The 61,266-nt window shown below is 38.5% G+C and overlaps 2 protein-coding genes across 2 annotated transcripts; both read left to right on the forward strand.

Moving 5' to 3' along the window:
- The first annotated feature begins 46,791 nt into the window (after positions 1-46,791).
- LOC145990411 (uncharacterized) lies at positions 46,792-47,328 on the forward strand. Its single transcript, XM_083126105.1, has one exon. The coding sequence runs from the start codon at positions 46,792-46,794 to the stop codon at positions 47,326-47,328; it is 537 nt and encodes a 178-aa protein (XP_082982231.1).
- Positions 47,329-49,900: 2,572 nt separating this feature from the next.
- Positions 49,901-55,325, forward strand: LOC145990412 (uncharacterized). The gene is made up of 2 exons (XM_083126107.1): positions 49,901-51,160; positions 55,296-55,325. The coding sequence occupies exons 1-2, from the start codon at positions 49,901-49,903 to the stop codon at positions 55,323-55,325; spliced, it is 1,290 nt and encodes a 429-aa protein (XP_082982233.1).
- Positions 55,326-61,266: the final 5,941 nt, after the last annotated feature.

Genomic DNA, 61,266 nt, shown 5'->3' on the forward strand with positions numbered 1-61,266 from the left:
ATAATTCAAATTCAAAACGTATGCAATATCATGTCAGTTATATAATTCTTTGACATCTTCCTGTTCAACGCGTGTATCTAGAAAGGAATAGAAAATGTAATTACATACAAATCCGAGCTCTAATTATGACCTTCTGATATACCTTCTGTCAAAAAAGTACCGGGAATTTGTAATTTAAAAGGCCCGCGCAAATGATTTTTTAAAAATCTTTTTTTTCCGTAAGTTGGTAGCACTGTACTTAATTACTATGCCAAACATGAGCGCGATCTGTCAACCAGTTTACAGCAGCTGGTTGAATCAGTCCACTTCAGTAGTGCATCACGATTTTTACAATGAACGAAATTATTGAACGAAGAGTTTGCCTTAAATTTTGTGTTGCGAACGGAATTTCGTGTGCTGACTCGCTAAAAATGTTAGAAAAGACTTATGGTGAATCAGTTTTATCAAAAACACGGGCTTACGAGTGGTACAAAGCAGTAGTGTAAAAGTATATAATATAAGGACAAAAATTGTACAAAAGAAGAGGTCATTTGATTAAACAGCCCGATTTGCCTACACTTAAAACTATGCCAAGATGCCCTTATTCCCTATTTCTTCAAGTGTGATATGCTCTTAATTCCAAGAATTCTGAATTCTAGTGTAGAAAAGAAGAACCCTCAATAGACAGATTTGCCTACACTTAAAACTATGACAAAAAGGGCATATAGCCCAATCGGTCATGTGTGTACATATTTAAATCCCAAGAATTTTGAATTCTAGTGTAGAAATGAAGAACTCCCCTTAGACAGATTTGCCCATGTGTGTAAAAGCTACATCTCTCAGATTGTTGTCCATAAACTTGTCAAAAATATGCCCCCCTTGATATTGTTTTGACTATACTTAAAACTAGGACAAAAATGCTTATATTCTCATCCTCTACAACTTACAGATCAATACAATAGGACAAGGGCAGGCAAGCAAATTGGTTTCATGTTTTTTCTAATCTTTGATCAGTTTATGCACGCCTGGGAGATTTTATATGCTTGCATGCATGAGATAAAATCTACACTGTGCCCTTTCAGGGAAAATTCCCCATACATGCCATCATGTCATTGACTCCAAGGGAAATTCTTAGTAAAAAGAACATTGGCCTCTTGCATGTTGTCATATATGCCTGAATTGGATTCAGGTTTTGCTTTGTTCTGATAATATATACCCGAGTGAGACTTACAGAATATTCATTGCACAGTTCAAAGTCCAACTTTGAATTGTATTTAGCTGATATATAGCTCATAACTCCTGGGTTCTGATGCTCAATAGAATATGGACATAGTCCCATGCCTTATATGCTTTATAATCAAAGGCTTCTGGGTTTAAGACCTCTCTATGGAGAAGTGCTAGTCTTGTTGCCTTGTAATCAAGAGGCCACCAGGTCTGAAACCTGGTAGAGTGTGTGGGCCTCCCCTGATGGCAAAGTGTTGGTATTATTGCCTTGTAATCAAGAGGCTCCGGGTTTGAGGTTCTGGTAAAATGTGTAAGATTGAAATACATGTGGCAGAATAATATCCCCACATGTGATATTTTGAGAATATTTATTGCTAGCTGATATACAGCTGAGGTTTGAAACCTGGTAAAGTGTGTTGTACAACAGCATAATAGAGCAAAACTACTCTATATTGGGGATCACCAGAGCCTAGTTACTGCTGTTGTCTGGGTATAAAAGCACCAGCTCAGCCACTAACTGCTGTTATAATTGTTTTGGCATATTGTCCATAGTTCTGTTTTTTTTGGACCAAGAAATTTTATATAAACAAACAACAAAAAATGCCAAATCAAAAATATTGCAATCAATGCAATAAAAATATATCTAGTTCTAATTGGGCTAGGCATTGCCATATTTGTAAACCTAAGAAATGCAGAAAGGCCACAAAAATGTGTCCAAGATGCCATAAAATATTAAGCAAGGCATATTACAAAAGGCATAAGTGTAATTCTTATGTACAGTCATCAACATTGCCCCCACAACCATCTACATCTGGTCTGAAAAGGAAGCATGAAACACCTGTTAATGCTAGACCGGCAAAGCAACCACGCTATGCATCACCTATCCATAGCAGTTTTGCTGGCCAACTTATGGATTACCGGTTTGTATCAGAGCATAAATGTGGTATTAAGAATTTTTTGAACAGTGTAAATCCTGATGTGCAGGCAATTCTAAATGCACAAAATGGCTCTTATAAAGTGTCTCTCAAATTGTTTACACAATATAAGAAACCAAATGGCACAAAATTTACACAGCCCCACATAACAGAAACTGTACCTGTATACTCAAATACAAATTCAGACAAAATAATAAGCAGTTTGATAGATCAATTGAATATTAAACACTCTGAATTTGCAACAAAAGAGTCAGGATGGAGCCTATGCGGTTCTTCACACAAGCTCTATGTTAATATTTCTGAATTCAGCCCATTACAAGGATCTACATATCTGCCATTACCTGCCAATATTAAAAACAAAAGAGCCGTGGTTAATATAGAAAATAACGATGAGAAATGCTTTCTGTGGTGTATTTTAGCTGCTTTGTTTCCAGTTTTAAGGCATCCTGAGAGAATAAGTTATTATAAACAACATGAACATGATTTTGATGAAGCAATGGAGGGTTTAGAATTTCCAATGTCTGTTCAGAATATTGATAAATTTGAAAAAAAAGGCCAGGGATATCAATGATAAACAATTATCTATTAATGTTTTTATTTGTTCTACTGGCCGTGGCAATTGCTTGATAGCACCTCTCAGAATCAGTACACTTGATGATGATTCTGCTGTTCCGATTGATCTGCTCTTAATTGAAGGGGAAGATACATATCATTACACTCTGATACATAATCTTGAAGCTTCAGTCAGAAAACAATTAGACAAATCTAAGACAATATTCAAGTTGTGCAGAAGATGTTTGACTGTATTTGATGGTAAAAAAATAATAAATGGGGTTTGTAAAGTGAATACAGAAATTACTAAAAACAAGTTAATTGAGCATCTGAAATACTGTGGCAATCATAAACCTGTTCATATGGTGATGCCTAATCCAAGTGAAAAAGCCAATTTTAAAAACTTTGAAGCCTTGTTGGAACACCCCCTGCGGACTTTTCAAGATCTCCGCTTTGTACTTGAGGGCGTAGTTCGTCTCGTATTCCACGATCGGCATTCTCAACTCCATGCTCCGGATGACGCACTTGGCTGCTTCGGGTAATGTGTTGGCTATCGGCGTGCCGTCGGCGTTCAAGTTGGTGTATCGCATCAGTGCGTCGTTGTCGTTGGCCGCTCTTCGAAAAGTGACGCGCAATCCTCCCTTCCACATGATCTCCTTGTAGTCCGAGAAGAATCCCGGCAGCAGACGCATGGGAAAGAGTACCGTGTGACTTCTCGTCGATATTTTCGTCCCCGCTTCGAAACCTCCCGCTTGATAGTACGCCGCGTCCGTTTTGGATAATTTCAATGTTCCCACTGCCGTCGACGTCATGCCTGGATAATCGATTCTGTCGATGACGGTGTTGTGTTTCCTCACCTCCACCTGCGAGAACAGGTGAGGCACGAAGTTGTCCACGAGTATCAAATTGGCATTGGGCGGAAAGGCTTCTCCGCTTTCCTTCTTCACCACGTCGAATTGAAGGTAGAGGTCCGCTCTGTGAGGATGAACGAACCCGTCGCCTACGTCCACGTCGTATTCGATCTCCCGGTTCGCTTCGTTCAAATTGGCGAACGTGCGACGGTTCGGACGAAAAGATTGCAACTCGTAACTTTCGATTTGCTCTATTTTTTTTTTTTTTTTTTTGTTCCATGCCGACCTATGCCAAATTTTTTGGTAGGAGAGGACAGAGGACATCGAGACGATGTTAACACAAGAAATCCCAGCTCTCTATGATCATCTTTTCGGAAGTTACGAGTGATCAAAAAACATTTTTGGCAATTGGCCCACTCTTGACCTCAGGAAGTCCAAATTTTGTACACGTACTCTGCATCACCAAAATCGACAAGGGGGTCAACGGGGAGGATTTTCGCGCTATCTCTCTCAGCGTTTGTCGAGATTTTTTTTTTTTGCAATTTAACGCTGGACTTAGAAAATTTTCGATTGATGAAAAAAAAAAATGGTTCCATGACGACCTATGTTTATTTTGTTAGAAGATCAAAAAGGACACCGAGACTCGACCGACGCACTAAACCCGACCTCTCTACGACTATTTGTTCAAAAGTTACGAGTGATCAAAGTTTTGGAGAGTGGGTGGGCTAACTTCTTACCCCTTGACCCCAGGACCACCAAAACTTGGTATACGTATTCTACACCTCCAAAATCGACAGGGGGCATCTAACGATGCCGTATGGGGGTGTTTTTCGATATATTTTTTCGATAACTCTTATCATTTTCGAGATAGTTGCAATTTTAAGATTTTTTTAACGCTGTGGACTTGGAAAAAGTTTTCGGAAAATTTTTGGTTCCATGACGACCTATGTTTATTTTGGTATGGGAGGACAGAGGACACCTAGACGATGCTAACGCAAGAAATCCCAGCTCTCTATGATCATCCTTTCGAAAGTTACGAAAAATATTTTGGCAATTGGCCCACCCTTGACCCAGGACCTCTAAAAACTTTGTACACGTACTCTGCATCACCAATATCGACAAAAGGGTCAACGGGGAGGATTTTTACACTATCTCTCACTGTTTTTCGAGACATTAGCAATTTAACGCTGGACTTGGAAAATTTTTCGACAGATGGGGGTCAAATTTGGTTCCATGACAACCTATGTTTATTTTGTTAGAAGATCAAAAAGGACACCGAGACACGACCGACACACTAAACCCGACCTCTCTACGACTATTCGTTCAAAAGTTACGAGTGATCAAAAAGTTTTTGGGAGGGGGTGGGCTAACTTCTTACCCCTTGACCCCAGGACCACCAAAACTTGGTATACGTATTCTATACCTCCAAAATCGACAGGGGGCATCTAACGATGCCGTATGGGGGTGTTTTTCGATATATTTTTTCGATAACTCTTACCATTTTCGAGATATTTGCAAATTTAAGATTTTTTAACACAGGACTTGGAAAATTTTCGGAACATTTTTTTTTTTTTTTGGTTCCATGACAACCTACGCCAATTTTGTTATGAGAGGACAGAGGACACCTAGACGATGCTAACGCAAGAAATCCCAGCTCTCTCTATGATCATCCTTTCGAAAAAAGTTACGAGCAATGAAAAAAAATATTTTGGCAATTGGCCCACCCTTGACCCAGGACCTCTAAAAAAAAATTTGTACACGTACTCTGCATCACCAATATAGACAAAAGGGTCAACGGGGAGGATTTTTGCGCTATCTCTCTCTCTCTCACTGTTTTTTCGAGATATTTGCAATTTAACGCTGGACTTGGAAAATTTTTCGACAGAGGGGTCAAATTTGGTTCCATGACGACCTATGTTTATTTTGTTAGAAGATCAAAAAGAACACCGAGACTCGACCGACACACTAAACCCCGACCTCTCTACGCGCACTCTACGTCACCAAAAAAAATCGACAAGGGGGAGATTTTTCGATAACTCTCTCACTGTTTCCAATATTCGTGGTTGCGCCTCTAGCCTTACTTCCACAATTGCCTTCCGTATCATCACGTATGCAACTTTCAAAAACCATTACACAATCGGAACTCAGTTTCTAAGTTTTGCTTCATTGAATATTGAGAGCAAGATAAGATTTATTAGCTTTCAAGTTGAAACATCGCCCGCGAAAATAATACTTTGAACATCTCGTAGGTAGCCAACGCTAATTAACAATTGCACTGTGTTACTTTACTTTATGTGCGTTTGTTGAGAAATTGTGCTCAAAATATAATGTACGACTTACAGGACAGACGTTTCTCCCCTGCACATCCTGTCAATCTTCTCGTCAATCCATGAGAACAGCTGTCATGTAAATAATGCCCAAAGAAGCTATTCAATGTAAAGCATACTTATCAAAGCAAGGAAAATTTTATCAATGATTTTTGTATTATCAATATAATATGTTGTATACACGTCAATTATATTATAATTTAAAGATATCGTACAAATATAATACTATTTTGCTGGCTTTAATTTATTTTATATGTGGTTTAAAAAGCCTGGTATGGTTAAGTCGGTAAATAATCTGACTGTCACACTGAAGACGATGATTCTGTTCCCAGGGTGGTTGGTCTCGAGGGGGATTTTCTCAGCAACGTCCTTGCATGAAAACTGCTTTGAGGTTCACCAGGGGTCTAAAAAAATTGTATTTTGGGGGCCAGAACGTGATGCTAACACCACCTTTATAAATGGCCGGGATTGTGAATCATAATCCCTATATTCATTCATGGCATGTTACAACGCGCAGAAGGTACTTTTGCTTAGTGCATATTTAGTCGCACGCCGTGGCCGTTCGGTCTAAGACGTCATGCTTTGGCCTCTGGCTACGGAACGCGCAGGTTCGAATCTCCTAGAGGAAGCGTAACAACTTTCCTTCTGAGGTTTCGGACTGTGTATGGGACCGGTGGCCACCCACCATTCTGAGGAAATTGGAGAGCTACGAATGAGTAGCGTAATCCGGTCATGGAAACTTACAAAATTGGCCGGGGGTCGTCGTGCTGACCACACGCCACCTCGTAACTGGTTGGATGATCTCCCGCCTCGGCAGGTGGAAGTGAGGCCGGTAGTAGGTAGGTAGGTAGGCCTTAGCCCTGTATTAGTACACATTTGAATATATGCCGCGAGAATACACATTATGAAATTTGTTTGACTCAACTCAAACATACTGCAGAAACTCTTTCCATGTAGATTTAATAGCCGGCATGCGTGGCAGAGTGGTTAGCACATCGCGCTACGACGCCAATGGTCCCAGGTTCGAATCCCGACCTGGGTATGGATGTTTGTGAGTGTCCATTCATCAATTGCATCATCATGACTCATCCCCATGTTCTCAATTAGCCAAAAGTGGCAGAAAAATGAAGTCAAATAAAAAAAAAACTAGATTTAATATTCCATATTTGTATTGCTTGTTGAATTGGTGTTTTAAGTCCGCTTCTTGCACAGAAAGGCTAATTGGGACTGGACCTAAAATTTAAAGTCGGATCCGAACCACTATGTGCCTACACCGGGTATCGAACCCGGGACCCCTTGACTACAAGGCGACGGCGCTACCATTTTTTTATTACTTTTTGCAATTATTACATTACATTTGCAATTTTCATTTCAACTCATTGGGCAAGTAAACATTACAGTAAGAAAATTAGCATACAATCTATTTCTTTTACAGTGAGGTATCCTGTGGTATTCTTGATGGAGGTAATTTACAAATTGCATATTAAAATCTGGTTGCCGATATGTCGATAGGAAATAGGCATAGTGTCCTAAGAGCCATTGTACACTTTTACGTTTTGTTTTTGGGTAGTAGGCAAAAGCTGGATATAAAAGAATATCTACAGAGATGTTATACACTGATGTTCGACAAATAGTACTCACAAGTTTCCTTATAAAGAGCCATGATGTTTGTATTATTTGGCATTCACTCAATCTATGGACTAAACTATCAGATACATTACATCTAGCACACATTGGCGTATTTATTAATTTTAGATCATAGAGTCTCTCTCCAGTGACTAATTTTTGGTGGACAATTATATACATGCTGATCGGATTCGTGATGTAAGATGGTGAGCCTGAATATTATTCCATATTTCTCTCCAATTCATTCTCGGATTTTGCTCAATAATTTTACATGTTGGTTGTTCTAATTTACATAGTCTGCGATATATTTCCGATGTCACTGGTATTGTTAAAATCGGAGATTGTAATAGGGCATAACAAATAATCCACCATTGTTGCCTTAAAATACCATAAAGTGTCTACCAGTCTAGTAATATCAATAGGAGCCTCTAGTGAAATATAGTCCAAAGCGCTTCTCAAAACTTTACTTGTGAGGCTGAGTGGATGCTGAATCAATGTCTGCGTGTCAGCTTGAATACGTAAAGCCTGGCATTTGAGTTCTATCTTCACAAGATTCATTCCTCCCTCGGCAAAAGGCAAACAAAGTAACCCATGTTTCACCCTCAATATCTGACCATTCCAAATAAACCAATTTACTGCACTCTTAAGTTTATTTATATCTAACTTCCGTAGTGGGAGGATTTTTGCCATGTACCATACCTTTGACAGCGCATACACCTGTACAAAGGTCACCCTTGACTGTAAACTAAGGTTGCGAAATTTATTTGTTTGTAATATCGCTTTAACCCCAGTTGTTACTCTATCATAATTTAATTGGATCATACTTTGAATAGAGTGCGTATATATTATACCTAGTATACGTATCGTTTGTACAATCTTAAAATTACCTCGCTGCGAGTGAGAATGAACCAAATTTAAATTCAAAAGTGACGATTTTTCTTGGTTTATTTTTAATCCCGACCATTTTCCAAATTTCTGTAATACCTGACACGTTTCATCAATATCAGACTGTCCATTTATTAATACAGTAATATCGTCAGCATACGATACGCTAACACCTTAATGGTAGTAGAGTGTATGTTAATTCCTTGAACTTTTCGGCCTATTTCAGACAGAATGGGTCTCAGTGCAATACAAAACGCTAACATCGACAAAGGATCTCCTTGTCTTACACCTTTATAAATTTAGAGTTATTTTGTCAGAAAACCATTTATTTGAATTTTTGCTGTTGCATGACTATAAAGACTTTTAAATACTGAAAGAAAATGTCAACGTATACCGTAGCCCTGAAAACGTTAAATAGATATTCATGATTTATCGAGTCAAAGGCACGTTCAAAGTCTAATGCTAATATAGCATTTTCAGAATTATTGTTCTGTAGTCTATAACATGCAATTATTTCACGCATCGTTTGTAAAACATTTGTGATTTTCTTATTTAAACCAAAAACATATTGTTCCTCTCCTACTAATTTGTCGACATAAGGCATAAGTCTGCCAAGCATACATCGCGCCAATATTTTGTAATCCGTACAAAGGAGGGTGATGGGTCTATAATGACCAGCTTCGCTTGGTTTTGGACATTTTGGGATTAGAATTATAATACCCGTATTGGAAGATTTACCCATTTGATACTTGCTAAACACTGCATTTATCCAGTCCGTTATTGTTTCACCCATAAATTTCCAAAAGGTTTGATAAAACTTATAATGAGATAATATTAAATAATGAGATCATAAAATAACTTCAATTAAGTAATGAAAATAAGGTTCTTGTTTAATCGCAATTTGTTTATTTCCGCAAAAATATTGGAAAGCAATACGACTTTGAATGACAGTACCAAAGAAGATTTATGCAAAAATTATTACTACTTATAGTAACGTGCAAAATATTACCAAGAATTTTACTTTCGTCAACTGGATCTAACATCATTTTTTCATACTCAATAACCCTATATAATAACCAACCAGGAGCTGAAAATGATTGGCCTACCTTAACCGCTCGAAACACTTCCTCACTTATATATTCTTTGTTTAAGTTTTCAATTTCTTCATCTGTAAAAACCTCTGATTCAGATGCCAATACATCCATCCAATCTCCATTATGTGACGCTGGTTGGGAATATTGTTGCTCAAAATAATTATAAATGCAATTACGTATTTCGGGGGCTGAATTGATCTTTGTTCCCCCATTATCAAATATTTCACTAATACATTGTCTTTTAGCATTTTTTCTTTCATGAATTACATGGCTGATAGAGGCGACCTCATCGTTGTCAAAATGAGGAAGTCTACTACGAATTTTGACCCCTTGATGCCTTTCTGCAGTCATTTTTAACGGTACAGCTTGTATAAGTTTGACTTCAGTTTGCACTTTTTTCCCGTCTGTTGCTTGCTGAATTTGTTCACGCAACACCCTGTAGTAAAAATTATTTTTATTTGTCCAATCTCTCGACCGTTCTTAACAGTAACTGATACAAAATCTTTTTATACCCGGTTTGAGAATCTCCTCCCACCAGCGGATTATATCTATCCTCCTCAGACGGTGTGTTATCCATCTCGACCATTGGTCATTAAATGCTTGTTGGAAAGTTTTCTCATTAAGAATTGAAGCATTTAATTTCCAACAACCGTACCCTCTAGGGACTATTGGAATGTCCAGATTTATCATCATAATGACAGCACTGTGATCTGAAAAACATGTAGGCGTTATACTGATGGACTTTACATACTGACGTAATGTGGGTGTTACATAAAATCTATCCAATCGGGATGCACAATTGTCACGTATATACGTGAAATCTCTCTGCCCAAAATATTTGTCCCTCAAGACATCTGTGAAGTTAAAGCCAGTTACTAATTTCTGCAATGAATTCGACGTGTTAAATCCAGGTCTTTGATCCTGCGGATACAACACACAATTGAAATCTCCCCCACATATTATGTGTTCTCTCCTACCCTCCATTTCAACCGCAACTTCCTGCGCAAAAAACTCATCCCTTTGTTTCCTACACTGTAACCCGGATGGGGCATATATGTTATATATCCATACATTTGCAACTTTTGCTGATATGATTCTATTATTAGGATGACATACCACATTTGTGAGGGGAACCGTATTACGTGTTAACAAAGCTGTTCCTGTCGATTGGAAATTCGCATTATTATGAACTCTTATCGTTGGGGATAAATTGAAATTCACTTGTCCACATTCTTGGAGAAAGACAATATCTAATGATGCTTGGATAATAAAGTTCTCCAACGCCGCCTGTTTTGTGAGGGATTTCATTTTGTTTATATTTATCGTCGCAAAACGAAGGTTCGTCATCATAATACTATGAACAAAATTTTTGGGATTGGGTATTCCCAATACTTATACTCCCACCTTTGCCCCATCTGAGAGTAATAGTTCTTACACTATTTTGATATACCCCTAATGTTATACACCAAAAATTAACAAACACACTAACAATATTATTTTAGTAGGGGTGAGTAAAAATACCCCTTCCCTTTGTATACCTTAATCCATAAATAACTACCACCACGCAATTCAATATCATTAACTTACTGACAGTCCATATAAAAATATTCATTCCAAATAATACTATTTTCTAATCTTAAAGTGATTACCTGTACCCAGTATTCACAAACTTTCATGGCCTATCGGACTCGGATCAATAACCATGTCTTGTACATTTGTTTTTACATGTCGCAATGATCGTCTTTTCGGTCGATTGCTGCCTTACACTTTCCTTATACTCTTTGGTCGTTTTTGTGAGACGGAAACCGATCGACCCGTACTACTTTGGACACTTCCACTTTCGCTATCAGTTTCCGAATCTTTTTCCTGTTCAGCTTCTTGTCGGAAGTCATTTTGCTTGGTCTGATTCTGCTTCCTCTCCTTCTTGCTCTGTAGCACTTCATCACTCGATTCCTCTTGCACTTTAGTTATATCTTCTTGTCGTCTTAGTGGTCTACCCCCCTTCTTCTGCTCCATAGTATGCAGGGACATGTCTTCACTTTGTCGCGTAAGTTGAACATTTAACACAGGTTCTTTTGGTTGCTCTTGCATATTTTCTTCAGTTCCTTCCTTGGTCAAAGTCTGTTGATCATTCTTGTGATATTTTTCTCTTCCTGTATATGTATTCCCTGTTGAAGCCCTTCTATCACCGTCAGTTGTGCTGATTCTTGACTCTGTGTCGTACTATGGTGACCCACATTTATACCTTCGTGTGTAGATGTAGACGGTGCAATTGCTTCACTATAGGACCGAACTGCACGACCCGTGACTTTGAACACTATTGGTTTCCGTAAATTACAATTAAACCGCATGTGGTCACTACTCCCACACCATTCACAAGTCGGGATTTGACCATTATATACTACATGTGCCGTATATTGGCCTATTTTCACAAAGGAGGGAATTGGCTTCTTAATTGCCATCAAAACCTGACGCACCCCATTATACACTTTGTACCTGAATTTGTCACTCCAAGTTTCTGCTATCAATTCATCGATTGTCCCATATTCACTCAGTTTTTCACGAATTTGTCGTTCTGGCACTTCCAAAGGAAGATTAAACACTCGAACCGGCTTCACAATTCGATTCGGATCACTCAGTTTCACTTGTGTCACAACTCCACTACTATAATGAAAATTCACTTCACCAGTATTATCTTCTAATATTTTTCTCATTTTTCCAGGACGCACTAATTTCAAAAATACGCATTTAATGGTCGTGGGAATTTGTATGGCTGCAATTTCATCCTCACTCAGTTTGAATTTATCATGAATAAATTCATGTACTTCCAAAGGACTAGGTTTCAAAGTTCCCGTTTCAAAACTGATTTGTATCGTATTTTCGCGATTCATTCTATACTTTACTTTTGCCCAATTCTTCACTAGCACAGTTCAACAGCACACCCTCTCCCACACGTACGTACCGATATCGCGCTGAACTTTCACTTTTCCTCAAAGCGCAGAGCTCGTACGGCACAACCTACCTGTTCCGCGCTAGGCGCGAGACTGACCACTAGGCCATCGGGGAGGCCATTATTGTGTTGCTTCACAAGACTTATTTTCTAATTGCGCACTGTACCTAGGTGTTATTAGTAAAACATATTTTATGTGTGTGTTGGATACGGTGTGAGATTTAATGAGGAAAAGCGATGGATAATGTAATATTTATACAAAGTAAATTAATGTATTATGTTCTTACAACAAATGTAAATATTACAGAATAGGAAGTCAGTGCCGAAATTAGCCGTAAGTTGTTGTTTTTTAATTCCTCACAGTAGTAAATATTGTTACAAATAAAATTTAAAAATTTAGATCCTCAAGTCAGGTGGATAAGAGACCAAATTATAATTCTAAGCTTGCATTTACCTCCGATTATTAGAAGTTTCATTGGACCGAAAAGCAATCTCTGACTGTTGGCTGATAAATGCGACGTGCCTAAAATACAGGAAAACGTAACAGCATAATCGTTCCATTATTTTTGTTTTGTATTTGTATTGCTTTTGTTTTATTTCAAGTATAATTTACCCCTTGGCTAATCGCAAAGATGAAAATGAATGGTGAGTAGATGAAATGGATGAAGGGATGATCACAAATCCATGTGGATCACAAACAGTACAGAGTAATACACAGATTATTGGCCCACATGCCAGAGCTTAGTAAGCCCGCAAGAATGAAGTTCCTAGGATATATTACCTGGATGAAATATTGGTATTTGAATGTTTCCCGAAAATACACCCTTTATACAATAGCCATCATCTAATTCATTCGCCGGCTCGGTAGCCGAGGGTGTTAAGTGGTCGACTTTCGATTTCGCCTCCGAAGTTCCCGGTTCAAGTCCCAGCATAGGCATAGGTGTTCTCTGCGAGTCAGGCACGTATCCAGGAATTCCTTTCGTGCGGGACTAAACACCATATTTTTAATGGGTATAGATAGAACCTCACAATTGTATGTTGAAGGCCAGTGGTGGCAATTGGGTTCAAAACGGGAGTGGGGGTGGTGCAAGAAAAGTTTTCTTTCTCTTCTCTTTGTATACAAGGGTTAGCATAAAGAGGCCATAGTGTGAAGGCAAGAAAATGGGGAGCAACTATCCCCAAAATCGTCGCCACTGTTCAAGGCTGCCAAATTATTCAGAACGTAAAATTGGAACATCTTTTACCACTCAACTCCTCTGTTTCCATGCATTAACATTGTGTGCCGGAATCAGTATGTGTGTTTGTACATTTTTTCTCATCAGGCATCAAAACATCTATGGCGTCTTTGAGTTTTTTTACGAAGCTGTTACACACGCACGGGATGCACAATCCACTCGACAACGCGAGACTCAAACTGTGGGCTGCGAACTGGACGCAGAAAGTTCTCGAATATTTCTCTCTGATTCGAGCCTAAACACCACTACTGTGTCTTGTCCTCCAATGTTTGCAGTTTTTATAAAAGCCGAAACCCACCAAATTATTCATATTGAGGCGTAAGCACTCGCAAGTGTTCACAATTGTCTGTCACAGCTTCCGCAGTCTTGTCATATATTGGCACGAAACAAAGGAAGTCTTCTCGAATACAGTTCAAAAAAATTAATTCACAATGAAAACCCTTCCGATCCCAACACATCCAGTGTTTCTTCTCCCAATATGATTAAATGCTTACTCATTTATCTCCAGTGACGTGCCCAAGGGAGGGTTGGTGAGGTCATAACCCAATTTGACCAAGTATTCCTTAAAAAAAGAACGTCAAAGAGAGAAAAAGATGGCAAAATGAGGACTGACCACCAAAAATAGTATGCATAACGCTCCTCTTCTAAAATACTGGGAAAATTTGGTCCGGGCACAACTAACTCACCACTCAAAACTTTGATTTTCAGTTGATCTGTGCAGCTTATTTCTTTTTTAATTAACCGCTCCAATACCCGATACTGCTTAAATATTCACTTTAGAGAGAGACCTTTGATCTCTTCGGCCCTCGACCCGAACTAGCACTACACTGAGGCTCCGGAAATTCCGCTGTCGTCAATGTCTTCAGCTTTGGACCCCAACTGGAACTAGTAGTAGACTTCGTTACTTTACGGTATTTAGTCCTTTTCATCTTCGAATCACTAGATCTTATAAAGCCACCAATGGACACTGACTGATCACTAATCGACAGTATGAACTGTCACACTTACCTTTGAATTCTCATTAACCGATTCTGTTGGACAGATCAACTTGGAAATTGAAGCCGCGTATTTTAACCTCATTATATTCTAGAACGTTCCGCAGATAAAACGATTCGTTAATGTTGCCAGTAGTTCGACTCCTTCTCTTATTCAAGAACATTCCCTCTGCCGCTTTCCAGAGATTTAAAAAAATACAAGGAATCGCCCTACGTGTGGCACTACGTTTGCAGTTTCCAAATGCTGACAAGTTTTTGTTTAGGGCTGTGACAACACCGAAAGCGCAAGAAAAGTTTTAATGCAATATTATCAACAACAGAGTTATAGAACATTTTCTGTGTTGCCTTGGTAAATATTTCTCTCCTTATATTATCGGCTCACTATTCAAGAAAACAAAAACCTAATTTTATGTAGTGTAAACTGAAAATTTTTAAGGGGGGACTCCAGACCCCTGATCCCACCTTGGATACACGCTATTAATAACAGGGTTATAGAACATTCTGTGTCTTGCCTCGATAATTATTTCTCTCAAATTATCATCACATTATTCAAGAAGCCATGAACCTAATTTTATGTAGCGAAATTTTCTGAAGGGGGTGATGGAGCCCCCTGATTCCCACCTTGGATACGTGGTTGACTCGATAATTATTTCTCTCCTTAAATTATCGTCACATTATTTTATTTCACACCACAAGAAACCAAAAACCTCATTTTATCTATTGTAAACCGCAAACTTTCGGGTGGGCTCGAGCCCCTAAGCTCCCCATTGGATACGTGCCTGCTGCGAGTGTCCGTTCATCAATTTAAACTAATCATCACTCGTCCTGTTCGTCGCGATTAGCCAAAAGTGGAAGAAGTAGCTAAATAACAAAATCATATTTATCCTCATCGTGGCGATCAACTGGAGAATCTGAAAAGTTGCGTAAAAATATTAAAGGGAAATTCCAGGACATTCAGTAAAAATTCATATCAAAATATGCCCGGCCAAGAACTTTCCTTAGAATTAGACATTTAAAATAAATGCAATAGGTTAGCTGGAAAGAAAAGCCGGCAGTGGACTACAGCCTACAGTGACAAGATATCATGCAAATAATGTCTGAAAAATAAACTATGCATTGTTTCGGAATAAATGTATTCTTCTATCGCGTATTTCATATCTTGTTGTCAAATGAAATTAACAGCTTTGGTGTATAATATCAAAAGATGCATGAAAACACAGAGTTTCATGGGCCATCTGCTACATTCTCCGCATAGCATTCTTCCGCTCGTGTCCTCTTGGTGACGTCACAAGCTCTAGCCAATAACGTGCAAGTCGCGGAGTGGCCCCCTCTGGTGCAAATTAACGTGGGGGATGCCATGGATCCCACACACACACACACACACACACACACACACAAAACATTTTATCCCCGGCATAAGAAAATTATTCTTATCCCTGCCAAGGATGTTTTTATTCCTCTCAAAGAAAATTAATTTGAAAGGATATAGTAAACCATTTCTTAAGTATGTAACAAACACAATTGCAAAATCGTTAGTGTCCATTAATGGTCCAGTCATCAAAGATTTATCTGCTGAAAAGTATGAAACCTTGTGGATTCGAGAAGGACACTATTCTGAGACTGACCAACCTCACCGATCCAAGACACAGCAGCTGTTTTTCACTTTAGTTTTTAAGGCGTCGTAGTGCTGATATTTTGCTTGTAAGTGTTCACAAACAACTTGTACCTAGGTTTTATGGACGTTAAGTTTGAACTTGGTAATAGAAATTTGGCCAAGTGTTCGATGTTACTATTTAGATAGCTCTTTTTGTGTATGATTTGGTTGGTTGATTTGATGTTTTAAGTCCACTTGATGCACAGTAAGGCTAATTAAGACTGGACCTACAGTTTTAAAGTGGGGTCCGAATCACTATGTGCCTCCACCGGGTAACGAATCCGGGACCCATTGATTATAATGCGACGTTTACTAACTGGTAACATATATACATTTTCATACCAGCCCCCCCCCCCCCAAATCTTCCTCCCGAAATGAAAATACAAATATGCCACTGAGTGGGCATCCTCCCAAAGCAAAAAGCTTAATTCGTACAGTAACGATAAGTATATATTTTTTTTACCAGTATAAAACTCAATGTACAGACGGAATCAAATGAAATGTACTTCCCTTTTCCTACCAACTCAGAAGCGAGTTGGAAACTCTTGATTGTTCCTGTATAGATAAGAAAGTGGGGGAGGGCAGTAGCAGACAAGGCCAAATAAATAAAAGCAAATCAATCAATCAATTGTTAGGGCAGAACCATATATCACACAATACAGGTGAAATTGTTGTTGGTTGACGTGAATTTTTAATATGCTTAACTCTTAAAATACTCTAATATCAGGTTTTCTGTTGCAATTATTATTTCAATTTTGAGGGCCTTCATGACTGAGTGCTTTGTATACTGCTCTATGAAACCGGAGACCCTATGTTCTATTGATTGACTGATTTGCTTTATTTTAATTCGCTTCTGGTGTCACTTTTGGCTAAACGCGACGATGAGGATGGTCGATGAAATGATGAAATTAATGAAGCGACACTCACAATGAACACGGAATGAACAAATGCCAAGGCCGGTCATTAAGCAAGCTGTGCTAACCACTCTACCACGGAGGCCGGAATCCTTTTTAATGTATAGGAAAAATCGTTCTTTGACATCGAACTAAGAACAGTTAATATGCGTCACCTCGGAGTTATTATATTTTAAATTTCGAACAATCAATTGAGATTTATTCTTAACCATTCTTTTGCCTACATCAAAACTTCCACACAATAAGATCAATTACACTAAGGACAACAGCGTTAGAGTCTATGCTTTAAGGAACCATTAAGCACACGATGATGACGGAAAATAATTCACATGATTATAGTGATGCATTACATCAGTGAAACATTAATTTTCGGTCATGGTGATAAATTGAAAAACACAGGGACACAATAACCGATTTTTTTCGCTTTTCTTCCACTTTTGGGTAATGAAAGGTGTGTTAAGATGAAAGTTGTGAAAGGACAACTACAAACGTAGATGGATAGGACACAGTCCAAACCCCACAGACCATTATACTGACCTTATGTCTAGACGCCAGATCCTCCCTCGTTAGTGTGCAAAATGCACTCCATGGTCACAATGACGTAAACATTCGTAGAATTGATTTGTATATTTTGTTTTTATTATTATTATTATTATTATTTTCGAAAAACGCGAGCCATACTATTGCGCATTTTGTGATAGGCTATGCTCATTACTTCTCAGGAACACGGCCTTCAGCCAGTTCTATCCTTAAACAAAATTGCGCGTTAGGATGTTAAACAGACACTTCCAAGACAATATCCAAAGAATACTGTCACATACGCGAAATGTAAAACATTTTCATTTTCTCGTTTCTACTACATCCCTGGGGAGTAAAAACGGCTGGAGCGTGATGCTGATCATTGACCTCCAAAATGGCCGAACTCGAGAATATGCGGCGCCCTACTGCCACATCGCCTAAATGTGCCTTCATGGCACGGTTCTATACGGGCGAGGAACTTTACCTTACCTTTACTACTACTAACTACACATGCCATGAATTTTTGTATTTTTGATCCTTCATTATGTCTCCATTGCTAACCTGGTTCATACCCAGTCACAACAGCAATTAGTCAATGCAATAAAATACGTCAAACTTAAAATGAAACAGGTGTCGGCGCGCGCGCACACACACACGCATACACACAGAAACACAAGGAGAAAGAGATACAGAGAGAGAGGGACGGGGGGATAAGAACACAAAACCTTCCACAAACTGCCAGGGCTCCAACAGAAAGCTTGCTGGAAAGAAGTTTGCGTGCTGGCCTTGTCTGCTACTGCCCTCCCCTGCTTTCTTATCTATACAGGAGCAATGAAGAGTTTCCAACTCGCTTCTGAGTTGGTAGGAAAAGGGAAGTACATTTCATTTGATCCCGTCTGTACAAAATCCATCAATTACACAGTTTAGTCCTATAATCCCTATAAAAAAAAGAACTGAATTTCTAATTGATGGGAAGACGTAGTTTTACTGAAAAAGGAAATGAATCAAGCACTTAGGAGAATCCAAGAGGAATGTGGAAAACAGTGATCCGAACATGAATTTACACACAGTCTTCAGGCAGCAGTGACTTATAACTTCTTAGAACTCTGATTTCGAAATTCAAACTGGCAAGTGGTCCACCTAGTCTAAAGAGAATATAAAACTCTTTTACGTTTTAGTAGCTCGAAACTTGATGCAGGATTGAACAAATGCTAGGTAAGTGGCAAGAGTCGCAATCTATATTTTAGCTGCTGCTGAAGCGCTAGTAAATTGTAAATTATTTGTGTATCACCGTGAAAGTCTGCGGGAAGAACATGCTGCAAAACGTCATAGAATTTCCCATGAATCAGAAATTAATGCAGTTACTACTGCATTCATTGAGAGGTTCTCCTTACAGTGATGAAGAAGGAATCAGTTGATAGATTATTAGTTGTCATCACTCGCAATGAAACAGAGTAATCACTTGGCGTGCCAGCATTAGCAATCAAATATTAGTTGAACCTCAAAGTCCTAAATTATTAATAATAATAATCCCCTATCTTTACAACCAGGGCAGGGTTTCTGTGACGTCATCAAGATGAAACTTCTCCGAGTGTCTGCTATTCCCAGCACATTAAAGCACGAATACATGAAACTAAAGGTGCATAGAAAAAATTATAAGTATGCAAAGGCATCCACCTTTAGTGCTGGAAAGAACTGGAAAAAGATCAGTTCTGGATCCATTGTATTTCCTTCATAGTATTTCTCCTTTTAATTTTCTTGATCAAATATCAATTTCGTAAAAAAAACGTTCTTGCTGTTGATTAGTGTTTACTATGTGGTATAGTGATTTCGTTTATTTTACTTCGCTTTTGTGCCACTTTTGGCTAATCGCGAAGATGAGAATGAGTGGTGATACAATGAAATTCATGAAGGGACACTTACAAACATCCATGCCCAGGCCGGGATTCGAACCCTAGTCCCCTGACATCGTATCGCTTGTGCTTGTTTACCATGTTTGGAAATGACAAGACTGATCAAGATTTTTTTGATCTCGAGGTGACAATCATACTCAGACATCTAGTACATCTTACCTTCACACTAGAGATGGTCAAAAATATCAGGATTCCGGAAAATTTAAAATCTCGATTCGGAAATTTTACTACCTGGATTTCGGAGAGATGTTTAACATTTTCTTTCTATCTTTCAAGTAGAATTTATTATCAAAGTCTCGTCTATCTTATTTTACGATCATTTACTCCGTAGAAAAAGAATCTGGAGTTGTCCATTCCTACAATTCACATGTCATTAATCATTATAAATGTAGGAAGAACACCTTTCTTCCGTCTCTTCTTTGGTGTAATTCCTAGTAATTCGGATTTTAAATCACGTTTGTAATATTATAGTAAAAAAATGTTAGCATCCTGAAGTTTCGTAATTTTCATATAATTTTCTTTCGCAATCGGAACTTCTCATCGGACGGAAATGAGTGGTAAACAATTTCACAATTTTTCGTTTTCTTGAGATAGTGTAAACAAGCGCTTACAGCACCGTGAAATATTATTATCAGTCAGATAATATAATACATATTGCATAACATATCGCATGACCTTGGCGTTTATATTGCCCCCACCTTCCCCTGGTTAAAAGATTCAACATGACGTTCGGTAAATCTTGCGATGACTACGTAAAAATGTCACGCTTCGCCACTGGTGCCTGCATAGGCTGACACAGTTTCTTGATGTCTGGTTGTGCAATTGAAACTTTCAAGCGAAGATTCGGCTCCAAATTTATTCTCTTAAAGATTTCGAACGAGTATTTGATTTGCAATCATTGAAAAAAGATGAGTGTGAGTGACAAAACCAGCCTCATTTTTCTGTTCAGTGTTCAAGCAATGAAGTCTGAAACAATGAAGTCGGCAGCAAAAATTTTGTCGTGTGGGTATTCTCGAAATTTCTCCCTGGGAGTACACGTACCATAGTTTGAGAACCACTGCTGTAGGCCATGTACAAAACCGTAGATCAATATTTTCAGAAATATCTTGATAATTGCAGTATTTGTCCAGTTTTTGTATTCATTGATTATTCTAATAGAAAATTAATGCAAAATATTTCCTAAGCCAACGGGAGGGGTTTGGACCCGTTAAACTTTCCACCTAAAAAAAGCCATGATCACAATTACTACCAGCTTCATGAAGTGATAGTGACACGTATGCCTCAGAGAAATCATCGCTGTGCAACGTCATACCAGAGAGGTCATACATCCGTCCCCCATCACTCACAATGCACACGCAATCCACTATATATATGTATAAAAAATAGCTCGTTGCACCATAAGAGTCAATAGGCGGTGGAAAATTCCGATCAATGTTTTTTTCAGAGGAAATAATAATAAAATTTATTCTCTTCAAGGTTAATGAAAATTAATTTTGAATGTCGAAATGTTTAAACTTGCTAACATGAGCCTTGAAAACGTGATTTTTTTTTCTAGGGTGCAAAGTAACAGATTGTGAAGGAAGGTCCTTCACTAGAATGCACGTGTCCTTGCCAACAAAAATGAATTTCATCTCTCCCCCGCATAACAATATAATTCTCTTTCTTAACACTGTGACCCAAAGATTTCCATTAAATTTTAAAATGTAAACTTGTTAATGATACAAGCAAAATCTCGACCTTGCGCTGTCACGAATGCGCTTTTAAAACTGACAGCATGTAGTACCAGTTTATTATCAAGAAATATATTCATTTCTAATTATTAGTACGCCTAATATAAACAATAAATTGAATGGGGAAAAGTTCACAGAACGAGAAATCCTTCGCTTTCACATTACACGTTTACATAAGAAGCTGCACAGGAGTGGGGAAGAGGTTAGGGTGACCATACGTCTCGTTTTGACCGGGACAGTCCCGTTCCAGAGGCGTGTCCCGGTCGTCCCGCCCATATTATTAAAAAGGCACGATTTGTCCTGTTTTATGTATAAAGATCTGGGAGCTATCTTAAAAACCAAATCTAGAATTGAGAGACATTTCATGCCAAAAAAGATGTTGTATTGTTTTTTATGTGTTCCGATATTTGTAGAGCCGTGAATAAGCATGCGGTTTCTTTACGGAATTGCAACAAGAATTTAAATTTCATGCGTCTTGACACAAACTAAAAAGAAAAACCTAGAGTTGTGTGTCGGGGAGATTTATAAACAGTTTATGAAGAATAAAGCTGTTCACAAGAAGATTGGTTCTTCTGCTAAATACCTCTGGCATTACTCAACTTCATTGTCGGACTAACGTCAAAGGTTGATCAGAAATGGAGAGAAACGCTATGTAATTTATAATAATTCATATCTTTTGACAACGGGAGATCATATTTCAGAGAAATCCACTCGACTAATCTCCTTGGGATGTCCCGTTTTTGGGCCAAAAATATTATGGTCACTCTCGAGGGGGGATGGACACAACATACTAAACGCAATCACTTTTTCTTTCATTCTCTTTTGGAATTAGCTATTTTTTTCTTATAACTATATGTTTGGTTTATAACTATAACAATTACTCAGTTTGAACTTTGGGTTTTTATGATTCCAATTGAAAGTTAATGGTAGAGTTACAACATAGAAGTGTCCGTGATCGTACGATCTTCCTGTTTCAACCCTCGGTGTTGCTCCCCAACCCCCACACACTTTCGACATCAGGGGTCCTGGGTTCGAATCTCGGCGTAGTCATGGGTGTTCTTTGGGAGTGTCCCTCCATCAATTTCACCGTATCATCATCACTCATCGTCATCTTCGCGATTAGCCAAAACTTCCAGAAAAACGAAGTACAATAAAACGGTATGCACCTAGATAAAAGTTTATCCTTTTCACAACATGTAAAAAGAATGTGTTCACGCGCAGCACCTAGAATCAAGCAGTTTCAATTCGTCTGCAAATATGTACACCTTGCCCACAAATTAGCGTTCTACAAAGCATTTATTAGGCCGTTACTTGAATACTGTTCCTCTGTACTTTATGGGATTAATAGAAATAACACCACGAAACTAGATAAAATGCAAATTTGGGCTATTCGTAGCTTAAGAAATACAGCGCACACGACCTCACGTGCAAGCAGAGAAGAACTCCAATTACCCACGCTGGAATCCAGACGAAAATATGCATTTCTACTAAAAATTCACCAGGCAATTAACAAGCACCACCACTTATTAAAGGACAAAGAAATGATATCTAGTAATATACATTATCCCAATCTGCGATCCAACAACACCAACAGTATCCGAGTACCAAAATGTAACAAGGCAACAAACTGCCTGTAAATTGCAGAAAGGAGAGAAATTTGGTCAATTTTAAACAACAGATTAGGACATTAATCTATGAATACTGACACTGTGCCTATTATACCTCATTTTCTCCTTCATAAAACGTAGCTACAAAAAATGTTTATTTTAGTCTATTTCTTATATTTTTCAATTATATAAATTTATAATATTCCATTTTATGTATACTTATAAACAAATAGCATAACTGTATATTAATTCATGTAGGGCAAAAAGCTGTTTTTGTAGTTCGGAATCAATGTAAAAAAAATGTAAGCTTAATTGTAACCCTACTTTAATAATAATAAATAATAATAATAATAGATCAATCAATTATCTCTTCCATGATAACCGTCTCTCCGTCACTTTCACTTTCGGAGCATTTTTTTTTGGTAATTTCTCCACTATATTGTTTTATGCCGACATAGAATTACTACCTCTTTTCCTCCTATTATTTTCCCCTTGCCTTTCTATCTAAGTTGCAATGGCAACCTAAGTAATATTCCACCTTTTTCTGCACTCGCATTTGTACAAAAATAAGACATAAATATGTACTTCAATCTGGTTGCTATAGATAACTAGATTTTCGCTATTACCTGACACTTGATTTCGGCCAATAAACATTCACTTGCTTTTCTCCTTGCTGTCAAACCTACGTCTACTGCAGGCACGTATCCAAGGAGGGGGCTTAGGGGGCTCGAGCCCCCCCCCCCGAAAGTTTTCAGTTTACACTAGATAAAATGAGGTTTTTGGTTCCTTGTGGTGTGAAAAAAAATATGGATAATTTAAGGAGAGAAATAATTATCGAGGAAAGACGGAGAATGTTCTGTAACCCTATTATTGATAATAGCACGTATCCAAGTTGGGAATCAGGGGGATCGAGCCCCCTCCCTCAAGGAAATTTTTCAGTTTACACTAGATAAAATTAGGTTTTTGGCTTCTTGCATAATGTGACAATTATTTAAGGAGAGAAATAATTATCGAGGCAAAACGGGGAATGTTCTATAACCCTGCTATTGTTAATAGCGCGTATACAAGATGGGGATCAGGGGCTCGAGCCCCCCTCCCCCCTCCCCAGGGAATTTTTCAGTTTACACTAGATAAAATTAGGCTATTGGCTTCTTGAATAATGTGACGATAATTTAAGGAGAAAAATAATTATCGAGGCAAGACGGAGAATGTTCTATAAACTTGTTATTGTTAATAGCACGTATCCAAGATGGAGATCAGGGGGCTCAAGCCCCCTTCAGGAAATTTTTCAGATTACGTTAGATAAAATTAGGTCATTAATGCTTGAATAATATGATGATAATTTGAGAGTAATAATTATAGAGGCAAGATGGAGAATGTTCTATAACCTTATTATTGTTAATAGCATGTATCCAAGTGTGGATCAGAGGGCTCGAACCGCCCCTTCAGGAAATATTTCAGTTTACACTGCATAAAATTATGTTTCTGTCTTCTTGAATAATGTGACGATAATTTAATGAGATACATAATTATATAGACAAGACGGAGAATGTTCTATAACCCTGTTATTGTCAATAACATGTATCCAAGGTGGTTATCAGGGTGCTTAAGGCCCACACACACACACAAACAGGAAATTTTCAGTTTACACTACATAAAATTACGTTTTTGTCTTCTTGAATACGTAATTATAAAGACGGAGAATGTTCTATATAACCCTGTTCTTGATAATGTTGCACGTAAACTTTTCTTGCGCTTTCGGCGACTTCGGTGTTGTCGCAGCCGACTATTTTGGAAGTTGCACAACAAAGGTAGCGCCACAAGTAGGAGGATTCATTGTAATTTTTAATCTCTGGAAAGCGCGAGAGGGAACGTTATTGAATAAGAGAAGGAGTCGAACTACTGGCAATATTAACGAATCGTTTTATCTGCGGAACGTTCTAGAATATAATGAGGATATAAATATGCGGCTTCAATTTACCGGTTGATCTGTACAACAGAATCGGTTAATGAGACTTCAGAATTTTCAGAGTATGGCAATTCATACAGTCGATTAGTGATCTGTGAGTGTCCATTGCTTGCTTTGTAAGATCTAGTGATTCGAAAATAAAAATAAAAAACAACTGAATATCGTAAAGTAACGAAGTCTACTAGTTCGGGTTCAAAGCTGAAGACATTGACGACAGCGGAACTTCTGGAGCCTCAGTGTAGTGCAGCTAGTTCAGGTCGAAGGCCGATGAGATCGAAGGTCTCTCTCTCTAAAGTGAATATTTCAGCTGTTTATTAAAACAGAAATAAGCTTCACAGATCAACTGAAAATCAAAGTTTTGAGTGATGATTTAGCTGTGTCCGAACAAAATTTCATGTATGCAGTCCGAGAATTTCATGGCATAAAAGAAATAATTTTGTTTAAGCCTACTAGGTTCGCACACAAACAAATACTTAACTACCATGAAGGGACAGCCGAAAATTTTATGAATGTCGAGAAGAGAAAGCAAGAAGATGTTGCATATGCAGTTATTTTAATGGAAATTGCAGGCTCTACCAGGACCCGAATCAGGGCTCTAGCATACCATGCCATTGCCCTACCAACTGAGCCACCGATCTACCCTTGACTTCGACTGAGTTTGCGCTAAAATGTATAGGCTACATAGTACATGTTCTGTGTATGTCAAATTGTAAGATGTTACCAGTTTTATTAACAATCACAGAAAATAAAGGAGAAAGAAGAAATCTGAGGGGCATTCCCACCGGTTGAGGAAAAATTTTGTCTTCGGTGGTCAATACGAGCTACCGCTTCGAGATGACGATGACAGTGGCCTACTAAGGGAGATTTCACACTGTGTTGCCTGAGGATTTCACAAGGCGAATGTTGGTTTGTGAGGCCTTTTGTGTCGCTACGGTGTGAAACGTTTTTGTTGATTGACTCATTCCATACGTCATGTATCGCGCATCCTCTCGGTCTGAAATCTACTTAAGTCTTGAAGATCCAAGTCACAAGGATGGAAAATTAGGGCTTCGTTAAGGTTAGGTGCGAAGGCAGGCGAAATCACCCTAAAGGATAATATCCAAACCTGCAGGAAGAACGCACTTTACCTAAGTCTCGAATACGAAATGATAAAAACTTCTGGTGAGTTGATTTTAAAAAAATGTGTCCGAGATAAAGAATGGCGTGACCAGGATTATCGGTAGGGAGAAGGGTTACGAATACTATTTTTGGTAGTCAGTCCTCATTTTGCCATCTTTTCCTGTCTTTCACGTTCCTTTTTTAAGGAATACTGGATCAAATGGGGTTATGACCCCACCAATCCTCCCTTGGGCACGTCACTAGAAATAAATAAGTAAGCATTTGATCATATTGGGAGACGAAACATTAGATGTGTTGGGAACGGAAGGGTTTTCAGAGGCCTGAATATGAACAATTTAGTGGGTTTCGGCTTGTATAAGAGCTGCAAACATGGGAGGACAAGACACAGTAGTGGTGTTCAGGCTCGAATCAGAGAAATATTCGAGAACTGTCTGCGTCCACCTCGCAGCACACAGTTTGAATCTCGCGTTGTCGAGTGGGTTGTCCATCCCGTGCATGTGTAACAGCTTCGTAAAAATACTCAGACACCACAGATGTGTTGTTGCCTGATGAGAAGAAATGGACAAACACACACACTCAGATGGTTCTGGCACACAATATTAATGCATGGAAACAGGGGAGTCGAGTGGTAAAAAACGTTCCGATTTCACGTTCTGATTAAAATGGCAGCCTTAAACAGTGGCAACCATTTAAGGGATAGTTGCTCCCTATTTTTTTGCCTCTTAATCCTAGGCCTTGTCTACCAAGAGAAAATACATTTTCCTTGCCCTCCCCCCCCACGTTTTGGAACCCAATTCGCCACCACAGGCCTTAAACATACAATTGTGAGGTTCTATCTATACCCCTTAAAAATATGTAGTTCAGCCCCCCCCCCCGAAAGGAATTCCTGGATACGTGCCTGGTCTACTGGTTTGTTTGCTAGCTTCTTGGTAGCCCAGACAATGAAGAACAAAAAAGGGCCAATGTCGAGAATAATTCCGTAAAAGCTGAATTTTGTTCAGTTGTTAGAACACTACTAGTAATGTAAAATTCCAAAAGTCCCCGCCCCTCCTCGCGGTGCTTCACCGCCAGCGCCCTCCCAAACATCAATTTCGCAGACTCTCAGTTATTGACCTATATCTCCGTAGCCAATGGTCATAGGCAAGTAATTGTTTTCAGCCTTAATCCTCATTAGTTGGGCTACAAAAAAGATTCTGTTTAATTTTTCGATAATGTTGGTGGTTTTGCCGTAATTTAAAAAATAATCTTTAAAAAGTGATTTTTTTTTGGTACTTTCTGAAGTTTTTGGTTGTAACTTTTTAACAAATTAAATGACAAAAAATTGTTTCGAATAAAAGTTGTAGCCTACGTTATAGGCTTTAAAACGGTATCAGTTTTAATATATTTTAATGATAGATGCGCCATAAAATGTGTCTCCAAATGAAGGACAGCACCAAAAAAGTCTCTCTTTATCACAGTCCGGCGGTTAAGTCGGTAATCATTGACTTTTCGATAAAAGAATGAGACTTAGTAGAATCAATTGTTATACCACTTGAGACATGTTCAGTCGAATAGCCAATCGCCATCTGCGTGCTGATGGCCGCCATCTTGAAAAGAGTCAGCCATATTGGATATTTTTGATTTGATATATCTCGGGAACGGTGGCACCTGTCAACTTCAGAATTTTTCAGAAATGCTCTAAATAGAGTAAACTTTCATAATATATCAATAAATCTATTTTTGAAAAATAGAAATACTAGTTTTGTAGAAAACTCACTGTAATACGTTCTGTGAATAACTCAGAGTTTAAAGCCTTAATAATTCTCGAACCATACAATAGTATTGTATATTTGGTAACGTTACGAAATGTTTGTTAGAAGACTTCAGACGAAATAAACCCTTAAAATACTATATTTTTTAATTTATAATTTTACCTCAAATAACATTTTTAAGAGAAATACAAGATATATGTATATGTAACCCAATTTGATTTCTGAAAATATGAATGAAAGAAGAACACATTTTCATTGTAACTGATGATATGAAAATTGTGAAAATTATTTAGAAAATATTTTGCCATGAATTTTCGTAAGTTCGTTTTCCTTCTTTAACCAGATCTCAAAATCGTATGCTTCACATTCGCATAATGTAGTGGAGGCAAGATTTTCCATTCAACACTTGGAACGTCCAGTTCACTGTTAACTTGGCGCGTATATTATGATTTCTCTCTAGTTATCACCAGCAAATACTTACATACATTGTCAGCCATTGACGTATCCAAGGACCTCTGTCGCTCTGTACTCCTCCATCAGAAATCAGCAGAGCTGGGTTGACAACAAAGGCACCTACAAAGATACCAACACTATGGCTGTAAGTGCTGGAGGTTCTTTCATGATACATAACTTTTATTATTCTAACATCCTCATGTTGACAAAAGTGGATCACAATATCCCGTTCTAACCATGTCAAAACGCAGGGGCGTGCCGTGACCTTTCGTGACAGGCAAGCGATGGGTGAATTTTTCGTTTCGGTTAATTACAACAATTTCAAATATAATATAGGCCTACACACATCCCCATTTACAATAATGTGCATAATGGTGATACATCGGGCTTGAGTGTGTGATGTGCATACATACCGTAAAATCAAATCTTCGCTGCGCGGTTTTTAAAGAAGGAAAACAGCCTTTCGATATAACTTTTAAATTCCAACCATGAAGAAAATTATGATTTACCTGATATTTGAGGGCAACTATAAATTAAATTACGTTCTTCTTTAACCCTGAAAATAAGAAACATCCTATTAGCATAAAGTTTCGATATTAAATAAACGGACGGGCTTCGGTTTCTTACTTGGCTAGAATTATGAATCATGACTTGTCTTCAGTTGGATGCAAGCGCAGATGTGATTCTGCGAACGTTCATGTCTTTGCACTGCATTATAAAAATTGCTCAAGTCACTCACCGTAGCCTGTATAGTTCCATCAGTGGCGTGCTCAGGATTTTCGAAAGGGAGGGGTTATGTATACTTTTTCTTGGTAGTCAGCCCTCATTTTGTCATATTTTCCTACTTTTGACGTTCTTTTTAGGAATACTTGGCGATAGGGGGGTTATAACCCACATCAACCCCCCCTTGGGCACGCCACTGAGTTCCATGGTCCTACATTTGTATTGTATAAAACGCATGGCCAACAAAATAATTTATTAAGATCATTGCTGCCACATAACCAGATAATATTGTTGTACTGAGATGCTTTAAACTGCCTAATGAAAACTTTCCCATCTTTCTTAGTTGGTTTGGTTATGAACAATTCAGGACATGGTCGCTCATGGTTCACAAGCTCCAACCTTTGACCTTATGTTCTCGAACTGAATGGTTTTGAAAGAAGGCCCCTAATAACACTGCAAATCGATGGCTCGTCTGGTATGGCAACCATGGCGGAAATTTTCAATGTAGAATCATACTTTTACATCAGGTACAAAAACACTACACAAAGAACAGAAAAACACAGCACAATATCACAATAAAAAACTACACGCATCCGCAGCACCCACGCTTCTTCCGTTTCACCCTACCTGCAGTGTTGTTACATACCCTCCATATTTCCGAGTAACTGACTACATGGCGGATATGTTCAAGTACCGGATGTGATTTTATTTCTTATAAATAGCACACGACTGGTGATCACTGGCTAACTTCATAATGCAATTTGTTAATTACTATAGAGTTTCAAACATGATGCTACGGACGCACAGCAAATTCTGGAAGTTAGCAACCTTGTGGCCAGTGAGGACGAATTCTTTCCAACACCCTTGCCAAAGACAGATGCGGGATTGGTGTCGCTTGCCCTCGGTCTTTTTTCTTCGTGAACGGGGATCGACAGTGACCATGCAAGAACTGCATAAGTCACTCGAAAAGCGGGGAGAAAGGCGAGCAGTCCTCTTCTTCTAACGCGGTCAGTCGTGCCGCATCGCCCTGCGTCGTCAAGCGTGCAGCCAGTTTATGTTTCAAGCCAATAGAACAGGAAATAGGGGAAATGAAAATTCTGTAATGTAAATATCTTATAGTAAATAAATTCCATTCTATGGCATATAAAGGCAATGAAAAACACGGACTTAAGATATCAAAAGTGTTTTAAAAAACAACGCAAGCGGCGCTTGCCCCGCCTTTCCTTACCGCACGCTTCTGTCAAAACGAGTAAAATTGATTGGGATATTTTCCAATAACTACACATTTCCGGATGGCCTTAAGCAAAAAACACATTTCTCTTCATGAACTTTTATCCTCTCACATAATATCTATGAAACAAAGTTAAAATTAATAAAAAAAAAACTAAAAAAAAAACAGTAATTTTCCCTGTAGTATTGTATGAATATGAAACTTGGTTCATTGAATTAAAAGAGGAACATAAATGAAGAGTATTTGAAGATAAAGTCCTTAGAAAAATATTTGGACCTAAAAGGGATGAGGAGACAGGTGAATGGAGATGGTTATATAATTTAGAATTGTATAATTTGTATTCATGTCCAGATACGTATTATTAGAATAATTAAATCAAGAAGACTTGGGTGGGCAATTCACGTGGCACGAATTGGAGAGGGAAGAAGATTTGTTTGTTTCTTTGATTTGGTGTTTTAAGTCCACTTTATGCACAGTAAGCCTAAGAGAGGAGAGAAGAGTTTACAGGATTCTTGTTGGGGAACCTGATGGGAAGAGACCTGTAGGAAGACCAAGAAGAAGATGGAGGGATAACGTTGAGTTGGACCTAAAGGAAATCTGTCGGATGGAAAAGATTGGATTGACTTTGCCCAGGATAGGAACAGATGGAAGGCTTGTGTTGCTGCAGCCATAAACCTTCGGGTTTAGAAATGCTAGAAAGTGAGTGAGTTACTTAAGCTGAGTACCTTTCAGCCTTCAAGATCTGATGAATTAAGAACTTGCAGTAAAAAAACCACCTGTTGCTGACATGTTATTTACTAGATGAGTTGATAGCAATGAGTAGAGACCCATTCACGTGATGTAACAGCACTGCTGTTTTTGTTTCTTAATGACTAAATAAGACGTAATGATGTGACATGGGTTTGACGTCACTCAAAAACCCGTAAATCTTCTGAAAACACTACAGTTCCAACTTTTACATATTGATATTGAATATACGTACCGTATACTATATACATGTATTCAATATACCGAAATGGATTCAGTGGATCCCGGCTAGTTACAACTACAGAAGGTCGTTCGGGATCTCTGAGGACAATGTTGGAAGGGTGATAAATTCATGAAAACCCATGTCGTCACCAACGATCATGCTCAATTGGAAAACCAGCTTTCCGCGCTATAGCCCGACAACGTAATTTCCATTGCAACAGACTTTTCCGGAGAGTTATCATGTCCAACTTTTCCCACTCCTCCTGACAGGCTTTCCAGAGGCCATTGAGAGTGCGGGGACGTCTCTTTCCTAAGGCCCGTTTGAGGAGTCCAAATGCACAGAATGCCTTGACCGGAATGTCGCTGTAAGGAATTGCACGGATGCCAGTTTCCACCTCCGTTCGCTGTCGAACGGGAGGTATGGCTGGATGCTTTATCTTGGTGCACGCAGACCTGGTTTTTGCCCCCCTCCCATACAGTGCCGGGATATCTATGTTATAAATGGGTGTTAAAACCTCATCCTGATAGTACGTGGAGTTCACCTTCACATTATTAGCTACACGGCGAATTGCTAGCTTGCCATTAAAGCAGTATCCAGCGATGATCATGAAACCCCGTGGAAAACTTTCCTGGCATTCTCGATACAATGTTTGATAATTGTTTTTGTCGCGAGGGCGGTAGTAAATCGCGCGGGGTTTGTGACAGTCACTAAGGTAGACATATGCTTCGTCTAATGTCACCACATTTTTCCATCTCTCTCCTGCAAGATAGGTCTCATAGAGCTTTCTAGCGTTCGGTCGACGTTCCGCAATGTGACGAGGCAACAGCTTGTGAACTCGCCGCTTATGCCGCATTTCTAGTTGCAGGTCCTTCTTGATTATGGTGTTCACTGTTGACACAGACATTCCCAACTTACGTGCGATACTTTTTTGGGGGGCAGGGTTACCACCTGACACAAGGGCCTTCACTTTTCTCACTATGTCCGGTGTACGACTCGTAGCTGCTCGTGGATTTGCCTGTTTCTTCCCCTGTGGAATTAGGCCCAGTCGGTCTTTGCCTATTTTGTTGAATACCGCACCGATCCCGTTCTTCGATATCACAAAACCACGATTCTTGCACATTCCTTTGATTGCCGAATAGCTATATTTAGCATCGGAAAGGGCTGTTATGTAGCCCTCCCAGTATGGTTCAATTTTCTTCGGCATCGTTGTAGGTAAATGGCACAACACTCTGCACATGCGTTCTCGGTACTGACGTGACTCAGCATGCACCGTTTGGACGGACTGACGTTGATAACAGCGCCGCCAACGGCTTTCAAAATCGTCACCAGAGATCCCGAACAACCTTCTGTATATGAAGACGATAAGAGAGTCATCATGTTGGGAGGCTCCACCTGGAAATGACTGCCTTAAAATGCATGGCGGTGTTCTTACTGGAGGAGCCTAGATATAAACTCTGGAGTAAACCAAAATTCCTTCTTATTTGGTACAAGGGATTCAAAGCGGGCATGCGGTCGTCTTGGTCTCTGGGATCTCCTAATCGGCTGACAGTCGTTTTTCGCATTTGGAGGCTCTACTTGGTCTTCAGCAGCAGGTACTGGGAGATAGTCCTCCTCTCCAACTAGTACTGGCTTGTTGCCGCGCGAGCGACTTTGATTTCGGAAAGGTGTCTTTTCCAACCTTAGCGGGATACCTCTTGATCTTCGTGAGATGCACAACCACGTCATTATCGACCATCACCTTTGCCATCTTCCGGCCCATCAATTTAACAATTTTGCCGATAGTATATTTGGAACCATGGCTGAATTTTTTCTTGCAACGTTCCACTAGAACCTTTTTCCCCGGCATAAATGGAACAGGACCAATTGGCTGATTCTTGGAACCATCTGATGCGTCAGCAGTGGAAATATCCGTTCTTGGCCGAAACTTAAGCAAACGTTCTGCCGGAGTATACCCATGTACTGGAGTATATCTCAATCTTCTCAATATTTCAAGAACGAACTTGTCCGGGTCTCGCAAAGTGATGCACGAACGATTCGAAAAGTTATTTTCGAGCATGTTCTTCACCACCCCAACATTCCTTTCATCTAGACCATTTGATTGGGGGTGTACGAAGCCGAGTGAAGAAGCTTAATATTCCTCTTTGAGCAACAAGAGTTGAACTCTGAAGATGCAAATGGTTAACCATTGTCCGTTACATAGGTTTTCGGATATCCGAAGCATGAAGAAAATTCATCTAAATGACCGATCATAGTGTCAAACTGTTCTCCACACAGATATCCAATGAGAATTAGCGTCAACCAGCAACAGGAAATTCATATCTGAGAAATGGAAGAAATCAAGATGAACACGCTCAAAAGGCTGCGATGCAATAGGCCACGTTTCGAATCCGGTACCAGGTACGTTCGGCCTATTATTGTAACGCAAACATGTGTCACACAAAGACGTGAGCCTTTCAATGTGTTCCTTCATCGTGTTCCAGATGAACGATGAACGAGCTATATTTTTCATTTTGCACGTTCCCTGGTGGAATTTGTGCAACAGAGAAATTCCACTTTGGATGCAAGATTCAGGTACGGCCAGTCTTTCGCCCATAAAAATACATCTCTTCTGTATGTGGACATCATATCGCCTGTCGAATATTTTTCTGAGATGATGCCCTTTTGTTCTTCCAATGAACTGCTGCCATCTCACTTGAACATATTCGAAGACTATTGAAAGCTCAGGATCACGTCGTGATTCCAGCGCAATGCGCGTCAACACCGAAGATTCAATTAGATTAAGGACAACCGGCTCAGCTGTCAACTGACATGCGAAATCCTCATGATTATCATGGACTGGATCATTTGCAACACTAATTCTAGACAGCGCATCAGCCAACTCAACGTGAGGTATGTATACAGTTTTGAAGTCATATTCTTCCAATACTAACTTCCATATGTTGATTCTGCTGATGGCTAGAGCGGGCAGGTTACTTCTAGGATCCAGCAGGTGAGATAAAGGTTTCGAGTCGGTGAACGCAACAAAATATCGTCCAAAGAGGTACTTGTGAAAGTATTTAACTCCACGGATTAATGCAAGTGATTCCCTTTCCAATTGAGTGCAGTTCCTTTCTGCAGCGGATAAAGTACCGGCCATACACATGATAGGCTTTAGGACTCCGTTTATCTTGTGCATTATAGCTGCTCCCGTAGCGGTAGGAGATGCATCTGACATCAGGTATAAGTCTTTGTTAGGATCGTATACCGTGCGTACTAAGTCCTTAGATAGCAGATCCTCGACATCCTGGAATTACTTCTGATGAACATCTGTCCATGACCAGCGCACCCCATTCTTCAACAAATCATATAAACTGGCAATACAGTCAGCTAGGTTTGGCAGGTACGAAGCGTCATACGTGACATTAGTGAGTGGCTTACACTGAATTATTTTATCAATGTTTTCTTTCAGAGGACGAATTCCTTCCTGATAAAGAGAATGTCCCAAATACTTCACATTTTGAACGAAGAACACGGATTTCTGTTCATTTATGCGGACACCATACTCAGAGAAAAGATTCAGCACCTTTCGTGCGTTATCATAGCACTCCTCAAGAGTAACTCCTCCTACTAAAATGTCGTCTTGGAAAATGGAAACCTCGTCTACACCCATCAATATCTGCTCCATCGTGGCTTGGAAAATGGCACTGGCAGAGTTTACTCCGAAGGGAAGCTTCAACTGTCTGAATAATCCGAATTCCGTGTTGAAGACAAGGACCTTCTGAGCCTGTACAGATAGGCGTAACTGAAGGTAAGCCCTTCGAACGTCAAATGAAACGAACCTACTGCAATGAACCATCTTGTTTAAAAGGTCCTCTATTTCAGGTAATGGATGACCCATCTTCCTAAGTTGCGGATTTACAGTGTTCTTGTGGGACACACATAGCCTTAATTCTCCGTTTTTCTTACGAACAACATCAAGTGGAGAAGCCCACGATGATGATTTGATCGGTTCAATGACTCCGTCACTAACCAACTTCTGCAATTCATATTTGACTGCTTCCTTTAGCGAGTACGGGACGTCATAATATCTCTTGAATACTGGTGTAGCATCGTCTTTCAATGCCAAGTCTATCTCGAAGCGCTTGATCGACTTGGACATGTCACCATCAAAAGGTACAGGAAAATTTTTCCTTACATTCGCAACCAGTTCCTTTATTGCTGATGTCAACAGTAGTTGCAACCATCTGAGGAACATGTGAAACAAAAATGTATCGCCATTCACGCATGAAAATATCAATTCAAGAAAAACCCATAATAGCACGATTCAATTTTGTCTTTACAACAATCAGATCTAAATTATGCTTCATTCCTCGAAATACAACTTCAACGTTAACTTTTCCTAAAGCACCAAGATTATTACCATTTGCTGCTTTCAAGATGATAGGAAAATTTTGTATAGTGCAACCTCGCAATGAAGACTCAAATTGTCTACTGTCAATTAAAGCATAAATGGAACCTGTATCCACTAGGAATTGAATCTTAGAATTGTTGACTTGTAAGTCGATCCCTCGGTGCCAAACAGACTCACTTTCTTGAGTAAAGAAAGTAGTGAACATTTCAGGACACTGAGCATTACAATGAATACTTGCGGCGCTGCAATCAACAAGTTTGCTCTCTGGTGTTACGTACCCAATAGGACCAAGTAATGTGAATAGTTTGCCAAAGACGAATAGAGATGGCAGCACCAGGCGTGCAAGGTTAAGAATTGGCATAATATATGTGAATAACTTTATAAATAAGAACAAAGCAAATTGGAAAGATGAAAAACAATAGAATATATTATAAGAAGACAAAGAATAAATATGAAAGAAGTAAATTAATATATATATTTTATAAATCAAATCAGTGATCACATGTAAGTTAATATGAAAATTAAGGAAGTCAAAGCACTGATACAAGTTTGTGTCTTTGAACAGATATTGCATCTGTCTGATTGATTTACCATTCCCATAGGGGACATTTTGTTCACATCAGTGGCGAGCGCGTTCTGATCGACGCCCCACAGCAATTTTTTGGTTGCGCGGTTTAACCGTAGCACCTACTTGGATGCGCGTGTCAATCGTTTGCACCAAGTATACACTCTGTTGTACCTAGTTAGTGGTGGCGCGTTCCAATTGCAGCCCCAAGGGAGGATATTAGTATTATTCCCCAAGCTTAAAGGAAAAAGTTGGAAAAGGATAAAGGATTTCGTTAAATAGTCAAAACTAAATAAATTGAAATCCAGAGGGAAGTTCACAAAGAAGACAAGAAGGAAGTCCAGATCCAGAACGTCCATTAAGAGGAAAGTCCAGATCCTCCATATTGAGAAGGAAGTCTAGATCCAGACCGTCCATTGAGAAGGAAGTTCCGATCCAGACCGTCCATTGAGAAGGAAGTCCCGATCCAGATCTGCCCATTACGAAGGAAGTACAAATAGAAGAATATCCAAATAGAGAAAATAAATAATAAAAAGAATATTGAGATGAAAATTGACTGTAAACGAGAAAATTATAGAAGAATGTAGCTTATCATGTAAATATTCTTACTCCATGTATCCTGTGTTTAAATAATATATTCGTTTAAACGTCTCCATTGGAAGGCATCCTGTCTGGTTTCGTTGTCTACAAAGAACCCTACCCTGTAGATAAGCTAGCTGAGTTTTAAGATTAAGGTTTATGTACCTTTGCACCAAGTGAAGGTAGCACTGGTTTTTGTTCTTTCATTATTAATATTTTTGTTCTTTCATGTCTGCAAAAATATGATCTGTGGGAATGCATGGCACATTAAAATCTAAATAATCAATGGACGATTCTCGGAACATATGGTTGAAATTGCTGTGATTGTTAGGTATAATCATAGGTTTTGAATGAGCTGGAACATTGACAGATCTTTCAGTAACACATGTGTTAATTGTTACATTTTCTCATTTTGCAGGCTGTTAAGAAATAATTTTTCTTTTTGCAGTATCTGCAAGTAGCCTCGAAAGCTGGTCATTTTCCGTTAGGATGAAAGGAATTATATATGTATATTTTCGTTTCCTCTTGAGGCACAAAATCCATCACCCAGATTTAACATTTAAAAAATGTAGATCCTTTCTAGTTTAATCTTTATGAATTCGCGTAAATCAGGAAACATTTTGCGTTGTTTCGAGATTTTCAATTAGGATACAATTTAGATATAATGAGAAAATGAAACTTGGATGTCACAATTGCCATATCCAACTGATCTCCGTACGTATAATAAAAATAGTGTTTTGCACAATAAAAATAGTGTTTTGCACGTCACACTTCAATTGTATGCTATGATTGTTTCTCCTTTATGAACGAGATGTGCCTCCCCCTAGCGCCCGTCAAACAGAAAGAGGATTGTCCCCGAAGAACTAATTTTCGATCTAATACCACCCATAAATCAAATGTCCGGAAACAGCTATTACGCATGAATATAAGATAAAATACTCCTTAGCAATTACATATAATTATCAGCTAACTCGTATCCGAGAGTTAGAACAATGTGACTAAACTTCCCCGCTCTTGCTTCCGAGTTCGAGTCCTGGTCTCCGCATGAGGTTCTATCTCTGTAGTGTTTCTTTATCAATTTAATCTAATTATCATCCATCCTCATAGTTGCGATAAATTATAATCGTGTCATGGTAAAAGCAAAGCAAAATAAGAACAAAAAATAATGTAAGATTACTGCAATGTCAGAACTACGTTGGAAAGAGAAAACGTGAATACAAGATTCATTTTCAAACAGGCATTTGGGGAGAACTGTGTAGACAGACAACATGCTCCCGAAAGTTGCCAATCGACAAGTAGCATCCTGACGTTCGGTACTCAAGTTGCGCGTTGAGAAAACTTTGCTTGAGGCTCCTCATGCGTCTTATCACGAATGCCTCGGTGTGCGCAGCATTGCCAACTTATTTTCGGCTCGGTGTACATTTGCGGCTCGGTGTACCATGACACATGACATAGCGTATGCCTCTATGCAACAATCTACCTACATCCGTCCAGCATCACTCACAATGCACACGCAATCCACTAGCTCGATGCACCATAAGATAAGAGTGAATGGGCGCTATTCACCGAATGTTTACATTTCTGTGTCCTTGGCGCTGGCGGGGACTGCACTTCCGGTTTTGAAAAGAATAACATTGAATTCAAGGGCAGTCTTCGGAAAAGGCTACAATATTTGTGTGGCTTTTGGTTCCAACATGAGATAGGGAACAAACAATTATTCTCAGGTATCTATGCATCATTTTCAGACAGATCCGATACGGAAAGATCAGTGGATTTAGGCAGCAAAGCGAAAAGATTGGACACAAACACGAGGGAGTAGGCTCTGCAGCCGGCACTTCATCAAATCAAATGAAAATATTTTACATGTTTCGAAAATTATAATTGTCTAACGTACATGTGTTGATTAAATTTAAAATTTGAAACTACTGTATTTATAATCGTTTGCCTTTTGGTTGTTGAAAAGCGCTCTCTCCACGGGCGTCTGTAGGTTAGACGACCCCTTCTCCCCCCCCCCCCTGGAAATAAACATCCTACATTTCAAGTTGCAAAAAAGCAGGATGTTTGTTATTTTTATTCTTAATAACAGAAATAAAGTGCACACTTGGTTAGTATTCGAACAGTGTAATCAATGTAAAATATGCATTAGATCTAAAAAATGAGTGAAAAATACAGGAACCAGGTTATTTTTTCATATTCTACCATTTTGATTCAAAGAACAAATAGTTCCACACTTTTCAGAATTCGAAAAATTATAATTTTAGATGAGCTCACACCATATAAACTTTGTGAGTATTTTTTTCTAACTTCTAAAGTCCTTTCTTTCTTGAACGACACTTGCAAAAGTTAATAGCAAGATACAATAACTGGGCATTTCAGTATAGTAACTATGAAATGTAAAAGTATTAATGGAAAATAGTTGTGCTGGATATTCACTCGGCTTGTGGATCGAATAGCCTTATAATAATAAACAACAACAATAATAATAAAATTCTAACTAACTAACTCTCTAGCCTTCTTAAACCCGAAGGTTCATGGCTGCAGCAACACAGGCCTTCCATCTGTCCCTATCTTGAGCAAGATATATATACTCTTTTCCATCCCTACCGATTTCCTTTAGGTCCATCTCAACGTTGTCCCTCCATCTTCGTCTTGGCCTTCCTACAGGTCTCTCACCATCAGGTTTCCCAACAAAAATCCTGTAAACTCCTCTTTCCTCTCCCATTCGTATTCCAAGTATTTCAATGTTTATAATTAATGTAAGCTTCATTTCAACCTGGAGAAATCTTTTCAAAAACGAAACTGATGGTAGAAGATCAATCTTGCCTTGGATAATATAAGTATTGTACCTTATATTTGCATCCAGGATCCGGTACCTTTGTTTCTCTATATCAAACAAAAATTTCCAGTGATCCTTTTTGTTTCCGACCTTTTATAAGAAAGTAAGTCCGGTCACTATCTGTATTCCACTTGTTTGCATTGGAAAATTCGCCAAACCGGAAGTTCTTTCCCCGCCATCAATAATCGAATTGTCTAATCGATCATTTTTTGTTTAATCACCCTAAGGCGGTGGAAAATTCTGTTCAATGTTTTTTTCAGAAGAGAAATAATAATAAAATTAATTATCTTTAAGGTTAGTGAATATTCGTTTTGAATGTCGAAATTTTAAAACTTGCTAACATGAGACTTCAAAACGTGAATTTTTTGCAGGGTGCAAAATAAAAGGTTGTGAAGGGGGTTCCTCCACTAGAATCTACGTGTCCTTGCCATCAAAGATGAATTTCATCTCTGCCCCGCATAATAATATAATTCTCGTTTTTAACACTCTGACCCAAAGAACAAGCAAGAATCTCGACCTTGCACTGTCATGAATGCGCTTTTAAAACTGATAGCATGTACCAGTTTATTATCAAGAAATATATTCATTTTTAATTATTAGTACGCCTAATAAATTGAATGGGGAAAAGTTCACAACGAGAAATCCTTCGCTCTCACATTACACGTTTACTTAAGAAGCTGCACAAGAGTGGGAAGGGGGTTAGGGTGACCATACGTCCCGTTTTAACCGGGCCAGTCTCGTTCCAGAGGCGTGTCCCGGTCGTCCCGTCTCGTTCCAGAGGCGTGTCCCGGTCGTCCCGTCGATATTATTAAAAAGCCACCATTTGTCCCGTTTTATAGAAGTCTAGCAGCAGTTATCTAGAAAACAAAGTCAAAATTTGAGAGATATTTCATGCTAAAAAAGATGTATTGTTTTGTGAGTATTCCGTTATTTGCAGAGCAGTGAATAGGCATGCAGTTTCTTGACGGAATTGCAACAAGAATTAAGAGTTCCTGCGTCTTGACACAAACTCAAAAGGAAAATCTAGAGTTGTGTGTCTGATATCTGATATCTACAAGAAGATTGGTTCTTCTGCTAAATACCTCTGGCATTACTCGACTTCATTGTAGGACTAACATCAAAGGTTGATCAGAAAGGGAGAGAAACGCTATGTAAGACATGTCGAAAATGCATTCAATTACACAGTCAGACGTATCGCTTGTATGTTGTACTATAGCCATTGCGTGTTAGCTGCAGACCCTCCCTACCTGTCGTGTGTGGATTGAGGACAGTGTTGCCAATACCAACTTCCTTATAAGGAGAGTGCTGTTTGGACGTTTAAATATTGCTCATAATATTATGATAAGGTCTATTATTATTACTATTATTATTATTATCATCTCATAATATTATGATAAGGTCTATTATTATTACTATTATTATTATTATCTTCAACATTTTCTGATGACTGTAGTAGTTTTAAGTTCAATTTATGCAGCTATTTTGGAGCTGTGAACTGCGTTATTGATTATTTATTAAGTTAAGTAACATTAGGAATTTCGACCATTCAATAAAATAAGTTCAGTAAAGTGCTTGAAAAAGATGAAGAAAATTGGACGACTGGTAAGGGCGTTCGTCTGTTTTATTTGTGACCCCTAACTTTCTACCGATTTCCTTTTATAAAATGTTCCTCACTTGTTAAATCGGGGAGGATAACAAATAGATGAAGACAAGAGGATGGACCTTGGCCTGTAAAAGCTTGTCACTTGGTCGGAATACTTCCTTTTGTTTGAAACAAGCTCCCTAGATAAGTACAATCAAGATCTGGAGATTTTTAAAAATATATATTTCCTCAAAATATCTTCATTAGAATTGAAATTCTCTGTTTACCAAGGACACCCGTTTTTGAGATGATGCTGGATTTTACCATTATGCCAAAGACTGAGTGCTAGGTGCCAAACAAGTCCAAATTTTGCAAGGTTTAGAACTATATGCTGGAGTTGGCATGACTGGTTGAAGATACCACTGGAGCTCCTTCGCGGTCTCGTAAAACAAGGCAACCCTCCTCCCTCCCTTGCACTGCCTATCACCCTTCTGGCTGCAGTATGACGAGAAACCTTCCTCAGCGGCAGGCAAAGACAGATGGGGTCGTCTTTTTGCAGCAGATCTGGAGCAAGCGAGTGATAGCACATTGACTCTTGACAGTTGAGTAGCGAACCTACATTGCACTCATATTTTATAACGCGCATTAAACTCTAAAAAGTACAGAACTGGAAATAAGTAAAAATGAGCTGTAGGAAGTTCCTCACTTCCTACATGGAGGAATCGGCCCTGGCAAGAACAAAATCGAAACTCTTGCGAAATGTGAAAAATTATCAATGTTTTTTCCCTAGTGTTTATAGGGTCACGTTATAATATTTCATAGTTCGAAATGGGTATAGCCGCTATGCACCCCCCCCCCTCCCCGGGATACAGGCGTGGGTCGCAAAGTAAAGTAATTTCTGTTTTCACTCGTCTACAAGCGTTCATTGAAACAGTGATGTTCATGGCACAGAGGTCGTATTTCACCTTTCCTCTTTCCTGTAACAGTGTGGCTCCAACATTAATCGGAATTTTAGCGAGAATCCTGGTTTCTTTCAAAAGCACGCACACCCTCCCGTGGGTTGTCTCCCTTCGCGAATTCATCAAATAAAGCGGCAAAGTTGCCAACCCATAAGTAATAAGGTTGCCAACTCCTAAAATCTCAGACTGCCAGCACCTGAAGTCAACACTTCCTCTTGCTGAAATGAACAATTTTAGGCACATTTTCACGTCGATTCTTCTGTATTTTGGTCTCTGGGCCGCCTTGGCTTCGCAAAATATACACCCATGTCGCAGAGTTTAGTGAATAGAATTTTCATTTGAAATTAAATTCCAGAATTACAGTTACATCGTTACGATTCACCTAGGATTTGATGCAGTAGTGAAGGAATAAGCACAATGTATTACACAGATTTCCAATCTACTACCATTGTGGTGATAAATGCTATGCTACTATCCGCATCAAAAATATTGATCCCTCTGTTTACGTGCTGGTAAAATTATACTCCATGGAAGGAATTATATCATATATACCTCATTGGAAAGCTTCAAGTATCTACTTTTTCATAAGCATTATCTGAAAAACTATCTTAACTCTATTTTCTTATTATAGAGAAAAATCACTGAAAAATGTAGTTTGTTCTTCCAATTTTCAAGAATGGGTAACTTAACATCATACAGCTCATAAACAACTATACATACGTATGTAGGCCTAATATTGAGATTTTGATAACTTGAAATTTGATTATCTTTGCACCTCTGTGGAGAATATTATAATGCAGATCTTTAATAGAAACTTCAAAAATGAATATTTTATTGAAGCGTGCAAACTTGATATGCATAATTACAAATTCGATGAATTGCAAGCAAAGAAACTGTAGCACAGATTTAATGTAACACATTTGATCCAAATACAGAAATTTGACGTGTGGGGACGCGGCTTCAGACTCCGCGGGCTGCAGGCGACTTCCAGGGCGTTGTCGCCTCGCTACACGGCCAGCGGGAATCGTGGTAGTGCGTTCCGTTGGTCCGATCTAAACAGTGGCGTAGCGGCCGCCCCCGCAACCCTCGCAATGCGGCGAGCCCCAGTTGTACGGGCCCCGTAATGTTCTCTCTCTGTGCTCCTGAAATTTTTTATACTCACAGAAATTCAACAGAGAATATCTCTTATTAAAAAAAATCGATATAGGAAACATAAATCTTGTTCCCAGTAACGTATCATATGACATCTACGATAACAAGCAGCTTATTGTCCCAGCCAGAGGGGCCCAGGCAACTTTACATGTGTGTCCCCCCCCCCCCGAAATGCCGAATTAACTTAGTTGCTCGCAGATGACCATCGATAGGAAAATATACGCTACGCAGTTTGTCGTAAATATAGTGTGTATGAATTCAGTAGAAAGATTCAGTTGCTCAACCAGTCGATGCCTTATTGCTATAAAATAAACAATCAAACTTGGTAATTCATGATCTTTTATCACTAGTATTAGTTACACGTGATATTTAAAAAAATGTAACTTCTCACCAAATATATTCGAAGGGGGCCCCAAGCCTTTTCATATTGAAATAAGAGCTGAGATAAATATCCCACATTGTCCACACTTGTTACGTTTTACTCCAAAGGGGCCCCAAAACTCGCTCAGTAGGACGTGGAGTCCAGGAGCAATTATTAATTTTACCTAAGAGCTAGTACCCCCTTTACTGTTTCGTAGGGTGTATGAGTTAAATGTCACCATTACGTATTTTGTGAAGTTCATATTTCTTACATATTGAAATTTCTTGCACATTTCTATCTAACCAGTTCTACTTTTCTAATTTGTTACGATTCTGTGATCTGCAATGTTCGAAGTGAAAATTCCTAGCTGCGAATTTCCATGTTCGAGTTTGGGATCAACTTGAAGAAGTATGTGGAGGATCATGCTTATGCAAATTATCCTAGCTGTAGGGGGGGGGGATGCTTTATGAAATTATTCTTAGCTGGTGGATAGCATCCCCTTTCGTCCCTCCTGTTGCACAGATTTAATGTACCACATTTGATAAAAATAGAGAAATTTGACGTGTGTGTCTCAAATATGGCAAGATATATTAATTATTATTTTGTACTCCCAATAAAGTAAACAGGTGCATGACATGGCGGAATGCTTGCAATCTCAGGCTCCGCGGGCTGCAGGCGACTTCCAGAGCATTGTCTCCTCGCTAACCGGCCAGCGGGAATCGTGGAAGTGCGTTCCGTTGGTCCAATCCAAACAGTGGCGTAGCGGCCGCGGATTCTATTCAATAGAATCCGCACAAGCAAGGGGAGGGAAGATCACGCACGAGCCAGCAATATATCTAAACACTGATAATGATAAATCCAAAGTGCCACCACTGTACTTGGTTTCCTTCGTGGTTCCTCGGCTGAGTCACGACGTGGAACTGTATCGGTCCATCCAGGAGTGCCCAACCCCCCCAAGGTCAATGGCGCAATTCCCCCAAATCTCGTCATGCGTCCCCCCCAAATCATGTGGTAATCCACATGAAGTATTTAATTACGATAGCTTGTCTACTGAAGGTAACGTTTTTTAAGCTTTATTGAGCACGATACTTGATCTGCCCGTCCTTCTTAAACAGAGATTTCCATCTCCCGGCTAGACCGCGGATGCATTACGCCTCAAAATATTTTGGTGAGTACGTAATAACTAATTTTATTTGAATACAATAGCCTGTTAAACTGTCCATATTTGTTAATTGTTCAAATATTCGAAATAACGGAAGGCTAGCATAATGTCATAATTATATAAATATGTATTTAAACAGTGTTTGTGGTTGGAGAACAAGATTTCAATAACCCACATTTGGGTATTTAACACAAAGTCTTACACAACTTAAGATCGAAAATTACAGAACCCTAGCTGGAAATTCCTAAGGCCGGGGCAAGAATATAATAAGGTGCCTCCTTCAAAGAACTCACCCCTCTGCTTGGGGTAATTACATTTTTTTTAGTAATCCATAGCAATAATTACATGGATTTCATCTTGAGTGCAAATTTCACTTGCTAAAGCAAAATTACCCTGCAATAAATAGGAATTTGACACTATTTTTCTGTTATATCGACTAATGTGCAAGGCGTTACTATAGTTAGTACAACTATTGCAGCATACCTACAGAGAAGCAATAATAGAGTAATATTGCTAATAGAACCATATCTTCAAACTGACTCACCTGCTTTAAATTAAGCGGTATACCGACACTAAACATAATATTTTAAGAAATTATATTATTAATCAATATCGAGAATATTGTTTATGTCTTGTAATGTAGCTACAGTATAATTCTTCACAATTGTATGACGAAAATGCCAGCCACACATTTTTGTAACGTAACATTACGAGCGAAGCGAGCAAGAAAATTTTTATATACATTTCTTTGCAGGCTTGCAAGAATATTAATTTAATGGGACGTCAATACTTTCATAGGATCCATCGATATTTACTCTTTTCCAGCTTCTCTTTTTTCCCATATTCGGCGCCGAAACGTGCGCATACCATATCGCTAAATACCAAATATAATGTCCGAACCCTAAAGAAATCCCTTGACAATGTAAGATTTTACACTCTATTAAGAGCTCCATCTCTACTCGCCTCAAATTTAATATTCAATTCTTCCACCTAGATATTACTCCCTCCAAAAGAAAAGAATCTCCAAACCACATTTTCCGCTACAATCTCAGACGTAGAGTAGGGCGTGCGACTTCGAACGATGGGGGACTCTGAACGTTTTAGCGTTTGTCAACTGTTTGCAGAGTAGAATCACGCAGTTGGAGCTGAGAGTTTTTGAGGTGCAAGGTGCACATCTACTAGTCCTTGTGTTTTGTTGTTGTTGAAATGACACAGTGTTTCATAGGAGAACAGGAATAGTTTATAGTTCGATGTAAGTACTATTGTTGCAGAACCGTTGCGATATAACTTTCTTGGTTGTGTATATAAGGAATAATTTTGGAGGGAACATGGTGCAACAGTTGGAAGTTTTCTGGCGGTCGCCAAGAAGTGTTCTTTGTGAAAAAGTATTGTGCCTAGACTTCTCTTGCAATCTCTTGGCAACTGAAGTAAGTTTTTGATGAACCAATGCATTGGGGGTGACTCTGAACGGCAAATGTGGGGTGACACTGAACGCTGGCGGGTGAATCCGAAAGGGTAACAACAGTTTTTCTAATATTGTTTTTCGGTTTTACAGATGACACGGCACAACAAGAAAGCATCGAACGGACAAAAATACAAAAGGTGGAGTGATGAATGCGTGGCAGAAGCAATTACCGAAATTTCGGCAGGCGCAATTTCCTTATCAAGAGCTGCGGTTAAGTATCAAAAACCAAAAGCTACATTACATTCGTGGCTTAAGAATTACAATAACGAACTTAAACCTGGTGGGCAGCCTATTTTTACAAAACATGAAGAACATGAACTGGCATCATTATCTATTAAAGCTGTCAGAAAAGGATTTCTATTTACACCACATGAAGTAAGGAAAGCAGCATTTGACTACGCAGGGAGAGCTTGTCCAAAAAATTCCTTCAATAACGAGAAACGATCGGCTGGAAAGGTCTGATTACAGGGATTTTTTCGAAGGAATCCTCTTCTGTCATTGAGAGAACCTCAAGAACTTTCTCTCGCTAGAGCTATGTGTTGTAATAGGGAAACTGTGAAAGAATATTTTGATCTTTTGCAAGAAACTCCGGAGGAGAGTGAATTGAGTAATTCACGAGATGCTATTTACAACGTAGATGAAACTGGTTTTCCAATGAACAATAAAACTAATCGTGTTGTTGCTGAGAAAGGAAATAAAGATTTAGTAACAGTTGATAGCGCAGAAATAGGCGAGAACGTATCAGCAATGGCTTGCTGCAGCGCTGCTGGTGTGTTTGTCCCACCTTATGTTGTCTTTCGAGGAATTCGAAAACATGATGTTCTTCAAGATAGTTTACCTCCAGGCAGCGTAGTAGACATCAGCGAGAGTGGATATTTGAAAGAAGATGTTTCTATTCGTTGGCTCCATCATTTCCAACGCCACAGGATTCAAGGAAAGTGTCTCCTCATTTTAGATGCCCGTAAGAGTCATACGAAAAGCACTGATGTGCTGCAGTATTGTGAAGAAAATGATATCGTTCTTCTGTGCTTGCCTGCACTTTGCACCCATCGTCTCCAACCTCTTGATTGATGTGTATTCAAAGCATCTGCTTGTAATAGGTGGATCAGAAACCACATGGGCCGAAAACTTTCAAAACTAAAATTCGGACATATTTTTAATGAGGCCTGGGGAAAATCTGCCATTGTAGGTAACGCAGTGAAAGGTTTCGAAGTCTGTGGGATTCACCTCTTCAATCCTGATATCATTCAAGATCACGTGTTTGAACCTTCACTCTCATCCAGTTCACCTGGCGAGAGATCCGGAGAGACAACGCTAACATAAAACGACGACTCACATGCTTTCTTCAGGACCCTGAAGAACAATCACATCAGGAGGATTTGACACGAGACATATCCACAAGGGTAAGTGCTGCTCAGAAGCGTCAAATGCCACTAGATGGAAATGCATCTCCAACTTTCGCAGATGGATTGCCGATGCCGGAAGTGAAAACCTCCGAGATAAAGCAACTTTGCTTACATCCTCTGACTACATGACGAAGTTAACCAGCGCCGAATTAGGACAGAAACGACGACCAGAGAAAATGCAAAAATCTCAAACATCAGCACCAAAACGTTGGAAGATAACTGCGGATTTTGTGGACGTGGTTGCTTTTCCCCTGGTTCATCAGCATTGGGTGGCTGGATACAATGCAAGACATGTCACGTCTGGTTCCATGAGATCTGTGTTGGTGCAGGACGCAGCGGACAATTTGCATGCTGTCGATGCAGAATGGTTGCATCAATATACCCTAGTCTTTAGGCTGTGTGTGTCCTGGATTTATTTGTTCTTTTCAATTTCCATTTAATAACCATTAACCATGACTTCTTGCACAAGCACAAGAATATACACGTGTCTTTTGTGCATGCTTTTTACTTTTCTTTAGCTTGTTCATTCTCACCCGCCGTGCGTTCAGAGTCACCCGCTTATCGGGGTGGCTCTGAACGAAACAAGTTATGCAACATTTTTTGTTATAATGGACAAACTATTTGCATTTTTGTAGAAATGTTTCATGCTACTTTAGAGGAAATATACTGGATTCCAGTAAATGCAAAAGTTTTTATTTTCAACTACGCCTTATCGATCTGCAACCGAAAATATTCGAAATCGTTCAGAGTCGCCCAGCCCTACTCTAATATTAATGCACAAGAGTTGGATATCCACCCCAAAAAAATTTAATGTTCAGCCCCTCTAACTAAAATTGCCACAATAATCTAAGATTTAACAATGATATTCAATAGTCGGATATTGCACTCCTCCCCCGTTTAATCTTCAATCCCCCACCAGAATCCACGTGTCGATTTAAGACCCAATGTGTAAGAGCTGGATATCCTCACTTCCTTAATAATAATATTACCTGTTACAATTTCATTGGAAGTCTAGAATTTACTATTTATGTAACAGCAATGGATAGTTAATAACATAATTCAACTTGTGCCAAAAACTATACTGTTTCACATCAAATTTCCATCACAAAAAAATCGCTCCCCCCCAAAAAAATAAGTTGCTTGGACATAACAAACCCACCTGTGGTCATCATCGCTACCTCCAAATACTTCATTTTCTTCATCTAGTGGATTAAATATTGTGTAAAGTGTAAACGTCTTTACATTTATTTTGGAAATAATATATAAATGTTGCCCAGGGCGGGCCTCAGCTACTGGGCAGGTCGCAGGGGGCGGATAGCGAATGGCCATCAGATATGTTGATTAGCTGCGAATAACCAAATAAGCAGTCCCGGACCGAGGCGGCAGTGCTATCAGGGTCTGGAGGGAGTGATCTGTGGCAGGATCACACCCATTAAAACCCAGAAATGCCCAAAGACAACACTGTGACATGGCGAAGAAGTGCCGCCATTAAATAAGCACAGCCCCTGCTGCCTTGCAGGGAGGGGAGGGATCCCCAAAGGCTAAGGGAAGGATGCCTTGACAGAAAACCAAGGGGTAGGAAGGGCTCCGAAGGCAAAGCAACACCAACCTACCTAGGGGAGTAAACCCTAAATAAATCCTGGTCCTCCAGGTTGGGGGTTGGGCGTAGGGTTAACTCTCCTACCCCGTCAAAAGAACTTGTTACGGATACCACAAGATTGCCTCGGAGGAGATCGGATAATTTGTTGACGACCCGGCGAAAGAAAAGGTTAATGAGAAGGAAAACCGATATAATGCTCGCAACCTGGAATGTAAGAACATTGAAGAGACCAGGAAAGCTGAGAGAAATAAGAGAAGAAATAGAAAAATATGGAGTGAAAGTGTTAGCATTACAAGAAACACGCTGGAAAGGACAAGGAACGATAACGTCTGGAAAACATATACTGATGTATAGTGGAGGAGAAACTGGTAATAATGGTACAGGTTTCCTAATCCAAAAGTCTATTAAACCAAGTATTATTAACTTTACAGCAATTAATGATAGGATGTGCTCAGTCAGAGTTAGAGCAAAATTCTTCAATATCACAATGTTTTGTGTGTATGCCCCCACAGAAGAAGCAGAGGAGGAGGAGAAAGATGCTTTTTACTCAAAATTAGAAGAAGAAATAAATCATGTACAAAGACACGATGTAAAAATCATATTAGGGGACTTAATCGCCAAAATAGGAAGAGAAGAGATGTACAGAAGCATAATTGGCAAAGAAAGCCTGCATGAAGTAAGCAATGATAACGGAATGAGATTGATAGACTTTGCAAGCAGTAAGGAAATGGTAATTAAAAGACATAAAAAGGAGACCTGGGTGTATCCAGACGGCCGCACAAAAAACCAAATAGATCATGTTATAATAGACAGGAGACATGCCACAGATATTATGGAGATCAGTAGTTGTAGAGGTGCTGATGGTGACACAGACCACCATCTAGTGAGAATCAAGTATAGACAGAAAATTGATGTGAAAAGATCAAAAAAGGAAAGTAAGAACATGAAACATAATGTAGAGGAACTCAGGAATACCAGAGTAAGAGAGGAATACCAAGAAAAACTTATGGAGGCACTAGAAACCAAAAACGATATATGGGATAAAGGAGAACTAGAATGTAAGTGGGAAATACTAAAAACAGTAATAGGTAAGGCCGCAGAGGATACATTGGGAAAGAAACAAAACAAGAAGAGAGAACAGTGGTTTGATGAAGAATGCTCAATATTAATACAGGAGAGAAACGATGCCAGAAAAAGGATGCTTAAACGGAGAACAAGACAAGTAGTGGAAGAATATAGAGAAAAGAGGAGAGAAGCAGATAAGACATGTAGAGCTAAGAAAAGACAGTTTGAGAGAAATAAAATAGAAGAGTTAGATGAAATGAAAGTTAGAAATGATATACGAAAGTTTTATGAGAGAACAAGAGATCTGAAGAAAGGATACCAACCCCGAGCAGTTTTCTACAAGGATAAAGAAGGAAACCTCATTGGAGACAAAAGAAAGATGATGGAAAGATGGCAGGGGTATTTCTGTGAATTACTTAAAGGAACCAATGAGGAGTATAAAGAAGAGGGGAAAAGTGATGAAGAGGAAGAAATTAGTGACGAAGAGGAGGAAGAGATAATACCAACTTTAAAGGAAGTAAAAGATGCAATAAAGTCTCTAAAGAATAATAAAGCACCAGGAGAAGATGGCATAGAATCGGAGCTGTTGAAATATGGTGGAGAAGGAGTGAAGAAGGCCATATATGAAGTGATAGAAGAAGTTTGGATAAAAGAAGAAATGCCCAGAGACTGGACAGTAGGAATAATATGCCCGATACATAAGAAAGGGGATAAAGCTAAGTGTGAAAACTACCGTGGAATAACACTACTGGACGGAACTTATAAAGTATTTGGTAAAATTTTAGCAACACGATTGGAAGATTGGATGGAAAGAATCATGGGAGATTACCAAGTAGGATTTAGAAAAAATCGCTCCACGATGGACCAGATATTTTTACTGCGTCAAGTGTTGGAGAAGTTCTATGAGTATAAAAAAGAACTTCACCAACTATATGTTGATTTTAAACAAGCATATGACAGCTTGGAAAGAAATAAGATCTACAGTATAATGAAAGAGTTTGGGATTCCAAGTAAATTGATAAGACTGACAAAAATGACAATGAAAACAACGGAACGTAAAGTCAGAGTAGAACAGGAAATGACAAACATGTTTAAAGTAGAGAAAGGACTGAGACAGGGAGATTTACTTTCTACAATACTATTTAATTTAGCATCGGAAAAAGTAATCCGACAACTACCAATCAACCCTGGAGGAACAATATTAAATAGACAAACGCAAATAGTAGCATATGCAGATGATGTAGCTTTAATAGCAAGGAATAAGCAAGCTATGGAAGAGAGTTATCAAGTATTAGAAGAGAAAGCTCAAGAACTAGGACTGGAAGTGAACACAAATAAAACAAAATATATGAAGATGGGAAATCCAGAAAGAGGCAGAAGAGAACCTTACATAATAATAAATGGAAAAGAATATGAAAGGGTGGAAGCCTTTAAATATTTGGGCTCAATAATAACAGCAGATAAGAAGACAGCTATAGAAATACAGGAAAGGATAACAAGTGGAAATCGATGCTACTTTTCTTTGCAAAATGTGTTTAAATCTAAGAATGTTAGTAGGAACACAAAAATTAAAATATATACAACAATATTAAGACCCATAGTAATGTATGGTTCAGAAAGTTGCGTGATGTCGGTAAGAGAGGAAGATTGGTTGTTAAGGTGGGAAACGAAAATACTGAGAAGGATATTTGGAGCGGTAAGAGATAAAGAGGGATGGAGAATGAGAACAAATATTGAAGTACAGGAATTATTTAACCAGCCAGATATTGTAGTGAAGATCAAACAGGGTAGAATACGATGGGCTGGGCATGTTCAGAGGATGGAAGAAGCACGGGTTGTCAAGAAAATATTCAATGGAAAACCGGAAGGGAGAAGGAGAAGAGGTAGGACCAGGAAAAGATAGATAGAGGACGTGGAAGAGGACCTAAGAAGATTAGGAGTTAAAGGATGGAGAAGAAAAGCAGAGGATCGAGATGAATAGAGAGAGGTAGTCAGGAAGGCCAAGGACCTACATGGACTGTAGCGCCGACCAGTAAGTAAGTAAGTAAGTATATAAATGTTGAATTTTATATTACATAAAGGAAAATATCCCCCCAAAAAATTTCGATGGCGCGGACCGACTTAACACTGTCACTCGCAACACACTTCGCGCTTCGTTCCCTCGATCAAGAGTCTCTTGGCAACCTCTCGTCACGCGGGGGCGTCTGGCGTTTCTGATTACACGGTATTTTATTTCCGGCTCGTGACAGATGAGAGATCTTACCAAACATTAGAACCAGTGGACTGTGGTTTCCCAGTCTTCTCTTTATACAATAATGGCACACCCGCTGTGTAGAGCATTTTCATAACAAAGGAAAACAAAGAAGGAAAAGTGCACACCAGTGATATCAACGCATGACAATTATTTTAAAAGATTGTGCATGACAAGCCGTCATGTGAAATAACATTTTAAAATGCGTTTCGAACAAAGGCTGTGTTATCTCTGAAAATTCACCTAACCATTCACTAGTAGTAGTGGTTGTTTCCAATGGCGAAGCGTAGAGTTGCTAGCAGGGTAGGCACAAACGTGCGATAATTTCCATTAGTTGCTTGAAACTGTAAAAATAAATGAGGGGCGGGTATGTCATGAAGAGTGGTTCAATGTTTCTCCAGGCCGCTTCTTTACTTGTTAGTGGCGTGACGTTTTCAAAAGTGTTGTTACCGGTCATGAGTTCGATAATTATGTATGTACGATATCAGTACGATATCCCTTCCCGCCCACCAGATGTCATCGATCTAGATTTTTGTTCATTTCGTTTTTGTTTGTATTTTTTCAACCCCCGAGTGATTTTTGCACACACCTCCTGGAAGACCTACCAATCATGAGACATCGCGAAAATCCAACGAATAGTGGTCGAGTCCTGTTGCCAATTCTTCAAAACTTTTTTTTTAAATTTATTTATTTATTTTGCAATTGAGGTGAAAAGGGGAAGAAGATCCCCATAATTTTCGGGTCAATATGACGTTTGTGCCGTGAACAGACGACAGAATTCCGCACTTTCAGCGACTGTCAGTTTGGTACGTTCTACTGTTGCCAACTTAGTTTTTTTGTTTTTTTTTTGGAGCAGGACTTTCTATCATCGAGGAAAACACCATTGTTATTTGTTGTCTAACCAAAGGAATGGTTGTAGTTAATTCCAGTCTTGGCTTTCCAGATAAATGAATCTCTGACACCTGTGTGTGCAAGTAAATATAATTTAAATTTCGAATATTTTCGTCTCATTTGTTCTGATCTGTGTTAATCTTGACGATGAGAATGTATGGAGAATGAATTAAAGAGGATAAAGAAACATTGACATGACCACAATTAGGTCACCTGGCTTCGTAACGTGTTAGAATGACCACTACGGGGCGGAAGCTTTCAAGAAAAACAAAGGTAAAGGTGACCTCTCTCATTCACTGCACTGTAAAAAGTTGACAGTAGAAAAAACGGGCTAAGGCCGTCAATTCTCGTTGCCATACGGATACCGTAAAAATTACGGGGACCGTAATTTTTTTTACAGATACCTGTATATTAAACTGTAATATACCGTAATTTTAACAAGATTGTTTTTTTAAAAATACGGCATAATGCCGTAATTTAAACAATATTTGGCTGTATTTAGATGGAATACTTTTTTTACATAATGTAAAAAATTATACTTTTTTGACCAGACTCAATGTCAAAAAGTTATTTTCACATTACATATTGATGATTGATTTTGTTCTGGCATAGGTATAAAATTTCCAATTTCACTGCCAATGTATGTGCTTAAAACACTCCTTGGCAGCACAGTTCATCGTTTTCCACGATACTAAGGCATTTAGAGAAAATTTTACACTTGCACAACACACAATTGATTTACGTACTCTTGGAGAAGTCGACAGTAGTTAGAAAGTAAAAATTACCTGTTTGACTGGGGGGAAATTCTGTACTATTAGAGCCCCTTCTGGCTTCTGTAGTGGACTGGTGAGCTAACGTCCCATAAAGCTAGAGGTGCCAGGTATAAAACCCAGTTCATACATGAGTATATCATTGTATTTATTATACCCAATCCATCATTTATAATCATTATCACATTTAACCCAATATGCAGAAAGAAACAAAAATACCAAAATAAAAATTACAACTTATTAATAACATAGCATTTCTATGGCAACCAGCAACTCCATAACCAGCAATGACATACATTTTCATTGGACAAAATTAACATGTTCTTGAAGGCAATGTTTTAATTAATTTATTAGAGACTTCCAGGCCCCTCTGATGGGCACAATGCTAGTATTCTTACCTTGTGATCGAGTCCTGAGATCAATACCCTGATGGAGGCATAATGTAATGGTTTGGATTCCACTTCAAAACTTAGGTCCAGCCCCAATTAGCCTATCTGAACATAAAGTGGACTTGAAACTATACCTCTCCATTTACTACAATATGTATGTGTGTGTGTGTGTGCGCGCGCGAATGCATTGTAAGGATATGATACATTCACAAAGAAAAACAGTTATGAGGAAAAGGTGAAATATGTTTACAATCCTTCCAAGCAAAAACAAATTCTCAGTGTTTTTCAGATATTCAGGAACCCTGTGAATAACATAATAGAAAGCAGAAAGGAAAGCATAGCCCTCAAACCATAAAATTTCAATGTTTTAGCATTTATGGAAATACATTTCCATAATGAGACTACTTTGTTAGTACAATAATTATTATTACTTAAATTAGGAAAAATTACAAAAATATCTGTAATTGAATTGAAAAAATAATAATTTCACTTTATGTTCCTCACAATGCAACAAATAAATCACAAATTGCACTCATGAACACATACAATACTATAATAAGCCGAAGTTTTCTGTAGGCAAATGATGAACAGATTCTCTCTCCTTGACCACATGAATTCTACAAAAGTCTCAGAAGTTCCTAGATCTGAATTTACTCTCATCTTCAGGGTAAAGGTAAAGAAGTGATTCTAGCCTGAAGATAGTGGCATTATTCTCAAAAGCTCAGAAACAGTTGCAGAACCCACTTGATCGATAGTCCAAAGAGAATCAATTCAACATAAAGGATTAATAAATAAATAAGTAAAATAAGATTAAAAAGTTGCTTCTACTGGCATTACTACCAATCTTCCATCCCTGCTATTGGTCCAATCCTCTGAAATACTTTTCAGTTTTAAAAATGGAATATTCAAATGAGATATAATAATTCAAATAATATAAATAATTTATTCAAATCAACCAAGTCCATAATTATAATTTAGTTTTATTTATTTCACTTTACACTTTTTTCTTTGCATTTTGTCAAATAATTACTACATTGTACTTGTGGTTTTTTCTTCTTAACTTTGGACCCTTCTGCTGGATTAAAGCACCTGGGAATAAGAAATATACCATTAAGGAATTTGATACAAAAGCAAATGCAATTGCAACAGCTTAAATTTAAAATTTCATTAGTTCTCAAGTAACAGAATAACATTGTCAAAGGTGTTCAGTGGTGGGTGAGCTCAGGAGGGGTTTCCCATTGATACAGTTCCCTCAAAAAATAAATACATATGTGGAAAGGTGGCAGAAATTGTCCCCATTCCATTAAGGCATATGGCTCCACATTCTCTACTGGCTACAGTGGAGATGACATGACCAGTACCATGTTTCAGCTGCCTCTCCCCTCTCTTCCCAGTTACCCATAGAGTAACTAATTTGAAAAAGTAACTATACTAACTTAGCTACTAAGCCAGCCCTGGTTTATTTTAGTCCGTAGAGCAATGACATGGTATGCCAAAGACCTTGGTTTGTGTCCTGGTCAACCCTGAATTTTCTTTGCAAAAATTTCTACGCAGTACATCTGTGTGAACCATGACAATCCAGTTAGTTGGGTGTCTTTACTGCCATGAGACAATTGAAGTGTGTATTATGTCAGTTCTAAACAAGAAGAGAACTTCTTGTGTATGTTTTTGCAAGTTTTCATTTTAGTGTCATTACCAATATTATTAAAGTTGTTAACAGAAAACAAAACTAAAATTCAAAAAAGCAATGAAACAAGAGATGGAGCTACAATAACATGCTGTACTGTAGCCTGCATGTTGAAATGCAATCATGAAAATATGTATTCCATATTTGTTTTTATTTGTAAAATGCCATATATCATCATCATCAGTATTCCACCATGAGTGACACATTTTTAGAGAAGTTTGAAGATTTCATCCATATATTTAATAGAAACATAATCCATAGTTAATGGAAACATGGTCTCCACTTAACGTTTCATGAAATTTAGTGTATAGCTGTGGTAAATTATGGTATCACAGCACTGGTGGAGCCCAACGTCCACATTGCGCTGTGCCTTCATGGCATGGTGCATGAGGGGCTTTACCTTACTTCCGTTCCGTGTGTGCCAAATCATATAGTAAACCTAGTACTGCATTCAGTGTTTAAACCATTCATCTTTTAGATCTAAGAGACAATACTAACATGAGGAATGACCAATATTATGATTAAATAATGAATGGTACAGTGGGATGCACAAGTATTGGGTCAGCAAATTGTCCATAACAATTTTCATTAATATTTCTCTTGCATCTTTCGTGTTTTTAGGGACTGGCCTTTTATGTATGCAAGTGCTGGTGTAGAAATTTTCAGCAGCTTGTTTGACATTTTGTTTCATTTTTTTAAGCTCTCATTTCGTAAAATAAGGGCAATAAACATGGCGATGGACAATTTACTTTGCAATTCTTATGCATCTCACTGTACAACAAACCACATCCATGCTGACAAGAAGACTCAAACTCTGAATGTTTGGTGATTAAAGTATGGGTCTAGCACTAAAACCACATAGCCACTGACCCACCACCTGTTTTATGCACTGAGTTGATGTGAATATTTCAGGAGAAATAAAAATATTTTAGCTACAAACATGGAGCTTTTTAATTATTATGTGAAAGTTTGTACAGTGTTCCATTCACACATGATACAACATACCTTTTGCCAAACTACAATGTGTGGCATGCTTGAAATGGATACTGATACAGCATTCAGGAAGCCAAGCATTCTATCAATTCTTGCTCAATTGAAAGCATAATTTCCATGCATTTTATTAGGGACGATCCTGTAATAACAATAATAAATTGAAAAATCTCATTCAAAATATCAAATATATGAACAAAAAAAAATACTTGCATTCAGTACACGGAAGGGTTATTTCAAAGAATGTCAATTGGTCCACTTTTAAGGAAAGTCCACTCTGACCTTAAATAGTTACAGGAGTTTGTATGATAAATTGGCAGCATTTTTTAAAAAAAAGTAGGCCCTGTGTGGTAGTATCATTTCAAGTAATTGTTCAATTCCATGACCCACTCTTTCCACATACAGCCATTCACATGGAAAGTAAAGGTAAAGGGATTGAATAATAGTTGTCAGAACACAAGATTGAAAACTTTCAATAACCTTTACCATGGTTTATTTTATTTACCTTTCAAGCTAACTTCCAACCATTGAATGAGTAACATTTCAAATTTCTCATAAAAAAACTTATTGGATCCATTTCTAATGCGAGGAGGGGTGGGTATTTTGTTGCTTCAGGTTCTAGCTGAAAACATGAAAAGCAACTTACTTGTGGATCTTGTCCGAAAGAGGTTCCAATGCAGATTCTGGGACCTCCCACAGAAATTTCACAACTCACTACCCATCGGTACAATTCTTGCCATATCTTTTATTTTCCAGACTTAAAATCAGAATTTCTCATAAAAACCTGTAATTAAATGAATTTTGAGCATGAAAACCATAAATTATTAACAATTTTGTAGAGTTTTAAACTTAATGATAACAATTAAACCATAAATTACCTAAATCTAGTGTATTAAACTTATATTGTTTAATTATTTTGATTACTGGAACTTTAAATCCAAATTTTGTCCAAAATTGTAATTCTTGCCAGAGAAAAAGAATTTTAAATCAGTCGTAAGATACCTAATTACAGCTAAATATGCATGAATGCTAATTGTTGCAGTCATAAATAGCTTATACTTGAAGATAAAAACAAAATAACACCAAGAACTAAAATCTTTCATGTCAGTACCACTCAGTTTTTATGTAAAGGTGTCATCCTTGGAAAATGCCGTAAAACTGAAAGAATTTTGAATTATTACAAAAAAATTGCTTTTACTTCACATTATTTGCTTAGAACTAGCAGAAGGGTTTTAAGTGGATGCTCAATATGTTATGGAACATCCAAATGGTTAATATTAGTGAAAATCAGTGTTGCCATCTAAATTTTTAGAAAATTCTTCAGTGTTCTGCAGATAAAAAATTTCTAAGTTTCAATTTTGTTTTAACATACAAAGTTAAATATAGCACCTCCAACTTGTGTAAATGTACACTATTATAATTACTCATGAATTTGTATTTTTAACCATTCGCTTGACTTTTTGTCAAAGCTATGTAATTCTACTTACCTAAATAATACAAAATGATAAATAAAATGCACAATATTGGGAGACCAGTTCATCATTTATAAATCTCCCATGGGGTTAAATATTTCTCAATAGATAACCTTAGCTAGATCAAAATATCTTTACTCTGATGGTGCTTAGAACCCAAAATTGAATTTTACTATAATTTTGGGACTTTCAGATAAATATCGGCTAATTTGCATGATTTGTTTTTGAGTGTAGAGGATACGTGAAGGAAGGGGATGATTGAATTACACCGTGGATCATTTTTTCCAGTAAAGCTTTTAAACCCTTCCCTGGAATTATTTATGTGTGGAGGTTCAGGATTAACACTATCATTCAGTCACTATTGATGAAATCCATACAATCTCAGCCAGTACTTTTAGGCTGTTATGCCAGATGAATAGTTAGGTACCCTTGACTTTCTGTACCACCAAGTGAAAATTTTTGCATTTTTTATGAAGATTAAGTTGTTTATGTAGCTTTTCTGCTGTTTTTAGCTCAGGGAAATGAGTTATGGTGAAGTAAAGTACCTAGTTTCCTTAGTCTGAAGAAGGACAGCTCGAATGCTTCGTGCAAGTGCACCCAAAATATTAATGATAAAAGTCAATAATTGAAAATAAATATTAATTTTACATTTTAAATGTATTATAAAATAAAGTAAATCAAACACGAAGGACTGAAAACTCACAAAACCAAAATAGAAGTGTAACTATTGTTAGGAGTGCTAAGTTTGGTGACGTTATCATTTGCACGTATTTTACGCTATTTGAATGTGTATACACAAATTTTGACCAATAAAAAGTGGCGAAAGTACTCCGAGATAGGAGGTTTTTAATTTACGTGAGCTGTGCTTTGGGATCAAATATCGCGGTTGTTTGTGCTCTCCGCGCTTTGAAGCACATTCTATGTTACATAAAACATCAAAACCTGTCAAGTAAGAAAAAATTGCACCTCAGAGTCTGTGTTACTAAACATTTCTACCACCCGTAACTCGGCAATTACAAGTTTCTGCTTTCAAAAAATTCTGAGATCTACTTGTAAACAACAGACACGCACTTCATACATCGTTTGTATACTACCTAATGAAAGTGACCGGTATTTGCAATGTGGTACATATGAGAGTCATCAATGAATTTATATCTTCCACTAAACAGGCGAAGTGAATAAATGCACGTGGCAGTGGCGTATGCTGGTTCTAACAAGTGGGTAATCTCCGACCCTTGATCCTCAAATTCCAAAAGTTTCCGTGCAATTTATGTCAGGATTCATATTGGATTTAGGAATATTGTGTCGGAATGTTTGTCTTGTTGCTACGACCACAATCAATTAATTCTCGTTATTGCAGTTTAATATACGTGTAGAATTTCAAATAATAAAACAAGACAGTATTATAAAGCTATAAAAAAACAACCTGTGAAATAAAAAATGAAAGACGTGCACTAGTGAAATAAAAACCCGCAATATTAATTTAAGTGCAAAATTCAACTTACTCCAGGTCCCGATTACTTGTGCCGTACCACATCCAAAGTAGGGATGGCCAGATCCGGATCCTCGCGGATCCTAAAATTTTTCGGATCCGGATCCAGAACTTTCTGATCCGGATCCAGAATTTTCGGATCCGGTACTTTCAGATCCGGATCAGGTACTTTCGGATCCGGATCCGGTACTTTTGGATCCGGATCCGGAATTTTCGGATCCGGATCCGTTTTGCCATCCCACATGCGCTGCTTTGGAAAGTAAGAATGTGCTTATAACATATTGTTACCTGCTAATATACATATATATATAATATACATACACATATATGTATATAGTGTGTGTGCGCTCGTGCGCGATTTGTAATTAATTAATATACTTACTAGGGAGGTCTAAGTCTCCCCCTCCGATTTCCATGAAACTTGGCAGGTGTATAGAGGCCCTCCCCCTCAAATGTCAAGATGAGGAGAAATTGAAGTGGGGATCTGACCCCGAAATATGGCATAGGAAGAAACAGGGGGCATAGGGCCTCTCTATACATCTGTCAAATTTCATGGGAATCGGAGGTGGACACAGGGGTCAGATGATTCCCACGTCAATTTGTCCTCATCTTGATATTTGAGGCGGGTTTTTCCCCCTGAAACAGGGGTCAGATCCTTACTTCAATTTGTCCTCATCTTGACATTTGAGAGGAGGTTGCCCCCTAGAACAAATTTTTTGCCGAAACAAAAAAACACGTATTTCTTCATTTGGGCCCGTTTATACACACACCTACCAAGTATCATGGAAATCGGAGGGGGACACAGGGGTCCGATCCTCACTTCAATTTGTCCTCATCTTGACATTTGAGGGGGGTTTTGCCCCCTAAAACAGTTTTTTAGCTGAAACAAAAAAACACGTAATTCTTCCTTTGGGCCCCACTATACTGCCAAGTTTCATGGAAATCGGAGGGGGACACTTAGATAACCTCCCTTGTTAGTCTTACACTTTGTAATTA

This window comes from Lepisma saccharinum, chromosome 7, assembly GCF_977018435.1.
Source record: "Lepisma saccharinum chromosome 7, izLepSacc3.1, whole genome shotgun sequence".
Classification (NCBI taxonomy): domain Eukaryota; kingdom Metazoa; phylum Arthropoda; class Insecta; order Zygentoma; family Lepismatidae; genus Lepisma; species Lepisma saccharinum.

Bases quoted from the DNA above. Each gene is read 5' to 3' on its own strand.
- LOC145990411 (XM_083126105.1), top strand. From the start codon at position 46,792: ATGTGTTGTAATAGGGAAACTGTGAAAGAATATTTTGATCTTTTGCAA.
- LOC145990412 (XM_083126107.1), top strand. From the start codon at position 49,901: ATGTACAGAAGCATAATTGGCAAAGAAAGCCTGCATGAAGTAAGCAAT. The intron at 51,161-55,295 runs GTAGGATTTAGA...TCTCATCTTCAG, and splicing joins GAATCATGGGAGATTACCAA to GGTAAAGGTAAAGAAGTGAT.